The 72,089-nt window shown below is 40.2% G+C and overlaps 1 protein-coding gene and 1 long non-coding RNA gene across 9 annotated transcripts in view; one reads left to right on the top strand and one right to left on the bottom strand.

Annotated features, from left to right (window-relative positions):
- Positions 1–4,338, bottom strand: part of stc2a (stanniocalcin 2a) — a 15,184-nt gene extending 10,846 nt beyond the window's left edge. The window contains exons 1-4 of one of the 2 annotated variants that reach the window (XM_069898855.1): positions 3,804–4,338; positions 1,689–3,670; positions 259–401; positions 1–71 (exon numbers count right to left, since the gene is read on the bottom strand). The exon at positions 1–71 is cut by the window's left edge and continues 141 nt beyond it. In XM_069898855.1, the coding sequence (XP_069754956.1) occupies positions 1–71; positions 259–401; positions 1,689–2,040 (566 nt within the window). In that variant the 5' untranslated portion in view covers positions 2,041–3,670; positions 3,804–4,338. Of the gene's footprint in view, positions 72–258; positions 402–1,688; positions 3,671–3,758 lie in introns of both variants that reach the window. The other variant, XM_069898854.1, reaches the window with a different exon arrangement.
- An 8,584-nt stretch (positions 4,339–12,922) lies between these two features.
- LOC138742888 (uncharacterized) lies at positions 12,923–43,285 on the top strand. 7 transcript variants are annotated; one of them, XR_011344494.1, is made up of 7 exons: positions 12,923–13,045; positions 13,264–13,441; positions 24,231–24,343; positions 37,441–37,500; positions 38,351–38,498; positions 39,256–39,340; positions 43,135–43,285. It is a non-coding gene; the product is annotated as an uncharacterized lncRNA (long non-coding RNA). The 7 variants fall into 7 exon arrangements; XR_011344495.1 differs by having other exon boundaries at positions 13,294–13,441; positions 39,256–39,332; positions 43,135–43,283; XR_011344491.1 differs by having other exon boundaries at positions 39,256–39,332; positions 43,135–43,282.
- Positions 43,286–72,089: the final 28,804 nt, after the last annotated feature.

Consider the following 72,089-nt stretch of genomic DNA (forward strand, 5'->3'; position numbering starts at 1 on the left):
CTGATACAGCTAAATTTTGCTCTCAATCCATGAGCCATACATTTCAGAGTATCTTTAATAAAAGATTTGCCCTGGACAGATTTAGAGAATATAACATTATAATTGTTTTGCAATGAACATGAATAATATATTTCATTATGATTTAAAAAAAAGGCTATACAAGAGTAACTCTGACAAATAGAAATGTTACTGTACTTATAAATATTGTGAGGGAAATTGCATGTTATTTTCAATCAGGCCTTTCTTTTGATTTATTACCTGTGCATCAAATCTCCCAGCATTGTGCAAGAATGCCAAACATATGTCATGTGGCCCATTGATTTCGCAGGAGTTGTTTTCAAAACATTGGAAAACTCCACAGCCAACGTCACCAGTGTTCACCAGGCAGTGCTGTATTTCAGCTAGAAATAGATATGAAAATGGTCACCAATTTAAAAAGCTGGTGGCCCCCAGCATTTCTCACCATTTGTGACAGCAAAGATCCTTTTATTTGATGTTAGGAACTTTGAGTTGTTGGGCTGTAGTGCAAGGTGCTCTATAAATACAAGGTCAAATCTGTTTTAACCCAGTCAAATTGAGAAAGTAGACCTGCTAAAGTTCCATTTCTAAAGAGGGAACAATTTGTTTTATTTGGTTCTAGATCTGCTTTACTAGCAAATGTAAAGTGTAGAGGACAACAGCACTTTGACTGATCAAGGACTACCTGCCAGGGTTCTCAGCTTCAAGCCCTGGAAACAATTGAACTCAGCACATACTTGGTACAGGTGTTGCTTGTTCTAGACTCACGGGCTGCTCAGCTGGCAATGAGCGCCTGTACTACCCTGCTCTTCTTCCCCTCTATCGCCCCCCTCCCTTCCTACCCTCTCCTCCACCCTCCCTCTGTTCCCCTTCCACTGTCCCCCTCCTCCCTCCCCTCTCTCCTCAACTCCCCTCCCTCCCTGTCTCTCTCCATCTCTTCCCTCTCCCCTCCCTCCCTGTCTCTCTCCATCTCTTCCCTCTCCCCTCCCTCTCTCTCTCCCCTCTTCTTTTTCTCCTCTCTTTATTAGTCACACAGTGTTCGCCAGTTAAATCCTTTGTAGCCACAAGTTTTGGGGCACGTGTTTGTTTCTCCTCCATTTCAGACAAATTCTTTTTTTTTCGGTTTCTTCCCCCCAAGTGCAACCCACCCTCCTTGGCTCCAAAGTGATTAATATGCTGACGAGATGTGCATGGTCGACACGCAGTCTCCCAGTGCGACACAATGCAATCTGTCCCTGGGACAATGATCCTTTGCAATTGTAACATGCTGCGCACCGTGCCCGCGTTTACTCCATTGGAATGGGGTTTGAAAATCATTTATCCCGGTTTCCCGAACTGCTGGGTCAACAGGGCCACTTTGATGACCGAAATCCTGAGAGCACTTGTTCGCATTACGTTCTCTTTGATCGTTTGCCATTTGTATGCTGCCTGCAGTCAGATATCCTGTCAGCCACCTAAAAACCAAGAGTGGAGGCTCTGGGTTGAACGGCGTTCCTGTGAATCGGCTCCACATTAAACCACGTTATTGCGGATCTCATGCAAGCATCTCGCCATTGACTTCCATTAGTGAAGATGGGTAACTTCAATCCTCCTTAAATGGATCCATGATCACACCGCACACGCAGATTAAACCTGCACAGCGGCAGCAGGAGCGGACTCGCACCACTTACCTGTATCCTGCAACGAAAGACGAGCTTTTTGCTGGTTGGCTAGTTTCCCCCGTTCGTGCTGGTTTTCCGGGAACTCGCCCGTTCCCAGAACGAGATCGGGCCGTGCAAAAATCAGCAGAATGATTGTCAGAACCTTCTCTAAAATGATCCTGTCCATTGCTGCGCTCTCTGAAGGCAGGAGCCAGGCGCGGTGCAAGTGACTGAGGCGAGCGGCTCGTCGCCTTTTTAGCTCCCAGGCAGGATCTGAACAGAAATCGAGAGAGAAGCAGAGAGGAGGGTGATTAAATAGACCAGGACCGTAGCCCCTGGCGTTCCTGTCACTTGAATGAAGGCAAAAAGCAGGTGTTGTCATTGGCTCGAACCAATCAGATGGCCAGAAACCATGTCCAAGTTTGACAAATCAGGATGGGAGGCGTCAGGCCCAATGCGACGCGATTCCACGCTGGGACCTCTGGAGAAAACTGAAAGGAGATCCTGTCAACTTTCCGCGCAGGGGACGTGCTGCAGGGTTGGGCTTCGGACCCGTTGACGCGCCGGAGCAAGAAGAATTACATCTGCTAGGAATCCACAGTCCCCGTCACGACGTGACTTTGACAGGTCCCAGTTTAGGGATGGAATCACAGAAGCGGAAGGAACCCCTTCGGCCCACTGCGAATGGGCTAACACCTTGAAAGGGCTATCCATTTCTCCCAGCCATGTGCTCCTTCTCAACATTCCGGCCAAAATCGAGCTCGGATACAAACATTTCTCAGCATTAAAAAAAAAAGTTGCCATTAAATCTGTTCCCGCTTTTCATTCGAGCCTTGTCGCCATCAATAAATCCTTCCCGGTATCTCGCTGCTCTAACAAAGGCAAGGGCGGGCGAATTGGCCCGAGCGCTCACACCCCCCTCCCCCGGGTTCCGCAGCGCTGGGGCGATGAAAGGATTGGTAAGTTGGAAAGCAGCGCCGCGTGTCGGCGATGTGCCAGAGCCCGATTAGGCCACCAGGTTCCACCGCAGGAAGACTCGGCCGGGCATTGTGTCTGCGCTCTCCCTCCGTTTGCCAGTTTGTGCCAACAATCACTTGCGAGTTGCCATTGAGCGATCCTGTTTTCTGCAGGATCCGAGAGATCATATGGAAAGTAGGATCTCTATTGGTTCATGTGGCCCTAGATCTCATTCCCTCTATCTTAGATGCACTGCATATTTGGCTCTTCCAATATAAACACAATCAGATCAGGGTTAGTGCGGATGAAAAATGTTCCGAAAGTAGCAAACAACGTGACAGGCTTTTATGCAATGAAGCCTCTACGAGAAAGCAACATCCTGTCCCAACCCGTTTGTTCTGGACTTTGTAGTAAATGCCGACAGGCTGAAACCATAGAGAAGCGAGAGGCACGAGTAATTCCTGGCAAGGGTTACATCATTCATCCATCAACAGCTGCTCCATTCAGAGAACAGACAGAAAGGATTCTTCAGAGATCGGCAAAGCTCGCCATGTGACTGGGATGAAGGAAACATTTGTGTACGTTTCAGTCTGGGCACATGCCCTCTTGAACATATAAGTTTGAAGCACTTGATCTGATAAACACTATAATGAGCAGAGTTGGAAGAAATTTTTATTTCTGGGCTCCGTGGCCGTCTGTTAACGCTTTCGTTCGTTCGTGTGGCGCTTTAGGAAAAGTTTTGATAACAGGATTTTTCCCTCCAGACAGATGAGCCACCGGACCTCAGATGCATTTTTCGGAGATCTGCAAAGTTTGGCCCTTTGTTCAACAGGAGTTGACCATCATCACATTGTTATTTGCTTTTGTCTGTCAGCGATCACCATGTGACATGCAACTGTTGATGAATTTTGTGGCACGTTTTTTGATTGTTAATACCCTTCCTACGATATGAATTTTATCAGATGGTAGTTAAATAAGCCACGTGCAGCGAAGTATTTGCGGGGTTGGGTGCTGAACTTTTTGATACATTTGTAGGTAGAAGTCATCCAAAATTGCTGCAAAACATTAAATTAGGTGATATTTCATATTTAATCGCAATATTTTAAGTGGTAAAAATTAATTGACACTGCATTCTGAACCTACTCAAACATTTCATGGATAGCGGGCAACGTTTCTTGCAGAATCTACCTCTTGCTCACGGAAATCAATTCGATAGATGAGCTTTCGTCGGATTTAAAATGTAATCGACCGAGCTTGTTCAAACCATCCAGTATCAAACTTTCACTTCAAGGGCAATCAATTAGCAAGTGAAATATACTTTATTGCTAAATATTTCCTGGCTCATGTTTCTTTCGGGATGCCAATGGGAATCGACTCGTGTTGGGTAAATCGAAACAGCATGTGAAATTTTAAATATTCTAACGGTATTGATAAATGTTACAGTGTCGCTCTGAAATCTTGCAAAATGAAAGAGCGTTTTAATATGGAGTGGGAGTTTAGAAGGCGCAGAGTCCAGGTAAGTTTCCAAGATGGATTTGCAGGGACGCTGTGGGACTTCTTTTTAACGAACGGCTCGGAGTTATTTCAAGAGGCGATAACTCTCGCAGCAGAGCCAATGAAGATCTCCAGACTCAACTCGAGTCTCCCTTCCACTGGAGCGTGTCCGAGGTCCAACCCCTCTTTAGAGCGAAGGGCGCACCCTCAGCAGCGGCCAATCGGAACGCAACCGGCTCCCGGGCAACCAAACCGCAACACAATGGAGCGTTTGTCACCAAAGCGCAGAGTCCCAACCAATCACAACGGCTTGAAAATGCTTCCCCACCACCCCCCCCCCCCTCTCTCTCCTCCCTCCCTTCCTTTCCCACCCCTCCCCCTTTCTCTTAGCATCGAGTCGGGCAACATCCATGGTGTGATAAATGGAAGCCGGGCTGTGATCTGCTTGTTTGAGTTCAGAATCGGTTCGGTTGCAAACTTGATTACATTTTACTAATTTACTAAAGTTTCTTCCGGACTCTGCATTTGTTTTGGATAAAATGCAATCTTTCATAATCTTGTAAATGTTTTGCTTCGGCATTTGTCGAATTCAGCAAGGACGACAGACAGAATGCTGAGTGACTGAAAGAGAAGGAAGAAGTGACCCTGGCCGCGTCGAATCAAACTTTTTGTTTAGTATTATTATGGAAATACAATTAATTGATTGCAAGAGCCACGTTCGATTTAAATTCTCTGATGCCTTTCTAATGGAAACTGTTCTCTGGAATACAGCACTGAATCAATGTGTGAAAGCTGTTCTCCCGACACTAGTTTAAAAGCCCTTTCGAGGCCACTTTTAGCCCCATCTTAAAATTAAAATCCTATCCGCAAATGCTGTTTCTATAATCCTCAATTGCCATCTGAATCTCGAAAAAAAGTGATTGTGACGATGTTTACTGTAATTTTGATGCTCTGGTCAATGATCAGTTTTGCATAATAGAGGGGGAATTCTTGCATTAAAAAAATGCACGGAACTGATACGAATGTAACAGTTTGGCCCAACTTTTTATTTTGGCCCCCAAGGAGTATTACAGAATGGCTTGTCAAATCCTCGAATTTAGACATGCAAGTTTCCTTGCTATGCACAAAATAAAATGACAATGGAGCTATCAGAGAAATATTGCATGTGAAAATTGCAAATCACAAGCTTGCACTTCTTGAAATTCACAAAAACCACGAGATAATGACGCAATCACTCGTTGAGTGGTCACTGTTGGTCACTGTATCGCTTTATGGCAATTGCTTTTCACTGCATTAAAAATGTAAAAGGATAAAACAAAATTTATGACTATAAAAGTAGTCATTAATAAAAATGCGAATTTTCCCGATGGATGAGTTAAATCACAAATACAGCTTGGGATTTTTATCATGTAATCGGGCTGAGCTTTAATATTTCAACTACTTGTTGGGCGGGGGCGGAGGGGGGGGGGGAAATGACTTGGTGATATTGGTTGGTGGAGATTGACTAGACAGAGCAGGAGAATTTCGATTGTATCTAATATGTATTTGTCTTAACACCCATCTGAGATGGGCCGTTGCATGTATTGTGTTTCTTGGCCAGGTGTGATAATGGCAGGTCTAAATCCTTTTAAAGGCAGGTCACAAATTTAATGTGTAATGAAATTTGGTGTTGGCACAGAACAACCATGAAAATATGAAATGCAAGCAGACCACGGAATTGGCGTCTCCCCACCCCCCACACCTTGAAGTCTTATCAACAACTAAAAACACACAAAATGCTGGAGAAGCTCAGAAGGTCCAACAGTGTCCTTTATGTTTCGGGCTTGAGACCTTCATCAAAGTATGAGAAAATGGCAACGAATGGCCGAACAAAAGGGTGGTGGTGGGGAGGGGGGGTGGCAAAGGCAAGAAATTATAAATGGAGAAAGAAGGGAGGGGACAACAGCAATGATAGGGAGGAGGAGGGATGACTGGGTGGATGGAGGAACTGGAAAGTCAGGAAAAGGGGGAGGGGAAAGAAAGGGTGAGCAGATTTAGTGGAAAGCAGTAAAGTCAATGTTCATGACATCTGGTTGGAGAGTGCCCATTCGGAAAATAAGGTGTTATTCCTTCAGTCTGCAGGTGGTCAGGTTGGGATAGTACACAAGGCCATGACGTGAGCTTGGGAGTGTGATTCGGAATTGAAGTGGTTGGCCACTAGGAGGTCGCTGTGGTTGCGAAACGAGCGGAGGTGCTGAGCAAAATGACCTCCCAGTTTGCGACTGGTCTCCAACATAGAGAATGCCACAAAGGGTGCACTGGACACAATAAATAAGTCCTCTGGATGTGCAAGTGAAATGTTGCTTCATGTCGAAGGCCTGTTTGGGGATCCAGACAGTGGTGAGGTAGGAGGTGCGAGCACAAATGTTGTACCTCCTGTGGCCACAGGGGAAGGTGCCGGGGCTGCAATGGTTAGGGAGGGATGAGTGCACGAGGGAGTCGTGGAAGGAACAGTCCTTCAGAAGGCCAAGAGGGGAGGAGAAGGAAAAATGTGGGATCCTGTGGTAAGTGCCTGAAATTCTGGCGGATAATGTTTTGGATGTGGAGACTGATGGGGTGGTTGGTGAAGATGAGGGGGATTCTATATTTGTTGAATCTGGGGGCAGATGGGGCCAGGGCAGATGAGCGGGAGATGGAGGTGATGTGGATGAGGGCTGAGTTGATTGTGGTGGAAGGGAAGCCACATTTGTGGAAGAAGGCAGACATTTCAGAATATCTGGACTGAAGGTGTCATATTGGGGACAGATGAGGTGGGGACGGAGAAATTGAGAGAAGGGGATGGAATGCTAGCAGGGGACAAGGTGAGAGAAAGTGTAGTCTAGATACTTGTGGGAGTTGGAGGGTTTGTAGTATATGTCAGTGGGCAGTTTGTCTCCTGAGAAGAAGATAGATCTAGGAAGGGGAGAGTGATATCGGAGATGGTCCAGGTGAGTTTGAGATCAGGGTAGAAGTTTTTTTTTAAAACTTTATTTAAGATTTTATAACATGAATAACATATAGGATTACATTAAAAAAAATTAAGAATAAAATAATAAAATTACAATACAATATCAGTAATCTAAATAAACTATACGCTCCCCAATAATTATTACACATTAATAACCCGACTCAAATTAGTCCAACCCCCCCATTCCCCCCAAAATAAAGAGTGAATAATTAATAAAGTTAATAATATATGTGAGAAAAAAACCCACTTACAAAAAAAAACAAAAACATAACCGATTAAAATACTAACAAAAAGAAAAGTAATTAATACTAAGATATCAGACTTAAAAAACATATTTAAATCAAACTTAAATGCATATATTTAACAAACGGAGTTAAGATGAAACATATATTTAACTCAAACTTAATATAAAAAATTAGTAAAGTTAGTAACATTATCTATCAAAAATTCTTAAACAATAATCAATTCTTTAAAAAAATTGTAGCATGAAAAAAAGATGAAAAAAAAACTTTCTCTATAGAGATAAACCTTCACCAAATATCAACTAACTTCACATCTATCATCATATTAGTCACATAAACCACCATCTTAAAACAAAATTCAAACCTCATTAAGCATTGTACAATTCAATTTTAGTACTCTTCCACCATTTTTCCCTTTTACTCTTGAATAGTTATCCAATAAAAGCTCCAATACCACATTTAAATATCCCCAATCATTACGTTAAAATTCAGATATCCAAATAATAAAAACACATCTACAACGAAATCTATATCTTCAACAAATGGAGCATAAACCACAAACAAAATTCAAGCCTCATTAAGAATTGAACAATTCAATTTATAAGTTTCACCATTATTCCCTTTGTTCTATAACTAAAGTAGCAAAATAATATACACCAGAATTACCACTCCTTTCACCTTAAAGTTAAAGAAAAAATATTTAAAAAAACTTATCCATCCCATTCACATTTAAATTTCAGATATTCCTTATCTACTGAATAAACTTTACAAAAAAAACCACATCACCCTCCACTCCCCTCTTCCCAGATGTAGGGGGGATGGTGGGGGGGATGCGACTGCTGAGGGTGGGTTATGGAGTGATCTAACCTTTATGCTGCCTAGTGTTGGCTCTCAATCTGGTGGGGCCAAAGCTTGCCAGTGGCCAACGACAGGACTTTCACTGCTGTTGCCTGCTCTAGCCCTGACTTGGCTTGACACCTGGATGCGGTCCTGCCTAGCTAACCTCCCCACCCACCTTCTCTAGCCTCTGCTCCCAGTCCCTGTTATCTTGCTTCCTCCCTGCCAGAATGCCTGCTTTGGACAGATATCCCACCTTTGGGGCAGGCCATGGATCATCAAAGCTCTCCTAGCCCAGCCCTGGCTTCCCAACCTCTGTGACCACTCCCTGGAGGGGACGCTCAGCTTTGCCTGACCCTCCTACTGCACACCCAACATTGCCAGTGCTCTGCTGTGGTGTAGCCTAGCCTGCAAGGACAATCCAACTCCAGTGTGTGCTGTTCATTCTGTTCTCTGCCATGGCTGGTCCTCCAGTATCTACTCCCTCTTCCCTCACCTTATCTTGAAGCCCAGGCTGTGGCCATCCTAGGACACACTGGTCTGATTGCAGGGATTCAGAGTGTCCCAGGTGGCTTTGGGAATGCTGGTCAGCCAACATATTTCCACGAGCAGGACATTACATGTTAAAGTGCCGCATGTGGCTCGCAAGCCGCAGTTTGGCCACCCCTGGTTTAGAGGAACATGGGTTGAATGCAGGCAAAAGGGACTATTGTGGTCAATGTGCTGTGAATGAAAGAAAAAAAACCACACAGAAACTGTGAGTAAGTTGAAACAACCAACAGACTTTATTGGAACTCTCCAAGAGCTTATTAGCATCATTCCCATGATTGTTTCATCCCCTCCTATCAGGTCCGTTGTGATGTCAGCCCAGTGTGAGCCTGCACCTCCATGACCTGGTTCGCTTGTGGATCAGTGCAGCTCGCTACATGACACCCCCCCCCCCCCCACCGCCCCAGATGCCGAGTCCACAGTTGGGAGGGTTTGGGAGGATGACCTCTCTGCCACCAGGCTAGAACAGTTTATTGGTTGGTTGAGGTAAAGTGTGCTGGTTTGAGATGGTCGACCATGAACATTTCCTGCCTACCCCAAATCTCCAAAAGGCACGTTGTCCCATTGTGTCGTTACATTCCGCAAAGACCCTTGTAAGGGTGTTGAAGGGGCGTCCGGTGCATGCCTCTCCTTATGAAAACATATTCGCAGTCTTCGTGATCCTTTGGGATGTAGGATGGAGCTGGACTGTGGCGTGAGGTTGGTATGGGGGCCAGGGTGCCAACATTCTCACAAAGTCGCATTAGCAGCAGTGTAATTGTTTCCTCCTGTCTGTGAGATGCTGGCACAAACCCCCAGGACTGTCAGTGGGGCCCCATAGATGAGCTCAGCAGAGGACATGGCCAAATCCTCCTTCAGCACTATGCGGATGGCAAGGAGCATCAAGGCCAGCTCTGGGCATCTTCAAATGCCAATGGAACCTTTCCACCAGGCCATTAGACTGTGGGTGGTAGGCCGTGGTGTGATGTAACTGGGTCCCTAGGAGCTGTGCCAGTGCTGCCTATAGGCTGAAAGTGAATTGTGCCCTCTGTCTGACGTGATATTGGAAGGAAGGCAGAAACAGGCTATCCAGTTGGCGATGAGGGCCCTGGCACATGATGTCGTGGAAGTGTCTGAGAGCAGGGCAGCTTCCGGTCATCTAGTGAACCTGTCCACCATCGTGAAAAGGTTTGCGGTACCTCTGAAAACAGGCAGTGGCCTGACAACGTTCACATGGTCATGGTCAAATCATCGATGGGAAGGACTGAAGAGGGAGTTTCACGTGCTTCTGCTCCTTGGATGTCTGACAGTGCAGGCGAGGTCTGGCCCAATGGCCCACCTGTTTATTCATGAATTTGTCTGCGATCAGTTGAGTTGTTGCCCGGATGGATGGGTGGACCAACCCATGTAGCGCGTTGAAGATGCAACACCTTCACATGGCAGGAATGATGGGCCTAGGTCAGCCGATGGACACGTCACAGAGAAGTGTGGCTTTGAATGGCCCGAAACACATATCTTTCAGCTGTAGCCCTGACACTGCAGTACCATAGGCTGGTATCTTACCATCCTTCTGCTGGGCCACTGTGAGTGCTGTACAGTTGATTCCAGAAGACAGGAAGTGCACAGATAGGACAGACGTACGGGATAGAGCATCAGCCACGAGGTTGTTCTTGTGGAAATGTGCTTGATAGCCATTGTGTACTCTGAGATACAAGAGAGGTGACGCTGCTGCCTTGCTGACCACAGGTCTGACACCTTGGCGAAGGCAAAAGTGAGGGGCTTGTGATCAGTGAAGATCGTGAAATCCTGTCCTTCAAGGAAATAGCGGAAATGACGTATGGCGAGGTAAAGGACTAGTGACTCCCTGTCGATCACATTATACTTCTGATCCGGGGGCTGCAGATGTTGGCTAAAGAAAGCAAGTGGACTCCAACATCCATCAATCAGCTGCTCCAGGATGCCGCTGATGGCTGTGTTGGATGCATTGACTGTGAGGACAGTGGACACATCAACATGCGGATGCACTGGAAAGGTGACGTTAGCCAGAGCATCTTTGGCTTGGTCAAAGGGTGCCAAAGGCTCTGCATCTTCTGGTCTGACCAACAGCAGCTTGAAAAGAGGTTGCATGATCCTGGCAGCTGATGGCAGGAACCGATGGTAGAAGTTAACCATCCCAATGAACTCCTGCAGACCTTTGACAGTAGTTGTTTTGGTGAACTTACGAATGGCCTCAGCCATTGACGAAAGAGGGACCGCTCCATGCTGATTAATGCAGTACCCAAGGAAATTGATAGCCATCAGGTTGAACTGACATTTCGCTGGGTTGATGGCTAGGCTGTAGTCACTCAGTTGCTGGCAGAGCAGCTGCAGGTGTGTTAGGTGCTCCTGTCATAAATGACTAGTGTTGAGGATGTCACCTAGGTAGATAAAAATGAAATTCAGGCCGCGCCCCACTGAATCCACGAGTCCCTGGAAAATCTGCGCTGTGCTTTTGAGGCTGAATGGCATGCGGAGGAACTCAAAAAGGCTAAACAGAGTGATGAGGGCTGTCTTGGGGACATCGCTTGGGTGCATGGGGATCTGGTGCTACCCTCAAGCCAGGTCAATTTTTTAGAAGATCCTCGCTCCTTGTAGATTGGCTGTGAAGTCCTGAATGTGGGGAACCGGTACCTGTCGGATTTTGTGGCATATTTGAGCCAGTCCCCACAAGGTCTCCATCCCTCAGAGGACTTTGGAACCATGTGCAGAGAAGACCATGGACTGTCCGAGTGAATTTTTCTCAGTGAGCCGCAGCTTGTTGGGAGGAAGCCTATGTGCCCAGGTGTGTAGCAGTGATCCCTACATGGGGATGTGGTGCTGGATGCCATGTTTTGGTGGAGAACTGTAATGTTATAATGGCCGGGAATCCTGCCAGGATTCTGGCAAACCTGTTTCCTGATAAGGTTACTGAGTTAAGGTGGGGGGCCAGGAACTTGGCTTCTTGAAGGGTGAAGGTCTGGAAGGACCTGGAACTGACTAGACAGCACCATTTCAAGTCCACCAGGTGGCAGAGGGCTCGAAGGAATTCTGCACCCTGTAGGGGCTGAGACACGTCAGCCAATGTGAATGTCCAGGTAAAATGGCAGGAGCTGAACTCAAGCGGGATGGTCCACACCCAGTACGTGCGTATGCTGCTTTTGTGAGGAACGGTCCCAACTTCCTGACCTGGGTGTCTCAGTTTGAGGGGGGCAAGATGCTGACCTCCTCCCCTGTGTCCATGAGGAAATGCTGCCCTATGTGCCGGTCCCAAAAATAAGAGAGGCTGTCTCAGGGCCAACTGTTGTTGCCATCAGGGATGGCCAGTCCCGGTGTTTCCTGAATAGGAACAAGGTGGATTGCAGCGGCGGGCTCCAGAACCTCATTTCTGATGGTAGAATCACCACTGCTCTGTATTTAAGTCTCCATCTGCTGTGGTTGTTGCTGGCCTCCTTGGTGGAGTGGGAGAGAGATGAATCGCTGGACATGATGCAGCAACTAGGTCAATGGACGCCCTTCCATATTGCTTGATACACCACAGGACAACTGCACAAGATGCTAACCTGAATGGGTCGCTGAAGTTGTCTTCTGTGATGACTTCTGGCATCTGTTTGAGAAATATCTGCTTGAACAGTAAGCAGGGCCTGTGGCTGTTCATTAATGCCAGCAAATTGTTCATAAGGGCAGATGGCATGCGGTACCCAGGCTGTCCATGTGGAGCACATGCTTGTTTGCAGCGGGGAAGGCCGAAGGTGCAGGTAAGGAGCACCTTAATTGCCACATACCTGTCGGTGGCTGGCAACTGACATAAGAAGTCGGTGATTCATCCGGCAGTCTCCTGGTCTAGCGAACTGAACACGTAGTAATATCTTGTGGAGTCTGCAGTGATCTGCCTGACTTGAAACTGACCCTCAGCCTGTTCGAACCAGTGAGGTCCAAAAGGTCAGCAGCATCTGCGAGAGTGCATTCTGTGTGCTCATGTCATTCATCATAGAGTCCAAGTGCCATTTTAGACCGTCAGGGTCACCACTTTGGTCAGTGTGCTGTGCAGCAAACAAAGGAAAAAAACCACACAGAAGCTGTGAGTGAGTTGAACCAACCAACTGACTTCAACGGAACTCTCCAAGAGCTTATCAGCACCACTCCCATCAGGACCATTGTGATGTCAGTCCAGTGTGAGTCTGCACTTCTGTGTTCTTGTTTAGTTGTGGATCAGTGCAGCTCACTACACTATCTTGGTTGACATGGACAAGTTGGGTACAAGGGCCTATTTCTATGCTGTCAAATTCCATGACTCTAAGACATCATGACTAGAATTAACGTGATTGGTAAAAGTGATATTTTTTTAAATGTTATGAATGATTAACATCTGTAATGAAATCAAATATAGGTAGAGACAGACTCAATAAAAAACATTCAAAAGGGAGCTGGGTAATTATCTGAGAGATAATAATTTGGAGGGCTATGAGGATGGGATGAGGGAGTGGGACAGATTGTATTGAGAGGGAGTTATGGACGATAAATGGCCTTCTTCCTTTTTTTGTAGTTACTCCTATCCATTTCTAACCTGACACAGACTCACAGAGTAGTTTCCCCATCTGGAAAGCTGGATCATCTCGTAGAAGGTATGAATGGATCTCAGATATTTTGATCTATTTTGTCTATGGAGCAAAGAACCAACCGTTAACAACATGAAAGCATGCACCTCAGTTCCATTCCAATCTGTGAGTATTCCTTGTTCTGCCTTCTATTCTGATGGCTGAATCTGCCATCACAATATTGCAATTGGAAGGGTTTGTCCATCTAGCACCTCCAAAACGTGGAATACATTCAGAAAAAGCATCCAACTTTTAATGAAGGGTTTCAAGCCGCCTGCCTATGCCCATGTCTCTGTTCAAACCACAGGGGTCAGACCTCTAAGGCATTCAAGAAAGAGGGAAGTAAAGATTGGCAAGTACATGTGTGCTTTATGTAATGTTGGACAGCTTGCCTTTTATTAATTTGACATATGTGAACATTATGTGTGGGCACCACTCTCTGGATTTGCTCATATACTTGGAGCTTTGGAAGTGTTTTTTTTCTTTTTAGTTTCTGCTGAATGCTGAGCAATGAGAAAGTGTGCCAAGTACACATGACTGTTTGTTAGAAAGGTTTGCACTAGAACAAGAAGAGTGGGGGCAGGTAGGAAATATATTCTAAATTAATTTCTGGGATGTGGACACTGGCTGACACCCATCCCTCTTTGTCCTTAATAAGGTGGTAGAGAGCTGCCTACTTGAACCGTTACACCATTTCTTACCATGAAGTTACTCTTTTAGTACCATAGGAAGTGGGTTTCAGGAATTTCATTGAACAATGTCCAAGTCAGGGTGGTGTGTGATTTGCTGGGGAAATTCTAGATTGTGCTATTTCCTTGTGCCTGCTTCCTTTGTCTTTCTTGGCAGAAGAGACTGTGCATTTTGGAGCAGCCTAGGCAAGTAACTGCAGTGCATTTTGTAGATCACACATGTTGCATTCGTGGTGGTGACAGGTAGTAGATGTTTAAGTTGGGTAGCCAATCAATAAGGCTGCTTTGCCCTGGTGGGAGTAAACTTTGTGAGTGTTGTCAGATCTGCACTCAACCAGACAAGTAAATAGCCAAGGGGTGGGCCATTTGCTGTGGAATATCCACCCTGTTCTTTTTGAGGATGGTTCAGTATGTTTCTGGTCAATTGTGAACAACACCCCCCCCCCCCCCCCGGCCCATCCCAACCTGGCTCCCATCTACCTCAATAGTGGTGGTGGTGGGGTGGGGGCAGTAATAACGCCTTTCAATGTCTCAACTCCCTCAATGACATGCTCATTGCTGGCACACCATCCCATATCTAAATGCTCTTTAACCTTTTTGCTGCACAAAACTGTAGACTACTTCATTTTCTGAAGATTTGCAAAGAGAATCAAAAGTTGTGTAATCATCAGAGCATCCCTAAATCTGACCTCAAAACCGAGGGTCATTGAGGAAATGGATTTCACCTCCAAATGTCCTGTGGAACATCTACTATGAGGTCCCGTGGCTTAGATGAATGCCCTAAATACCCACAAATATCTTCCTTTGTCCAAGTTACAATGACTATGTCCAACTGACTTGAGTTTTTATCACAGCTCTTATCTTCCTGTACACTTTATCAGGGTTTTAATTGTCCTTCATAATGTCCCGAAGTATTGCAATACTGGGCTTCCCGTCACCTAAATGGTCGAGAGTGTCCAAAGTCAGTCCCCTTAGTAAGCATCTGAAAGTTTGGAACTCAAACTTGATAAATAAAAGTTTTCAAAACAACTTTGAACTAACATTCAGTGAAGGGAACAGTGAAGAGTCCTTGAGGCATTGACCACATTTATTGAGAGGTTGTTGACAATGCTCCAAATTTTTACGTGTGCTTGGGGACCCAGCTTGACTTTTGTAAAGTGACGGCAACATCCTTCTGTTTACCGCAGAGCTCGCTGGCCTGTTCCAGGAAGTTCAGCAACCCTCCACAAACTCTGTTAAAAATAGAAACTTCGGTTCACATCACTCTTAATGCACCTGCCTGTCCCCAGGGTGTTGCTCCAAACCCAGCAAGACATGCTGAGGTTAAATATGCATGTCATCGGCTTGGAGGTGGCTTCAAGGTATTTAACCTTGGTCTGGCTCCCAAACCACTGGCTCACAGAAATTAAAATCCAGGCCATAAAGTTGACAAGGCATTCCAGAAGGTCTTTGCTTTTCTGTAATCAACATTGGTGTTAGTTGATTTGCTTTCCTGTTACTTCTGTTGCTGTAATCTAATACAGTGCTCTTAGAAGGTAACATTGTCTTCCAAAACTCAGGAAGGGGTCCTCAAGATTTTGCAAATATTTGAAAAACATAATGGAAGGGTTAATAAGCACAGAATTTTCGATAGAGATTAAAATCAGCTACTTTAGTGTCATAAATTTATTTATAAATTTAGAATACTCATCCACAAACTACCCAAGGAGGAATGCACATGTTGATTAAGTTTGGGAATTACAAAACTCTATAGTTGGCTGGGATCTTGGATTGTTGATATGTTACACAATTTTCATGGTCTCTCCATGTGTGATAACACCAGCTGAATGGTACTTTTCCACACCACTGTGTACTAATATTTTCATGTCAGCAATGCTTTGCTTCTTTGTTATAGAACAAAGCAAGATTAAGCATTATCAGTTAATTAAACACTAATGCAAAAACAAGTTGCATGCTGTAAACACCTGGATGAGCTTTCAGAGGGACAGCTAATTGCAAAGAGGGAGAAAATATAAAGAATCATACAATTTTACCAGGCTTTGCAATCTCCCTTATTTTTATCTCTATGTTTCTGTTCCCCATTTGCCAGGTCTCGTCGCTTGTAGACATTGTGCAGCCAATTCATTTTTTCTATCCACTTCACATCCGCTCAAACTAGTCCTTTACTTTTGATGGCTGTCATCCTGCTTTCTGTCTTTTCTGTCTGTTGCATGCCAAACGTTTGGACGAGTAGGCCTGATGTCAGTGAATTCACCACTATGTAATAAACTACAGAAGTGATCAGCAGTGAGTGTACCTAAAAGCAATCAGTTGGTAGCCAAGCACTTTGGGGGCACAGCTGATGAAACCTATTTATATGAATGCTTGTCTCCTCATCCCTCCTGTTCAAAGTTACACAGGTATACATGTTGCAAAACAATTGCAGGGTGTTTCCTACATATTACAATTGTAAATCATTTTTCAAACAGTACCAGAAAAAAATACTTTGGCACAGAAACTAAGGAATTTCACCTGTGTCCCTTCTCCATGTAAATAAATTAGTCTAATCACAGCCTTCCTTTTCAAGCTACTAATTTCTTTTCAGAAGAGCTTCTTGGATCTGACTCAACAATGGGTTGTGGCATTTTTAAAAATGGTTCAATTTTCCAAGAACTCTCTATTTTTATTAGCCTCCTTCAAACCACTTTCATGCACTTTAAAAAAAAAATGATGACCTTAACAAAATGGTCCTGCAGTGATAGTTTTGTCATACTTCGAATTTATGCCACATTCAAACAGCTGGTACAGAAGGGCTATTATTTCCATGATTGTGTGACCTTCTTTAATGCATTATTTGGTGATTGAAAGATGAAGAAGCATTTGGTTGGTTGCATTGAAAAGAGTATGCACATTTCCCCCTAAATACAAGATGGAACTTTTCTTTTGCATGCTTGTATGGCCAATTGAACTGTGTGGTACTGAATGGATTATTTAGGGAGATGAAAGCAGTTGAGATGTTAATCTTTGTATAATGCTGCAATGCCAGGTTGCATTGTGTTAAAATTCATCAAATACTATGTGTTCATCTTCCAAGGAGAACATGGCAACAAGTAATGAAGGATATCTTTAAATGACTTTCTTCCTTGCTGATGGTACCACAGTAGTGGGTTGTATAAAAGGGGCGATGAGTCAGCATGCAGGAGAGAGATTGAAAACCTAGCTGAATGGTGAACTAACACAGCCTTGCACTCAATGTCACCAAAGCCAGAGCTGATTGTGGACTTCAGGACGGGAAATCCAGAGGTGTGTGATCCAATGATCATTGGGGAATCGGAGGTGGAGAGGGTGAATACATTTAAATTCCTGGGAATCACCACTTTGGAGGACCTTTCCTGGACCCAACATACTAATGTCGTCAACAAGAAATCACATCAGTGTAGAGATTTGGTATGACTTTGAAAACCTTGGAAAACTTCGACAGATGTGTAGCAGAAAATTCATTGCTTGACTGCATCACAGTCTGGTGGGGGGGTGCACTAATATCTTTGCCCAGAAAGCTCTGCAAAAGGTAGTGGATGCAGCCTAGTACATCACAGGCAAAACTTTCACCATGATTGAGGATATCTAGATGGAATGCTGCTGTCAGAGAGCAACAACAATCATCAAGGATCCACACCACCCAGGACATGCTCTGTTCTTGCCTCTAGCATCAAGAAGGAGCTATAGATGCCACAAGACTCATACCACCAGGTTCATGAATAGTTGCTTCCCCTCCATCATCAGTCTCCTCAACAACAAACTCAATCTGGACGAATACTTTGCACATTATTTTAATATTGAATATTTATTTTCTATATTGCACAAATTGTTTGGACTGCCTTCTTGTTTTCATTTTCCTCATTTCTATATGTTTCTTTTGTTGAGTACAGCTTTTTTTTGAAAAACGGAGAAGTCGAAATTCTGCCTGGTCTGCAGGAAAAAGAATCTCAGGGTTGTATATGATTTGTATGTGATGTCATGCATGTACTAGGACAATAAATCTGAACTTTGAACTTTTTTTTTCAAAGATTCATTCTTGCCAGGGCACCTGTGACAATCACTCCAATAATTGCCAGCAATCTTTACCCCTGAGCAGATTATCAGTGGATCCGCTCTTGCCCCTCTTTGTCTGCTATTGATAATGCCACCAATGTGCCGGCTTATTTTTGCAAGAGAGGGAAATGCATCAGTGAAGCTGATTTGGTGGTATGCTCGCCATGGATGAGTGGTTGGTTGTGTGTGGAACCTTTGTGAAATGTGTATGAAATACATAGCAGTAGTGGATGTGTGCAGATCATTTTGAGTAGGAGATCTGACTGAGTGATATTGGTGACAGGTGAATGCTTGGATGAATTGCATGGACAGTATGTGAGACTGGTGATTCCTTTGTTGGAGGTGGGGATTGATCAATGTCTTCGGTGATCATTCTGGTCATTGAACATCCTGGGGATGATGTGTCTATTGCTTGATAATGGGTCCATTTGATTCCTGGGCTTCAATGGGCAAGACCCAACTCTTTGGATAAAAAAAATCCAAACAAACAAATAGTTCCAATATCAGCTCTGAAACTAATCCCTCACACAAAAGCCCATAACTACATGATTGGAGATTGTATGGAAAATCTCCTAGTAACAAATAGTTGAAAGTGATTAAAGGTAAAAGAAAACTCTGACCTATTTTCTGTAATCGCTGGGATATCAGCATTCTCCTTAGACCGTGACACTAAGTCTCATTTTGAAACTGATTATGAGGGCTATACAAATTGGACATATTGGATTTTCAGAATACCATCAAGCATTTGTAGGAATGTGACATGATATCTGATGCAACAGCATCCAAATTTTGAAGGTTTGCAATGCTTTTGACTAGTGTAGTCCATCTGGAACAAATGAATCCTACATGTATGGTAAGGCCACTAGTGTCCCACAGCACCTTTCCAGTTCGTCACACCCTCACTATTCCTGTCTGCCCACCAATATAATGCACACATTGTGCTTTTGGTTGTATAGCATGTGATCAAATATATTGGTTATTTAAACATGACCACCTACATGGCTACCTATATTTCTCTACGGAGGATTGTAGAAATGTTGATGTTACAAGTTTAAGTTTATTTATCGTCCAATTGTATATGTAGAGCCTGATGAAACAGCGTTTGGTGCAACCAACTGCAAACACACATTCAGACATACACACAAATGATAATTATGCATGGTACATAAATACAAATATTAAAATAAATGAATATTGTTGGTAAATAAATAGTTTAATCACGCAGTATTTGTATGAGAAGTTCATCAGTCATTCACCAGTCTCACTGCCTGGGGAAGAAGCTGTTTCTCAGCCAGGTGATGCTGAATCTGATACTCCTGTAGCTCTTTCCTGACAGGAGTTGCTGGAAGATGCTGCATGCAGAGTGGTAGGAGTAGACAATGATCCAAGTAATTCTCATTGATGGGGAAAAGTGATACCTCAGCGATTCTCTCTGGTCCTGCGGATTGATCTCCGATCTGATGCTCTACAGTAGGTGTGGCCAAAATGCAGCTTGTGAGTCACATGTGGTTCTTTGACATATAATGTGTGGCTTGTAGAAATATGTTGGCTGAGACAAGAATGGTATGAGCTAGTGCTCACTATGGTACTTTTAGTGGCCGTGGCGTGATTGTGGCATGTGTGGCTGTGTTGCGGGCAGTGAAATTAGTGTGATCCAGGTTGCCTGCCCTCCTGAGTTCCTAACGCCCCAACTTCAGACTCTTGCCTAGGCCCCAGCTGCCTATTCACCAGAGCTCCCAACTCACTGACTGCGGACTCTCTCCTAGGCCCCAGCTGCCCGCCCATCTGAGCTCCCAACATCCCGATTGATGCAGGTACTTACTGCAGTCAAAATGAGTATGAGTGTAATAGTTGACCCACTAAATGATAAATATTATGTACATGCATTCCTTGATAAGTATATAAATTTTTTTGTAACATAATATGCACGTAAAACATGAATGTAATATTTTTTCGTGTCTTGTGGCTCTCAAGCAGCTAACTTTTATCGTATGTGGGTCTTATGTTGACAACCCCTGCCCTACTGCAACCATGCTACACTGTGATGCAGCCAGCCAGGACACCCTTGATAGTGCTCTTGTAGAAAGTTGACAGGTTTGTGGCCGGTAGCCAATTTTTGAGGAAGTGCAGTTGCTGTCGTGCCTTCCTGACAAGTGAGGATCTGTTTTGTGTCCAGGATAGGTCACTTCTAAAGTGGACATTGAGGAACTTGCTGCTCACTACTCTTTCCACTACCAAGGTATTAATGTGTAGTGGAGGGCAGTCGACCCTGGTCCTCCTGAAATCCACAATCATCTTCTTCATCTTGTCCAGGTTGTTAATCTTGCAGCATTTCATGAGATTTTCCACCTCTTCTCTGTAGTGCTACTCACCATTGTTGCTGGATTTGGTGTTGCAGTCGTGGGTCAGTGGTGTGAACAAGAGAGAGCTGAGCTCACACCCCTCAGGTGTGCCAGTGCTCAGCGTGACGGTGCTCAACTTTCTACTGCAAACCAGGAAAGACAATGGTCTTTCCGTTAGGAAATTCAGACTACAATTGGAGAGAGGGGTGTTGAATCCAACAAGGACAGCCTCTGGGGTATGATTGTATTAAGTGGCGAGCTGAAGACAATGAACAGCAGCCTAGTATATGAGGCATCGTTCTCCAGGTGGGTCAGGATGAAGTGGAAGGACAAGGCTATAGCATTATCAATGGAACAATTCTGTCTGTAGTTGAATTGAAATGGGTTCAATGTCTCTGGGAGGTGCACCATCACCATCACCAGACACTTGAAAATTTTCATAATGGTGTAAGTCAGTACCACTGGGCAGATTACTGCATGATAATTATATATATTTACCATTAAATCACAAAATATTATCAATGATATGTTGCCTAATTTTGTATTAGATCCAAAAGGAACTTGCAAAGAATATAACTAATTACATTCCTGACTTTATGAATAACCCAATTTCATAATCACACGTTCAGTGGAAAACTGAGTAGAGAAATTCAGCCTAAGCTAAAACAAAAAGTCCATATGGATTTCGTTAATCGTGATTGTTGATTAATTTCTTCTGGCACCACAGAGCACATGCTAATAATATTGGTTATCTGACAACTATGCTTCAATAATGATTCATGTCAGTTGTTTTGCACAAAATGAACAGCACTAAATAAAGTCTCACAAATGTAGGATTTTTAATTGTCACCGTTTTGGTTAGATTTTGATTTAGTTGTTTACTTTTCTCTCTATTTCACAGCGCTGAAGCTTGAGACAAATATTTCTAGGGTTTTTAATTTCACAAGATTTTCATGAAAACAGAAAAGTTATGAAAAGCCCTGAAAAGCAAACCCTGTTCTTTGGTTAACCACACTTTGGCACTCTTCCTAGCTTTCATGAAATGTGCTGGGATTACATTTAATGCAGTTTACACAAGTTTCCTCTATTAGATTCATTTTCTATTCTGTCATCTGCCAAAAATAGCCATCACTTTACCCCCAAACCTTTTATTCATCTGTGATCGATATAAATTTTATTTCTCTTACTAATGAAAATGGAAAGAAAGATCCACTATTTATTTCACTGTCCAGAAACTAAAAAAAAAATTAAATGGTTGGAAGGAACCTTTTAATAATTATTTCATCACAATCAATTTTTTTTTCACTGAGAACATAGAACGTAGAGATCTGCAGCACAGAACACGGTTTTCAGCCTATCGTGTTTTTCCGACCTAACTACAACCTTCTAGAATTTCCCTGCTGCACAGCCTTCCGTTTTTCTCTGTTCCATGTACCTATTTCATATTTTAAAAGTTACTCTTGCACCTGCCTCTACCACCATTGCCAGCAGTGAAAAATTTACAATTTACATCCCCACTGTACTTACTCCCATGTACCTTAAAACCATGCTCCTTCATGTTAGTCATTTCAGCCCTGGGTAGAAGCCTCTGGTCATCCACATGGATCAATACTTCTCATCATTTTACACTCCTCTATCAAGTCACCTCTCATCCTCCGTCTCTCCAAGCTCACTCCACCTATCCTCATAAGGCATGCTTTCCAATCCTTGTAAATCTCCTCTGCACCCTTTCTATAGCATCCACATCTTTCCTGAAGTGAGCTTACCAGAAAAAAACACAATATTCCAAGTGGGATCTAACCAAGGTCTTATATTGCTCTAACATTACCTCAGGGCTCTTGAACTTGGTCCCATGGTTAATGAAGGCCAATGAACCATACGCCTTCTTAACAACATTATCAACTTGTGCAGTAGCTTTGAATGTTTTATGGACACAGATCCCAAGATCGCTCAGTTCTTCCAGACTGCTCAGTGTCCTGCCATTAACATTGTATCTTGCCTTTAAATTTGAGCTACTTGTTGCACTTCATTTTTGCAACAGTATAAAATGCATTTATCATTTGTTTTTAACTGTTCTCATCTATCCCTTCTTTGAGTAGATTGAAGGATTTGGTGAGGGGAAGTGAAGTGTAGGAATGGCTGCTAGTGACCTTTTATGTCAAGGGTTTCAACATTGAGTCAATGCAAATGATTTGGGCATCAGCTAGTGATGAATCTTGCCCCATTGGGCATACAATCAATGATTTGATGATGCTCTGCACAATAACTCTTTAGCATGCCTCTGGGTAAGAATGAACTTCGAGGCTTATGCCTCTTTGTGACCAGGACATAATAAAGTGAAGGTGTCAATCATATATTAATTAAGTGTAATAAATTTTATCATATAGTAAACATGGAAGCTCAGACACAGCAAGTTCTGACAATAGCAGAGAATTTCCAGAACATCAGATTTTTAACAATGGTCGACGGATAATAGACGGGTAAAGAAAACCTCCCTGGCTCTAATTTAAATCATAACATGTGATATATTATGCTTATTTTGAGAGAGCAGATAGTGATCTGACTTAAAGACTCGTCCAAATAATGATACCACTAATAGTGGAGAAACTGCATTAAAAATAGTTAATGGTTTAAAAGAAGCCATAACATTTAAGGCAGGAACAGTGATGTGATAATGAATAACATTTTTACAAATTTACTCCCACTTCAATTTCTATTGATAATGTAATGTCACATAGTATGTCTTTTTGCTTTAAGTATTATCTTAGGGAAATGTATTTATTAGTAAAATCCAGTTAAAGTATAACCAAGAAAGTTCTAAAAAAGATTTGCCTTGTCTTTGACCTTTACCCTAGTGAATGCTTAAGTGGATTTGAATTTGGCTAGGCATGTTACATACATGAGAGAAACATAAGTAAAACATGCAGAAGTCAATCTAAGAAAAGTACATGGTCAAATAATGCTGAAGGAGAAACGCTCTGCTCATGTAGTGGACAAGTGCTATGGGTTACAATTCTTGCCACCAGCCATAAACATATAGTGCCTCCTTATGCTGAGAACTCTCATCTCTTATCAAGCTGCTACCATTACATTTTCTGATAATATGATAGCCTGATTATTTACTGCAAAGTTAGAAAGGAGTGGAGGAATGCAAACTTGATGGGGGAGAGACCCAAAATGCATTAGTCCTACCAATCTTTACCACGGGACTTCTGGGCAAATCGAGGACTACTGGTCACTTACATGAGGGCCAGAATACTGCAGGCAATCCTTCAAAATTGGGCATGGTCGGGTGATGTTGGAGCCGAGGATGTCCAGGTTTGGATAAGGGGCAGATTTTACAGTTCAGCTTAAGGTTGAAGGGAAGAAATTGGGGATGCAAGAATGGAACTGATGGCAAGTGAGTGTCGGAAGAGGCTGCATTTGACAGAGAGTGAGCTGGAAATTTCCTGCAGCTAATGAATGGAGCACTTCCATTCCTCCAGCTTTCAGGTTTGTTTGAGAAACCTAGTGATTAAATTTAAATCACATTCTCAACTGCAAAATTGGGTCATCTAATTTAAGTAAGCTAACAAAATGATCCTCTATCTCAAAAAGGAGACCCAAGTACTGTACACTACCTGCTCCTATAAAAATGGCAGCAAGTGTAGCTGCTGCTAGTTAGAGGTCAACTTCCCTGATTTCATTTTATTTTTAACTGATACTCTCCAGATTATAACATAGTTGGGAGATTTGGAGAGCATGTATATGGAAATAATATTAAGGCCACTTTGATTCTGTTTTTATGTTGATTACATTTTTTGCTGATTAAAGGTTACATTTTTGTTGCTGATTGTAATATCAGATAGTTCTACCAACTGGACTATGACCCAAACGCATTCAGGATGGTGATTACTGTCAACAGAAGATACAACAACTGGACCAAGGTACAAATTTAGGAACAAATAGGACCTTTAGATACTTTTAAGTAATAATTTTAGAAAATATTAGGGATATTTTCATGAGCTACTCAAGGAAAATGTGGATCAGATGACTGCAGCTGATGCACGGAGCTCTCAGTTAGATTTCATGCAAAGTATTAGAAAGGAATTCTACCCCTCAATAAAATCTGATACTCTGATCTCTCTTACACTTCTACACGTGTGATTTTTGCCATCTGTGGACCAGAAGTCTCTTAATCTGTTCAGATTGTTGCTAACTTGCCAATAACTGGGAGAATTTTAATTTTAGGGAAATGTTAAAGTATGGGATATTTTTTGCTATGACAATCAGTAAATCACAGGGAAGCTATGTTATTTTGAACAACAAAAAGTACCATTCTTCTTTTGTTCCCAAACCTTTCTTGCAGAAGATTTAATGCATTTCAAATGATAGCAATTATGTCAAAGAGCTGACCTGTATAAAAACAAAGCTAGGCACCCTACTCCTTTACAAACCAATTGTAGCAAAGTCACTAATGCTACAGAGTAGGTTAAATTTATAGTTTTCCTTTTCATTCATCAGTTTGTGATCGATCGTCACGATAGTTGAACATAAGCTCATATGCTCTGTTTGAATAATCAGCTTGTGAACTTGTGGAGCCACCTGTTACTAAATGGGAAGGTGGAGGTCAACCTAAACTACAGATAACTTTTAGAAATGATAAACTGGAAAGTTGGAGGTCAAGCTGATCAAGACATAACTTTGCAATGTTAATGATCGTTCAATAAATCAGTATGAAAACATAGCTGTTAATGTTCCATAAAGCTAAAATCCTAGATTAATGTTGATTTAATATTAATGTTAATTATATTTCTAGGGTAGAATCCTCTAATGTTCACCTTTTAGAAAATATTTGCATGAATCTTTTTCTGATATTTAAAGTTCCAACATTTCTGATGATCTGTTGGAACATATTTGCTGAGTTTAACCTACTGTACAGATGCTGCATTTTTGGATGTACACATTTGAGTGAAAAGATTGTTTTTTTCCAATAATTTGATGCCATATTGTGCTCTCATTTCTGCACAATATAAACAATATATCCCATTTCCAGTGTGCTTTTTAGCATTAGAAGCATAAAACTTAAAAATAGCACACCTTCAAACTTGCTTCAATAGACTGGGAAATATTCTGATTATTATTATTGGTTTTGGACTTCCTTTATTATTAATGGAAATACTTCAGAATTTATTTTGGAAATAGAGCTCAAGTTTCATGCTTGAAACCTGCAGATGGAAAGCCTTTTTAAAGGACTTACAAACTGGACGAAGGTAAAGAAAGTCTGAGGAGTAGCACCAACAATATGTGTAATTCCCTGGTATTTTGATCCTGAAAACAAATGGACATAATTGTCTTTAATGTGCATTTTAAAGGTTTTCATTAGTTTGGATCTAATACTGTTTTTTTTTATTTCAGTGTCGTTTTGCACATAACTCAAATGTCTCGTAGAGAAATTTAGTTTGAAATGCTTCTATGATATCCTTTGCTATTCGGGAGAAAGTTGTCATAACTTAAAGAGATGCAACTTTGAGAATAATCCAAGATGATGCAAGCTAAATTGTGGATCATGTGATTTTTTTTTCTTTTCTTTTAACTTTACTATTTCCTGAGTGAAACAGTGACAGATTAATTTTCATGGTTCTATTAATATAATAATTGTATTTAGCTATTTTCACACCGTTTGCAGTCATTTCGATCATGATTTAGAAAATAGGGATTTACTTCAGTGGAGCAACATCAGAAGTCCAAGATTTAAACTTCTCTTGCTCATAATGTGATTACAACATGGTGATAATGCCATTCTGCCAAACATTTCAATGCTTGTTGGGGCAGGTCTTTCCTTTTCCTAACCTGACAGCATCTGCTTGAGGTTGCAGTGGCCACACCTTATGGCACAACCAGTGCACAATGTTATAGCACTGGATCTGCTAGAAACTGTTACAAGACTTACCTGTCACACTAAATACTGTTCCTTCATCCCTTCCCAACCATGCACAAAGTGCTGGAAGTAATAAGGCACAAAGTGTTCAACTGGAATTTTCCTTTAAACTTTAAGAAGAGAAAACAACTAATGTCATTTAATTTTTTTTAAAAAAGGATTTGCAAATGAGTATTTTGAAGATTTTATTTTTCACTTGTAGGAAAATAATTTGCAAGGTTCAAGGAATGCTCTATTACATGATGGTCTAAATGGCTTTTAACTGTATTTTTTGTGATTCTTTGATTACTGCTTGTACAAGGTTTATACCTTTAATCTTTAATAAGTACCTTTGTTAATTTGTGGAATTTTCATTATATATTAGTATTGTTTTTTTTTTCACCTAAAAGTGTAAAACTCTGTTATCTGACCTTCAAGCAACTGGCAGCTTTGTCCCTGTCATGTATTTACCTTTGTTTTGAGCGGTGTCAGGCCTCACTGATGAAGTAAGCAATGCGATGCGGGGGGGGGGGGGGGGGGGGGAGGGGGAGGGGTAATAGTGCACATGTGTTTCTCTGGCATGAGAGAGTCAGAGGAGTTTAGCTGGGTGGTGTTTGGGGAGTTGAAGAATGCAATGTTGTGTCCAGTGAATAATCAAAGAAAGATGACTTCATGGTGCGCTGATAGAAACGAGCGAGTATATTCTTTATTGTTTGTAAGCTGTGGTAAATCAGTGCTGTTACAAGTGATGACCCTGTGAGTTCACAGTACCTTCTAATTTAAAATGGAGAGTGATAAGGATAAACCCCTTACAAGAGGAGTTGGGGAGATCAAACGAAAGATTCCCCTCCTTTTTCATTAATAATGGACCAGCATGGCTCATGATCCTCAAAGCACGTTTCTCTGCCCTCAGTGTACAAGTCAGAAGATGAAGTATGGTTTACTCGTGGAGCGTCTTCCAGAGCAGATTGCCTGTGAAGTCGAGGATGTCTTAGTGAATCTGGATTGTATTCTCCCATATGACATGCTTAAGGTGGCTATTCTGTGGTGTACTCAGCCATCTAGGGAGACTCATACTGCCCAATTACTGGCTGATGACATCCTAGGCAATAGGATGTTGAGGAGGTTGCACAGGCTAGCTGGACCAGACCCTGTTGAAAATGATTTTTGAAAACAGAGGTTCCTTTAATGTTGACCTCATCATGTAGAAGAGCATCAATCAAACTAGTTATGGAACATTTTACCTGGCCTCATGTTAAACGGGGTGTTGGATTCTGGGCAAGAACCTGCTCACCATGTCAATGCTCTAAAGTCTCCAGATACACAAAATCCAAGCTGGAGGATTTGTTGTTCTGGGCTCCTATTTCCAGCATGTGCACCTAGACTTGGTAGGCCCATCATGGGATATACTCCACGTGTGAAGACCGGACTACCAGGTGGCAGGAGGCCATTCCTCTCACTGGCATCTCTGCAGAGGTGGTTGCTAGGGATTTTGTGGATCATTGGATACCATCTTTCTGCGTTCCAATCACTATTACAATGGATCGAGGGTCTCAGTTCCTATCGGCGTTGTTCCAAGCTCTCATTGATCTTCTGGGCATTACCCATATCCACAGGCCATCGACAATTGAAGACAACATTAACAGCAGGTGGTGATGCATCTACTTGGAGTGAACATTTGTCCATGGTTTTCCTTGGAGTGCGTACTGCTGTTAAGGCACATCTTGGATGCTCAGTGGCAAAGCTGGTATATGGCACTACTTTAATCTTGCCAGGTGAGTTTGTGAATCTGAGTCCAAGCACAAAGCTCTATGAACTGGCTAGTTAGTTGATTGCCTTCAGGAAAACATAAAATTACTCCAGCCTACTCCTATGCGGCAGGTGTCACCTGCAGTCTATGTGCCGAATGATTTACAACACTATACTCGTGTTTCTCTGCCATGATACTGTTCACAAACCACTTCAGCCTATTTACGATGGTGCTTTTTAGGTCTTACAATGCCACCCAAAGATTTTTGTGATCAATAGGAATGGAAAAACCAACACGGTGTCCATCGACAGGTTGAAACCGGAGTATATCAACAGTCCTCGTTCTGCATTGGAGTCGGGGTCAGTGGACCAGTCACACCCTTGCCCTTCAGATCGTGCATCATTTACACTAGCATACAAGGTCAGGCCTAACTATCAACCCTCTCGACCATTATGTAGTGGGACAGTTCTAATCAGTATGAGGGGGGCTGTTGTGGATGTATAGTTCCCTTCAATGAGAGTGGTGCCGGCCGCCACTGTTGACGTAAGCGATGCAACACACGAGGGTAATAGAGCGCATGCGTGGTTGTGTTAAGTGTTAAGAGGAGAATGAGAGTATTAAGATCACCTGTGCGGCAGTGAGCCAATGAGAACGTCAGAGGAGTTTAGCTGGGTGGTGTTTGGGGGGATTTGAAGAATGCAATGTTGTGTCTAGCGAATAATAATAATAATAATAATAAAAATCATGGTGCGCTGATAGGAACAAGTGAGTGTATTCTTTATTTGTTTGGAAGCTGTGGTGAATCAGTGCTGATACCCCATCAAGCAACCAGCAAAAGAAATTGAGGAAAATAAATAAGTAAAAAATATGGGAATTTAAAATTAGTACACCTCATCGTTATTTCATCAGTCACTCAACCCACAATCTCAGTCAACTGGAAAATACACTTATCTGGCATCTACCAATTCCTAGAGGTGCTGGATACCTGGAGTTTTACTGTAGTAATGAGGTCCTGTGTTCAAGTTGAAAAAATGAGCTTCCTAGAATGTAAAATAGAGTTTATTTTTCAATATATGTGGAGATGATTGTAACTCAGGATATTGAAATATATTTGCAGTGGTCAAGGATATTGACAGGAAAGTAGGAGAACATACTAGGCATGATAGGAACTCTAACAGTTCTTTCTAATCATATTCTTAACATTAATACAGCAAGAATAATTCCTAATGAAGTAAAAGAAGAAAATGCTGGGAAAATTCAGCAGATCTGCTGACATCCATTTCATTGATAATATCATTGGAGAACTTCCTGGTCCATTAAATAATTCAAACATTGCTTTTATTTCTGATTTTTATTCTTCATGGCATTTGCAACATATATTTTAAACCACAAATTGTTAACAGTAGTCATTCAGTCAATGAAAACTATGAAATATTCAGCAGAGGGTCGGCTATTACTTTTGACCTAAGTATGAAGCATGGAGATCTATGGTGTCATTTTACCTCAGTTGTGTACACTAAATGCTTGACTTAGTGGCATTAACTTGATATGCATCACATCTGAAATTTGTTTCTATTGAGTTCACAGCGTGCCAGGATCACTGGAAGTGGAGTATAAATGTTTTACAGTAAGTGCAAACCATTGAGGAAGGAATTATACACAGCAGAAATTCATTTATATCAGGCACATTCCTATTGCCTCCTTCTCACATTTTACATCCTTATCGACCGCCCTCCCCAACTACAAGCCTCTCACTCTCTATCCTCCTTGCTTCCAAATCTCCTTTCTTTTTTCCCCACACCCAAACTTTATCCCACGTTTGTCCCATTTCGAACCTTATTCACCTTACCCTTTCCCTCATACTCATCCCTGCTTTCTTCCCTTCTTCTCTTCCTCCCCCTTTCCTCTGACCCTGTGGTCAGTCCCCAACTCTTTCTCTTTCCCCCATATCTCTGCTGACAGCTTCTAATGTGTTCCTCACACATCCTGCCCCAATGCTCCAACAACTCTCCCTCCCTTCCTTGACTCTCCCACTGTGAGAGAGAGTTTGGAAAAAAGTTTGATGTCCTTTTAGCGCTTTTGCTTAAAAGTCAGGAAAGCTTTCCATTGGTTATTTAATGATGTCTAAATCTGTCTGAATAATTTCTCCCCCAGTGTCCAAGTCATTTCTGCTGAAACTGTGATTCAACACTCTGTGGCTTTTCTAGCACCAGGGTCATTCTATCTCTGGCTACCATTTGACAAGGACACTCCTAGGTCTTCACTTGTAACTCTTCTAATACTGCTTGTGTATCTAAGGGTTGGTTATTTTGTCCTGATGCAATTTTGTTACCTGTTGAGAAGGATGGATTTTCCTTTAACCATGAAAGCCAACATGCCTCAGGCAAGAATCTGTGAATGCGTGTGAGTTAATATAATGTGACAGAGTCTAATTCCAGTTGCCCATCTTGTGTAATAGCTGGTGTACAATGATCACTCCAGTTAAAAGGAATCATACATTGCAAAGTTCTACACCCCAATTTGAAATGTAGAACCTGGACCATCAGGCCTCTCAAAGTCAAATCTAGCAATAAAAGACCTGAGAATTGCTATGTTATTGTAGCCTGGGAGCACAGATTCTTCAACATCATCATCAATGTTGCTGCCTCCCCCCCACCCCCCCCCCCCCCCCCCCCGAGAAAGACACAATGGGCAGGAAATGGTCAGTTCAAGAACAAAGCACTGAACACACCTTCTTTAAGAGCAAAACTGGGAGGGAGGAGACCTGCCAGACCACAGGCATTGACAGAAGGACCCCAGGACTGATGTTGACCTTCTTGGAGTGAGTTTTGCTGTCAAGAATGAATGTGGGAAAGAGAGAAGGGTTCTTAAAGCTGGAAGGTGGAATAGACCAAATTGCAGAACACATCTTCTCTGTTGCATTTAATCCTGTGATCAGAGAGGAAAAAACATCCGTGGGACTAGAAGGACAAAAGAGATAATGGAGCGAATGAAGACGTTGAGTGCAGTGAGAGAATTTCTAGGTTCATGTAATTTCCTTGCTTTTTTATCACCTGTCTAAGATAGAGTTAAAGCATTCAATGTGGGAAAGGATCAGTTACTATTCCTTACTATTACTTCCTGATCAGTTACTATTGCTTTAAACAAGTTGTTTTGTCACTGGGGGATCCTATCGACATCCAAACTCCTTTTCAGAATTTTACGCATTGGAGGATTGCAAGACAGTGGAGCTGGATAAAAGATTAGCCTTGATCTTATTGAGCGGCAGGGCAGGCATCTGGAGCTTAATGGCCCAATCTTGCATCTATTTCCTCTTAGTCATGACAAGCTACAAATTGCATATCCTCTATATATAAAGGAGCAATTTATAATGAGAACAATGTAGACACAATGACACTTGAGCTAAAGCCTTAACTGAATTGAGTTGAAGTGTATTTTTTATTCATGGATGTGACACGGATCTGAAGTTATATTCATTGCACAAAGGCAGGGGAATTGTAGCAGCTCAGTTGCTATGGCTATAAGGACTGTCACATCATGCTTTTATGCTGCAATAGGGAGCAGAATGCTGATGGTTGCACAATGGCAAGTGTTCCAATCTACTCAAGGTTCTCTCTGAAATGTTCTGGACTGTACGTTTTCATCATCCGCTGATAGCAGTCAGGTTAAAGGCAACTGCAAGCAAATTGTATTAGTTTACAGACCTTTGTCATGCTGCTTTTATCCTCCCAGTTCCATTCTGAAGTCTCACATTAAATATTACATGCTGATCAAATAACCCATTACATCTTTTGTACCAATGTATGCTATGGGTTGGGACTGAGGTGAAGCATATTGCAGAATTAGATGATTATAATATTGATGCCAATGAGTGGCCACTATGACTGAAATTATTATTTTGTGCCAAGAGTCAATCCATTGTAGTTTCCTTTCTCTTGAATTCATTTAATTTAATATGAGAAAACAATAGAAATTATCATTAAAATGCAAAGAGTTTGGAAGAGTTTTTGATAAGGTTAAAAGTTATTCTAAATGATTAAGTGAACAATATCTATGTAAATAACAATTCATTGAATAGGCTCAACTTAGATGGTTTCTTTGAGATCTAATCTGGAGCCTTGTAAGCAGAGGTTATTTTTTTATCTTTAAAAAAAGGAAGCCAGTCATGTCTTAGCTGGATTTCGTCTTTATCATTGATATCTTACATTGAACGATGTAATTCAGGATAAAACTGATAACGAACACCATAATTTGTCCGCAAGGGAATTAGCTACTGTTACGTGGTATTTAGATCTTCCAAGCAAGATAAGAATCAAAAATTTATTGGCTACTAAAATTTACCATACTAACACCGACTTCCTTTGTTCAGCTCACACCTTGTTTAAGGAAAAAATATCTGGTTAAAATCTTGTCTTGACAATCTAGTTCAATGTTTTCTGCTCTCCATAAAATAGCGAATTTAGTTTTGCTTTTTTATTATTGCGCGTAAAGTGCACCATTTAGGACCTCATACTGCATAAGCCTGATCTCCCTTTGATTCTTGAATTAGTCATTAAAAAGGATCTTTTATTTCATGGAGGTTTTGACCATTAAAGCCTGTTTGCGTGATTTAGTGGTTTCCAATATGTATGAAACTAAACCACAGCTAAGGGAAGAGAATATTAAGAGAAAATAAATCTAATTGATACCAAACTTATACTTTAGTCCTTTGAACATGAATAATTTAAAGGATTTTCCCATGATATGTGAGTGGTGTTTAATACCATAAGCAAATATTTACACAGATCAAATGATTTTTATGTTGAAGGCTTTACAATATGCTGTTCTTTAAAGTTACTTTAGTGGTTACTTCATAAATAATCTCCTCAGTATTATAAAATAAAAATTACAGGTACAACACATTTATTTTTGTGTGTTTCTCTCCAACTATTTCTCATCAGCCTTCTGCTTGTAATGCTATGACTCGCCAAGGTATGGGGCTCAGACATTGACAAGACTCCAACACAAACAGTCTTGACCAAAAGCTCACTGAGATTTACAAGCTGTTCCTATTAATAATTTCTTCATGAAGTAATGAAAGCAATACAAGATCATTTTGTGAGTTTTTCCTTATGTTACTGTCATGTTATGTCACAGAGCAAGATTGTGCTCGTAGAGGCAAATATGTCAAGGACATATTTATCACTGCTTGGAACTCAAACTGATTTAGAATCATGATGTGCATAAGTATAGGGAAGAAAAAATGAGGGAATGTTGAACAAGGCCATGCTTCAACCAGGCCTCAATCACGCTGGTGTCCAAGAAGAATGTAGTAACCTGCCTAAATGACTACTGGCCAGTGGCACTCATATCCATAGTGATGAAGTGTTTGAGAGGCTGTTGAAGCATATCAGCTCCTCTCTGAGCAATGACATGGATCCATTCCAATTTACCTACCCCAGCAATTGGTCTATGGCAGGCACCATCTCACTAGCTCTACATAAAATCCTGGAACACCTGGACGGCAAAGACACACACATCAAGATGCTCTTTTTCAACACCATCATCCCCTCAAGTCTAATCAGCAAACTTCAATACCTGGGCCTCAGTACCCCACTGTGTAATTGGATCCCAGATTTCCTCACCTCCAGACTCCAGTCAGAGCAGATGGGAAAGCACGTCATTCCTCAATCTCCCATCAGCTCTGGAACACCATAGGACTGCGTACTTAGTTAGCCACCTGCTTTACTCGCTTTACACCTATGACTTGGGCTGTAGAAAAATGGACAATGAGTCAGCATACAGGGAGGAGACTGAAAACTTGGCTGAATGGTGTACTAACAACAACCCAAGGAGCAGATTGTAGATCTTTAGGAAAGGAAAACCAGAGGTGTATGATCCAGTAATCATTGGGGCTTCTGAAGAGGAGAAGGTGAGGAAATTTAAATTCCTGGGAGTCACTTTATCTCCAAGGATCTTTCATGGACCTTACATAGTAATGTCATTGGATGAAAGCATGTCATCACCTCTACTGCCTCAGGAGTTTGCGGAGATTTGGCATGACACCAGGAACCCTGGCAAACCTCTATGGATGTATAGTGGAAAGCGTGTTGACCGGCTGCATCACAGTTTGGTATGGGGGCATCAATACCCCTGAGTGAAAAGCCCTGAGTATATTGCATACAAAACTCTCCCACCATCGAAAAAATCTACATGGAACACAGCCATCAGAGAGCAGCAACAATCATCAAAGATATACACCACCCGGAACATGCTCTTGCCACTGCCATCAGGAAAGAGTATAGGTGCCACAAACACCACCAGGTTCAGGAACAGTTGCAACCCTCCACCATCAGACTCCTAAACAACAGACTCAATCTGAGACTCTTTTAAAGACTCTTACTTTGCATGTTTATATAAAATAAAATATTTTATTTTCTGTATTGCACATCAGTTTGTTTACATTTCTTACTCTTTTATATAAGTATCTCTTTAGTACAGTTTACAGTTAATGATATATAGAAATTCTGCCTGAATATTGGAAAAAAAAACCCAAATGACACTGAGGCATCTTTGAAATTATACTTTAGTCTGGGATTTTTGTATATAATCTCTTCACTTTCTTGTGACTCCTAAGTGAGAGTATTAATAACACACTGCTGATAACGATGTGCTTTTTATTTTGGATTCCACATTATTCATGATGGCAAGTCAGAACATTTTATAATATCTATCTCTGAACCATGCCTCCTGCAACTGTGACTTGCACTTCCAAATTTAGCTTCACAGAATTCACTTTGATACTAATCCAAAAATTAGATTTTCTATTTGTGTATGGAAGGACAAGATCCCTTCTGCAGTACCCATAATGATATCTGCAAGAGGAAAGGATGTACAAATCAAAGGCAGGACTTAGTGAAACTAGATGCAGCACCTTCGATGTGACGTCAAAGTGGTTTTTAGCCAATTAACCATTTTGTTGGATAGTTACAGTTGTACAATAAGGAACAATAAATGTGGACTCAACATATTCTCTCAAACAGCCATGTATTAATGGCATGCAAGATCAGCCTTACTTGAGATGCTGACTGAGCGATAGATATTGACAGGACACTTGGAGAACCCCTCTTTGTTTTTTAAGAATGATGCCATACAAAATTTTACATCCACCTGTAGGGTCAGACAGAACCACAGTTTAATGCGGAGTCGTAGTCACAGAGTATGGAAACAAGCTCTTTGTCCTCCAGAGACCATCCTGATCATCAAGCACTTATTCCCATCAGCTCTCTCCAGATTCTATCCACTATACATGAGTGGCCAATTAACCTACCAACCTGTATATGGGAGGAAACTGGAGCACCCAGAAGTAACTCACACCTCATATTAAAGAGACATTCTCTGATAGTGTTGAACTCTAGTGCACTTGAGTGTCAGTCTAGACTATTGTGTTCAAATATCTCGGCTGGTTAGATTGTTGCCAAATGGATGTATCAAAAGATTGATGGTGGTGTGAAAATTAAGGAAATATTTTGAGCTAGATCCTGTTGAGTTACTTTGGAGCTTCTGTTGGCTGGTGGCCAGTTGTTTGAAAGACTAAGAGTTTTGTGAATGTGCTTGCAGTGTGTAAGCTCCAGACTTACTAGATGGCAGACAGCACCACATGGAATCAGAGATAGGGTACAATTTTATCATGTTTCTCTAACATTATGCTGGGGATTCCCCCTGTCCGATCCTGGCCCAGGTCACTGGGTCTGAGACCATTTTGACCATGGAGGATGCTACATCTCTGGATCAGGAAGAATAGTTGCATTTTAATTATTTTGCTTTGGTTTGATTTTTTAAAATGATTTCTAAGTATGTTAATGTGTTTTTAATTAATGTTATATTTCAATTTGCAAATGTCAGAGACATTAAAATTATTAAATTGATTTTCAGAATTCCCATTTGTTAAAGGCCCATTCTCACTTTACTGGATATGAACGTTGTCAGGATTTTTAAAATCTTAATTTTAATTTTAATGATACAGATCAAGAGAAGGCCCTTCTGGCCCATGAAATCTGTGCTGCCCAATTACACCTAATTAACCAACCATCCCTGTACACCTTGGATCTGGAATGGTGCTCCATATTACGCGTTGGCTGTGAGACAGACCCTGCATGACATGAGGCATCTGGGGATCCTGCATAGTTCCAGCCCTATCTGTACTTTTGCTCTATCTCCCTCAACCATTCTATGTTGAGCATTGGAGATCGAGTGGAACTTAAAAATAATTTTGGTGAAACTGTATCCAAGCTATCATGTATAAGCTTTCAATAATTTTTACACCAGTTGCCTGTGCATCCTGTTCTTGAGAATCAGTACACAGTTCATTAAAACCTGTTGTAAATTTTGATAAACAGGTGCAACACAAAAGTGCTGGAGAAAATAAGCAGGTCACATAATATCCATTGAAAGTAAAATCAATGTTTCGTGCCTCAGTCATTCGCTGTGAATGTTGAAAATCAGGTAGATGGCTGAATTTTGTAAATTTTGAATCTGATTTTAATAATTGCCACAGGCAGACATTTCTAGGATTATTTCAGGGGCTAAAGGGAGCAGTATGATTCAGTAGGTAACTGACATCCACAGCCCTTTGTCTCAGCCACGAGACGCACCTCAAACAAATCATCCGCATGCAGATGACATCCTGCCATCCCTGATCGACTCACCCCATTCACCCAATTGTGCACCTGTCTTTTGCTCTGTGATGTTGAGCCTGACCACCCCAACCTTCCAAACTCAATACAGGTCAAGTATCCCTTATCCGAAATACATAGGAACAGAAGTGTTTCAGATTTTGGATTTTTTAAAAATTTTGGAATAATGTATTTAATAACATGAATAATGTTTTGTACAAAACATGATCTCTGCTTACAAAACAAGATCAATGCAGCACCAAATGCTAGAAATTCTGCTGGATGACATAAAACATAGTGAGTAATTCACGTAGGACTAGGAGTGACGATGGTTGGTAACAAACTGGTGCCCACTTATGGCATCAAGTCAGCGCTCAAAAATGTTCGGATTTTGGTGAATTTCGGATTTTGGAACTTGACCTCTACCATTGTAGAATCTTTTGGCTTTTTAATAATGCTGCGTACTGAGAGAAGGAATTCTAGCAACCTAATGAAGGCAGCAAACTCTTAAATAATACTAGTATTATTAAATGTGTCAAAAGTCATAGCATAAAATGAGCTATTATTTCTTACATTTAGGATGCTGTATATTGCAGTAGGTACTTTTGACTGTGTTGGAGTCTGTGCTGCAACCATGGATTGGAATGAGTTTAAAACTTTAAATAACAAAGGGAAGCTGGACTTGAGGTGATAACACTGGGATGACTTTTTTTTCAACAGGTTTGCTTCCAGAAAAAAAACGTGGGGATTATGAAAGACAACTTCAAGCTGAACACAATGGTAATTTCAGATTTGCTGTATCACATAGGAAGTTGGAGAAACATTAAACTAACTTCTATTGAATTTATCATGTTTAATTGCATGTGCATGTTGATACATTGCATTAGTTCAACTGACCTAAATATGTTTTGCCACTGATATTCATTTGTACTCTGCATCTGATGCCTCTCTGTTCAATGTCCAACAATAGTTGGCCATTATTGATGGATTCCAGTTGCTCTGATACCGCTTTTCCATAGTCACAATGTCCTGGTGAAACCTTTCATCATTTTCATCACTAACTGCACCAAGATCAGCAAGGAAGACGTTCAAGTGTGAATGTAGAAAATTAATTTTCAATGACACGCTGCACTTCATGGTTTTGAAGTTTTGAAGTAGATTTAAAATATGACAGGAAATCACAAAAATAGTTTTTATCTAAAAAATGGTACATGATATGGACATTTTAAGGTGATTTTAGTGATCAGTAACCTAAAATCCAATAAAATACACCCAAAAGTGTCCAGGAAGCAAAATCTTCGTTGTCCAGTGTAAGAACAAAGGCAGTTTTTGAGGAAGAGACTTTAATGGCAGTATTTATCCGAGTTACTTACTTTCCCTTTGTGAAAGGTTTGAGATATGACAGTGGTTTTCTCAAGCCTTCACTCTTTAATCTGTTTAAAAACCATTAAGGTAAGGACCTGAAAACCTGAGACGGAAGAAATGTTGCAGAGGTGGGTGAAATTTTCCCTTGACAGAAGTAGTTACTGGACTTTAAAAATGACTTTTGCAATAATTTTCTGTTTCTATCTGTTTTTTGATAACTAATTTAGATATACCTTGTCTTTCTACAAAATTATATAATCTGCAGAGACAAACATTGTTTTCATGATATCTACAAGACAACCAATGAAGATTAGAAATAATTGCAGCCTAACATATTCCTTTGGAGGAATGAGGAATCTGCATTGAAAATATGAGCCTCCATTTATTCTGAGCCAATGTTGTTATCATTTGAGGTAAATGTGTTCCAATACCTTAAAATTCATGTCAACAATGTGGGAGATCTCTGAGCAAGGCCTCTTCCAAATCAAAGACTGTGTCCTATGTTAATTAAATTCCCGCATTATCAAGACAGAAGGTTTTAAGTCTTGCTGTGAGAGGGGCAAGGTAACTGCAAAGCCCATTACAATGGGAAGGAGATAGAATTTTATTCAATCCTGATCTGAGTGAAGAATTCAATTCAGTTAAGAAAGTTATTTTTGATAAAGGTTATAAATTCATTCATTGATACCCTGAAACTTTGAAGATTTTTATTCCTGGTGATCAAAATAGATTATATACTAACTTTGCCCATGCGGAAAAATTTGCTCAGACTCTCCCCTAAAGTTGCAACTCCAAGAAGAAACTGTATTTTTCTTGGGATGAATTATTTCTTTTTTTTCTAAGATGGAAGAAATAATTATTCTTTTTTTCTTTTCTTTCTTCTTTTTTGATTTTTGTGAAGCTATTTTAAATGTGGTTAATTAACTAATTAAATTTTATGTATTAAGTGTACCAAAGGAGTTGGGAGAAGTGGGGAGTGCTGATCATTGTGGGATTATGTGTGTTTTTCTGACTTTGGTAACTACCCTTAAAATGGAAGGAGGTAGCATTGCATTTTTTAAACAAAACTTACTGGAAAGGTTTTTATTTATATCAATATAGTTATAAAAATTGAAGTATATATTCTTTGTAGTTTTACTTGTTCTTTTTTCTTTATCTGGGTTGCTGGAGGAGATGCATACTGGAGCATGAAATGTTATTTATTGGAATTAGAAGAGGATTGAATATGTTTTATTGAGATGAGCAAGGTAATGAGGTTTGTACATTTTAATGTTAATGCATTAAACAGACTAATAAAAAGACAGTCTTAACACATATTAAGAAAATGGGAGTTGATGTGGCCTTCAAGAAACACATTTAATTGAAAAATAACATTTGACATCAAAGAGGCATTGGGGTGGACATGCAGAATTCAATAGAAGTTAGTTTAATGTTTCTCCAACTTCCTATGTGATACAGCAAATCTGAAATTACCTTTGTGTTCATCTTGAAGTTGTCTACCATAATCCCCACTTTTTTTTCTGGAAGCCAACCTGTTGAAAAAAAATGTAATCCAGTGTAATAACCTCAAGTCCAGCTTCCCTTTGTTGTTTAAAGTTTTAAACTCATTCCAATCCATGGTTGCAGCACAGACTAAGGTCCAATGTACTTATTGCAAAGTACAGCATCTTAAGTGGTAGAACTTATGTCTCATTTTAATAAAAAGGAAACTTCCAATTAAAATTCAAAATGTTGTGATAGATCCAGCAGTGAGCTATGTAATGATAAACTGTGAAATATTTTCTGAAATGTGGACTTTTAAAATCTGTATACTCCAAATACTGATGAGAAGTTTATACCAGGAACATTTCTTAATCTAGCAGAGGCACATGAGAATATTTTAATTGGAGGAGACTTCAATTTTTGTTTAGAGTCATTATTACATAAAACTACTTGAGTAATGACAAGAACAAAAGCAGCTAGATTTGAATTTGAATAGCTATATGGAGGAGGATTCATCCTAGTGATAAAAATTATTCATTTTATTCGAGTAGGTATGACTCTTATTCTAGAATTGATTTATTTTTAATTTCAGCACAAATGCAAGATAAGATTTTTGAAGCTGATTATAAAGCGAGGATTTTATCTGATCATAACGGTGGGAATGCCTGAAAAAGAAAAGACGATTTATAGATGGAGATTGAATTCTTTATTACCAAAAAGAAAATATTTTTGAGAGTTTGTTTGAATACAAATTTGAAATTGATAAATGATAAGTTTGTTATATAGAATGCTTTAAAAGCATATTTAAGAGGCCAAATTATGTCTTCTAAAATTTATAAAAAAGATATATGAGATTGATTAATTAGAAAGAGATATACCAGTTTTGGAAAAGGATCTACGTAAACGGAGTTCTGAAGATAAACATAGACAATTCATTAACATAAAACTTCAGTATAATACATTGCAAACTTATGAAACTGAGAAAGCAATGAAAAGAACAAAACAAAGATATTATGAATTAGGTGAAAGATCACATAAGTATTAGCTTAGCAATGAAAGGCAGAACAGACCTCAAGAATAATTAATGCAATTATAAAGGATAATAATGTAATTACCTACAGGCCCCAAGAAATAAGTGAATTATTTTAAAAAGTTATTTGAAATTATATTGTTTGGTATCTTTAAAAGATGAAAATAAAATAGATAGTTATTTATCACAGATAATGTGGCCTAGTTTAAATTTGGAAGAGCAGACTGAGTTGAATGTTCCTTTTACAGAGGTAGACATGAGGGAAGCTATTGGTTCATTACAGAGTAATAAATCTGTAGGACAAGATGGATTTGCAATTGAATTCTATAAAGTTATTAATTCCAATATCTATGCAAGTATTAGATCAGGCTATGGAGACTTATACTCCCCCAGAATCATTTTTGATGGCAATAATTGCAGTGATTCCTAAAAAAGATAGAGATCCTTTAAAACCCTAATCTTATAGACCTATTTCATTATTAAATATGGATTATAAAATTGTTGTGAAAATTTTGGCAAATAGATTGATTAAATTCCTGCCTAAATGAATAAATATGGATCAAACAGGTTTTGTAAAAAAGAAAGTCATTGGAAAATGTAGCTAGATTACTTAGTATAATTCATTCAGCCCAATAAGGAGCTGATTTGAGCATTGCAGTGGCCTTAGATGCAGAAAAAACATTTGATAGTTTGAAATGGGATTTTTTGTGTAAGGTGTTGGAAAAATTTCGATTTGGAGCAAATTTTGTAAATTGGATTAAAGCATTATACAATAAAAATCCTAAAGCTAAAGTAGTGACTAATGGACCAATATCTACACAGTTTTAATTAGCCAGATCAAGTAGACAAGAATCCCCTCTCTCCCCAGTTTAGTTTATTTTAGCAATAGAACTTCTTGCCCAAGCAATTCAAAGTGATTTAGAAATTAAAGGTTTTAGGGTACGTCAAGAAGAACATAAGATTAGTTTATTTGCAGATTATGTTTTAATATATTTGACTGAACCTGAAACATCTTTATGAAAATTATATGTTCAACTGGAGGAATATGGGAAAGTTTCAGGTTGTAAAATAAATTGGGATAAAAGTAAAATTATGCCATTAACGGAAAGTGATTACACTCAATGTCAAATGGATACTCAGTTTAAATGGCCAAAAGAAGGAATTAATTATTTAGGTACCTGCATAGATAATAATTAAAAAAATCTATATAAATGGAATTATTCACTATTACTTAAAAAGATTGAGGAAGATTTTAAAAAATGAATGAATTTACCTATAACTTCGGTGGCAAGGGTTAATTGTATTAAGATGAATATATTTCTAAGAATACAATATATTTTCTAAACATTACCTATTTTAATACTTCAAACATTTTTCAAGAATTTAATATGTATGCAAGGAAATTCCTCTGGTAAGGTAAAATGGCAAGAGTTTCTTTAGAGAAGTTAACATGGCAATATGAATTGGGAGGCCTACAACTTCATAATTTAAAAAATTATTACTGAGCGGCTAGAAGTATTTATATATGAGTGTAAATTGAGATTAATGGTTGCTGATAAAGATACACCATTATTGAAACTTTTGATTAATACATGGAATAAAATAAATGATGAAATTGGTGTAAGACGAGGTATATCACCTAAAATATCTTTGATTCAAAATCCTCATATCTTTTTCAAAGTATAATTAATTTTTGGATAGTTGGTTTTGTAAGGGGATTATACATGTTCAAGATTGTTATGAAAGGGGCAAATTAATGTCATTTGAGCAATTGATTAATAAATATGGTATAATTCATAACATACTTTTTTTGTTATTTTCAACTAAGAGCATATTTGAGGGATAGATTAGGATCATCCATGTTGCCTAGTTATACAGAAGTAGAATTTCTTATTAGAAGAGGAATTGTTAAAAAGTTTATTTCTATGATATATTGCTTATAACAAGTAGGAACCTTTAAACGAGGTGTTTATAATCTAGACAAAGATGGGAATTAGATCTGAATATTGTAATTGATGAGCAAATAAGGGCAGATTTGTGTAGGGATTCTATGACCAATACTATCAATGTAAGATATAGATACGTTCAGTATAAGTTGTACAACAGTTATAGCTTACACCACAGAAATTGAATAGAATAAAATCAGATCTATCAGATTAATGTTTTCAGTGTGGTGAGGATATTGGAAATCTCTTACGAATTTTTTTGGAACAAGTTACAGGAGTTGTTTTTCCACAAAATCTGGATTTATTTTTATTAGGAAATATTGAAGGACAAGGTCTAAATTAAAACTATCAATATGTCAATTGAAATTTGTTAAAGTAGCGTTAGCAATGGCGAGTAAATATATTACAATTACTTGGAAATCAGACATATTTTAGGTATGCCAAGATGGCATGCAGAAATTCAAAGTTGTATTCTTTTGGAAAAATATTACATATAGTCTGAGAAATAAATACTGTGTTTTTGTAAATGTTGTGCATGTATACCCAAACTTTAGGCTTAAATTTGTAATTATGTCCTTTCTGTCCCTCTAGATCTGCAAGATTTTGTTAGACGACATCTCTCTGTGCAATCCTAAAAATTTTTCTTTCTCTTTTTCTAAATATAGCTATTTATATCTTTTTTATTGATGATGATTATTTTGAGGGAGGGGTCTAGGGAGAGAGGGGTTTTGGGAGGGGGTGAATACCATTATGTATGCAACTTGTGATTTATTTCTTTTGCAATTTGTATTACTATATTAATTTAGATTAATGGAGCAAATTTTAAATAAAATATGAAAAAATGTGGGGTGGCACTGTTGGCAGAGCAGATAATGCAACAATATTACAGTGCTAGCAACCCGGATTTGAATGTAAGGAGTTTGTATGTTCCCCCCGTGTCTGTGTGGGTTTCCTCTGGGTGCTCTGGTTTCCTCCCACTGTTCAAAACATTTGGAGGGTTGTAGTTAATTGGGCAGCACAGGCTCGTGGGCAGAATGGCCTGTTACTATGCTGTACATATGTCTAAATTTAAAATGTCTTAAGACTATCTTTGCTGTGTGTTTTTGGACATTAGACATAATGCATTGTGCTAATTCTTTGAACGTGTTAATCAATAAACTCTCATAGTCCTGACAATTTCTTTATTTATGTATCATACATCAGTTTAACTTGCATGAATTGAAAATATGCATTATTCTGTTATCTCCTGGGACTACCGCTTCATCATTTTACATTCTTTTTAAGAAAAATTAGTTTTTCAGTTAACCTAAGCATTTTATGAAAATCAAGTGAAATTACAGCAAACAATTGTCATTTGCAAACTGATCAAATTGGCAAATCCTATATTTTTCAAATTGGAAATGAAAATGTTACAACATTTTCCCCAATGTTGTTGCTTAATTTTGAGAATTTACTTGTCACATGGAGAACTTATCAAAATGATTGGCTATTGTATTACTTCCATCATGTCTAATTGCCTGTCATAGAAGTGGGTTGGACACCCCATGTCTATCCAATTACTTGAGGTTGTTAGCTGATTGAAACTCAGAACTAGAAACAAAAAGAAAATCACCATGTTTCCTGTAGTTATCTTGAAATTACACAGGATTTATGTGTACAGCGACACAGTGGGTCTGTGTTTTATGCATCAATATCATACAAGTTATGTGTTCAAGAAAATGCTCCACTACATATCCTGTAAAACATTTTTAATCATTCAAGAGATGTGGTCTTCGCAGTGAACTGGTTCTTAATTGCCTTTATCTAATCAACCTTGAGAAGGTGTTGGAAATCTGTCCACTGTTCCACTGTTGCCCTTAGGTGTGGGTGTAGCCACTGAACCACTGTAGTCTGTGAAGTGAGGGTATACCCACACAATCACTGTAGCCCTCTGAGGAAAGGGTATACCCACAATGCTGTTAGGGAAGAAGTTCTTGGATTTTGACTGAGCCACTGTGAAGGAACAATGATATATTTTCAAGGCAGTTGGGTGTGTGGCTTCAATGTTAACATCCAAATGGTAGTATTCCCATGTTTTTGCTTCTCTTGCCCTTCTAGCTGGTATAAATCATGGATTCAGAATGTGCTGTCTAAGAAGTCTTAGGTGATATTCCACTGTGCAACACTATTTTAGACTATGTTTCCACATGATTTATAGTTTCGACTGGTTTATGCCTTATATGTACAAATAGAGCTTGTTTCAACCTGTAAACAACTGTGAATGCACAAAGGGAGAACAAGGACTGTTGAAACTTGCACAATCGTATCAAAGATTGTCATGAGATAAGGAAAAACTGTCATCAGTGATTACCTGAGACAATGGGCAAGTCAGATTTAGTAAACACATGAATGCACACATTAGATAGAGGCATCTCATGTTCTTCTGATATGCCAAAAAAGAAACAAAGCTTAACTTTATTAAGCAGCCAAGTCAGAATATCTGTCTGATAAGGGAAGATGAATCTGGGAAGGTGCAAACCATGACAGCTTGATGGTTCAATGGGCATTTGCTCCAAAAAGTATAAGAGCACGGATGAAGTTAACATTTTAAGAAAGTGGATTGATGCAACATATATGGAACACAATTATATAAATGTTCTTGTTTTGTGAACAGAAATATATTAATGTACTTTAAAAAAATGTTCAATCAAAGAAACATCACAGATATATAGAATAAAATAGCAGAACTGAACTACATGTTGATATACAAAGAAGAATCAACACATTGTCACAATTACCAAATTCTGCTCTACTGTTTATAAATACAAAATTACACACTCTGCCCATCCTTAAAAGAAAAGTAGGAAACAGAAAAAAGAAAAAAGAGAAAGATCCCCTCCCCCAAAGGAAAGGGAAAAAATAAAAAAAGATAATTCTCCCATATGATGTGACAAAATCATTTGTTTTGCAAAAGCATTAATTACATACAGATGAAACAGTGTGTGATTCATCCAGAGCTACTTCCTCCCTTAAGGGATAAATGTCTTGACATAGACATCGCTAGAGATACTGGAGATATTGTTATTGGAGACCAGAGAGGGGAAGGGGGGGAAATCACCAAAGGTTAACTCCCGTATATCTTAAATACGGGTTCCATGTAATATAGATAATCAGCTAATGCTGAGCAGTCTGCTAACATTGTCCGCAGATTGCCTGTTCTGAATTAAATGGACATCTGGAGGAGGCTTCATCAGGGAGCGAGATTATTTCTTCTATTGGAGTTAATTGGAGTTCCACCAGCGTTGTCTCCGCTCCATCCTCAACATCCATTGGAGCGCTTACACCCCTAACGTCGAAGTACTCGAGATGGCAGAGGTCGACAGCATCGAGTCCACGCTGCTGAAGATCCAGCTGCGCTGGATGGGTCACGTCTCCAGAATGGAGGACCATCGCCTTCCCAAGATCGTGTTATATGGCGAGCTCTCCACTGGCCACCGTGACAGAGGTGCACCAAAGAAAAGGTACAAGGACTGCCTAAAGAAATCTCTTGGTGCCTGCCACATTGACCATCGCCAGTGGGCTGATAACGCCTCAAACCGTGCATCTTGGCGCCTCACAGTTTGGCGGGCAGCAACCTCCTTTGAGGAAGACCGCAGAGCCCACCTCACTGACAAAAGGCAAAGGAGGAAAAACCCAACACCCAACCCCAACCAACCAATTTTCCCTTGCAACCGCTGCAATCGTGTCTGCCTGTCCCGCATCGGACTTGTCAGCCACAAACGAGCCTGCAGCTGACGTGGACTTTTTACCCCCTCCATAAATCTTCGTCCGCGAAGCCAAGCCAAAGAAGAGAATATAACTCCTACTCAAGGATAGATTTATTTTTGACTTCAGGTCAATTGCAGAGTAAGATCACAGGAATTGAATACAAAGCAAGACTTTTATCAGACCATTCACCTCTTGTATTGACCATTGATGAGCCAGATAAGGAAATTATGGTTCACACTTTAATACCTTGCTGTTGAAAAGGCCCGATTTTTGTAATTTTATTTGGAATCAAATTAATATATTCTGTGAGACTAACTCTGACTCGACTGTGGACAATTTTTTACTTGTGACATGTTAAATGAATATTTAAGGGGCCAAGTTATCAGTTACGCATCTAGGTTTAAAAAAAATATACGAGGGAGGCGGACGAATTGGAAAGAGAGATCACAATTTTAGAAAAAGTCCTTCAACAAAGAAGCTCTATGAAAAAACATAGAAGATGATTTAGTAAGAAGCTCAAGTACAATACAATAAGCATGTATAGAATGAAAAAAATGATAACAAAATCTGAACAAAGCTACTACGAGCTAGGGGAAAGAGCTTACAAAGTCCTCTCCTGGCAGTTAAAATCAGAGCAAGCCTTGAGAATTATAATTGCAATTAAGTCAAACACGGGCAGGATCTCATATAAACCAAAGAACATAAATGAGGTTTTTAAACAATTTTATATGAACTTGTACAAATCTCAATCAGTGGGGGACTTGAATAAAATAGAGAGTTTCCTGTCACAATTGGACCTTCCAAATTTGAATCTAGAAGAGAGGGGTTTAATTGCTCCCTTTAATCAAGTTGAGATAGGGGAAGCTTTGTTATCCTTGCAAGTTAATAAATCCCCAGGAGAAGATAGGCTCCCATCCGAATTTTATCAAGGATTTAAAGATTTATTGATATCTCTATTTATGGAGGTACCAGATAAAGCAGTGGCAAACCGTACTCTCCCAGAATCTTTCTCAACAGCAATTATTACAGTGATTCCCAAAAAAGATAGGGACCCATTGAAACCATCATCTTATAGGCTCAGACCATTATTGAACACGGACTCTAAGATCATTGCTAAAGCTCTGGAAAATAGATTGGCAATATATTTGCCTAAATTAATACATGTAGATCAGACAGGTTTCATATATTAATGTTCTTCATTGTTATCAGCAATTTTTATGAATTAAATATATTAAAAAATAAGAACACAAAGGAAGCAGGATTGAGCTGTAGAAGCTGAGAAATGGATGAGAGAAGACAGTTGCAGGAGGAATTCTACATCTGGAATTGCTGTTTAAATCCTGACATGCGTTAATACTCATTTGTACTTGAAATAAAAGATTGTTGAACAATATTAGCTATAAACGGAAAGCCAACCAAGAACGGATGTCTCGGAAAAATGTTTAGATTTATGTTTCCCTCTCCATTCTTTAGTTCTGATTGGAATCAAATTTGCACAAATCTAAACCTCAGAAAAAATAAATATATTTCTAAAACACAATAAGTTTACAATAAATTTTCAAGCTGGTGTTCATCTGATCTCTGACCGGGGAGGGAATTTCCAAATGGGGAGCTGTAAGGACTGCATTAACTTTCCCTCGAAACGATCTTCATTTTTCTCAGCTGAATCGTGGGCCTCAGATATTTAATTAGACCTGTTGCCTTTTTGCAACAGTTTAGTCATTCACTCACCTCCAGTGTATGGGCTGTGATCAGGTTTCAGATTTTTAAAGTTTTAAAATTCATGTCTGATCCCAGCACACCAACTGTTGAAAGAAAATTTGTAACCAAATGTTTTGTGAATCTTGTGAAATTTGATCAAACCATTTTGGGGCATCTAGTCACACATGTGGCATTTATTTTCTAACTGTGTCCACTTTATAAAATGAATATCACCAGGCAGTGTTGTTAACTGATTTTGAACTGGAGCTTACAATAGGACTGGCAGCAGAGTCTACAGTACAGCTCACTTTTTGAAAATGTGAACAGAAAGGAAAACTATTTAAATAGAGTCTGCATCATAGCAAACTCTCCCAGGAGTCTCCCAAACATAGTAAGATCATTTGTTGAGCAAAAGATAGCCAGAGAGTGATAGATACACCTTACAAAGATCTGAAATGGATCAATTTCAATGACTTCCATTGAGAAGGATATTAAAAAGCATGTTAACAGAACGAAGTTTCTCAGTTGTTTTATATTCTCAGTTTTAAAATGCACCAGCTTCATGAAAATGTGATCAACAAACAAGCTTTGGTTCAACATGGTGCACAATGATATAACTTGCATTAGCAAGTGCCATTGTGTCACTTTGGCAGAGCTACACAGGAGCCCAGCTGTCTTAGCTCCTCTCACTCAAAGACAAAAAAAAATAGGTTTGCAGTCCCTTTTCTTTCAAAACAGAGATTCTTTAAATCAAAATGCCAATTGACAACTTACATAATTCTGAAAATAAAAGGTGTACTTTGGATTTTGTTCAATAATTATCGGTTTGCCAAATCCATTCCAGACAGGTTCTAACCTACATACTTGTGGTGTTTGTGTAGTGTGACATCCAGCCTCCCTCGTGGGGTATTAAATTATTTTTTAGCATGGATTAACTGGTATTATTTAACAGTTGATTACGTGTATAGACTAAATCATGGCCAGTAGCAAAAGCTGTGCAATTAAGTTGTTTACAGATTTTATTACATTTTAACAGTTTCAACCTGTCTCCTTAATGCTTGCTTCCCAGCTCAATTCATGTCATATCTCTCTTGGGGGCAGTCAAGGGGCAGCTGTGAACAGTTGTCTCAATGCCATTCTTTGCACACTGTTAATAATCTGTCATGCCCTACATCTCCTTTTCATTAGTGCTGCATTGACCCAATCAGTGTTAGAATATAGCTCAATCTGTGCAACGAGTCTTGTAGGATTGTGTGCCCTTCTCACAAATTAATAGTGGTCCTTCATCACATGCAACTCAACAGGTGCATTGAACATGACATCATTATTTGTGAATTAAATTGTGCAGTTTCGAAAATAATTTTCCTTTCCTTTATATCGGAATAACAACTGAAAAAATTTGATATTTTAAAAACTAAAATATGCCTCATATTGCTATAACAGTGCAAGAGAGTTAAAGCATGTATTGCACTGAAGAGGCAATTTAAAAAAATTAAGTGATTTGAAAAAATACGCAACTAACACAAATGTGCAATTTAGCAGAGATGTGAGTAAGTAAAGGTCAATAACATTGGCTTTAGGTAGAGAAGTAGTGTGCGGCATTTTGCCAATGGAGGACAGCATTTACGGAATTCTTTACTCAGGGTTGATGACTTGTCTTTGCAGGACTCCAAAGCTTTGTTGATATAATGGTGCCATAAAGGATGTACACAACATTCCAGTGAATTAAAAACTAAATAGTGAACTGATGGTTTATGTACTATCCAAAAGCGCAAGAATGCAGAAAGCTCAAGCCCTGAAGAGTTTCGTAATGCTAAATGAATGCCATATGTTCCACATTTTGGATAACTAGGGCAAATATTTCCCACAATAGAATAATCTTGCTGACAATCCACAACTACAAATTTACCCAACAATTGATTTATATCTGATTCTTTAGCTCACAAGATTTATATAGTCACTTTAGAATAAACCCCAAGTTGTTCTTTAATAATGAATGTGCAATATAGTTGTGACAAAGTGTTGCTCGAAAATGATTTTCATTTCAGTATCCATATTTTTGTTATTGGTCGGGGCACCTGAGTTGCATTTGATCCAGGTATTTTTTAAAAGTTGATGTGATGAATTATCTCATGTTGCAGGATAAAAAGAGGACAAAGTACATCAGAATTTTGTGATTAAGTGATATCAAGATGGGGTTTAAAAAGCCAGAAGATTGTTGGATTAAAGAAAGACCAAAGGAAAGAAATTAACATTTTAGGCCGCCAGTGGCCTCAAATTCAGAGGAAAAGTTATTGACTGGAATCTTTCATTTCTCTTTCCACTGAAGCTACCTAACTTGTTAAATAATTCCAGGGTAATTTATTTCTATTTCAGATTTTCAACATTTGTAGAATTTTGATTTTGGAAAGATCAAAAAAGTCTGGGAGAAAAACACAGCTTGTAAATACATTTTGTTCACAGTTTATGAATGGCCTTGGGCTGTTAATGCATTAAAAGATTTAGGAATGTGAATTCGCAAAACCATCTGACAAAAGGAAATGTGAGTGAAGAAGAATACTTACATTTGCTAGAATTAAACCAGAAAATGTTGCAAATCCCTGCTGTTCTGATGAGGGTCATTGACCTGCAATGTTAACTTTGTTTCTTTGCCCACTGATGTACCTGATTCACTGTCAATGACTCACATCAGACTAGGAGTTGTGATTAATAGGCTTTAATCACCATAAACTGCAAGCACGTCTCATATGTTGCTGGCCTGGTTCCAAGGCAGACACTGAGGGACGGGTTTGGGAATTCTAAGGGGAGGATTTACAGGTATAGCCCATACAATCATTTGTATTAGACAGTACTAGCAGTTATACTGTGGTTCCACCACAGTATCCTGACCTGCTGAGTATTTCCAGCATTTTCTGTTTTAATTTTCGATTTCCAACATCTGTAGTTTCACTTACTTTTACAAGAATTGGAGATATAAAAAAGAATGTTTTCTGAAGGTGAGGGATGATCCATAGATATGAAGATAAGTATACGACATTTAATTTAGAGAGGGAAGACTTCCTTTCACAAAAAGTTATCAGGCTTGAGAATTCAGTTATGTATACATTCTGGTTTGGATCAGAGGAGGAAACAATGGAAAATGACTTGTGGGGTTATGGAAACAAGGATGGTAATCAGATCAGAAAGTGCAACCAAGTCAAATTGGTTGGTTATTATTGGATTCCAATTTCAACATATTTCCGACAAGAAGTAAAAGGAAAAATACAGATGATGATGTAATTTAAGCAGAGCAAGAAGGAGAAAGGAAAATTCAAAGGGTCGCTAACCATGATAATATTGCAATAAAACAAATAGTTGATAAATCAGAGCTGAGAAATAGATAATCATAAGAACTTGACAGCACGGAAACAGAATATTTGGCTCAACTTGGTCCCATTGGTTAGTGGCGGAGAGGATCAGTGGAGTCTCCCTTCGCCCCCTCCCCCATCGAGGTGATCTACCGGGACCCTTGCCTGAAGAGGGCGCACAAAATCAGTGAACCGGTGGCTCGAAAGGCCAACATGGCCTGTTTCTGTTTCTGCTCTGTAAATGGTTATATGGTTATGGTTATATTATTGCTCAACCAATTCTGGCTTTAGTGTTTGAAGCATTTTGCTAAATGTATGAAATGAATTGTTTGGTGTGCAAAAGGAAACTTAACTTCGTAGGGACATTTGAAAGTGAAAAGGAAATGAGGAAAGCATGTAGTAAAAAGGTTAAGAGATAAAGGCCTCACTCTCCTTGTCTTTTATCCCACTCATTCTCAGCATCCCAAACCTTTCATCATTTCTTCATATACATGTTCACCTTGGCCAAATTCTCTGCCAACAAAGAGCTAGCTTCCATATTTCCTTCCAATAATGAAGTCAAATGAGGATGGCAGCATTCTTGACTCCATAATTATGACACATCCAACGTCCAAAATCAAGTTATGGATAAACCAGTATTTTCTCCACAATACAAATACAAAATACTGTGGTTCCTGGAAATCTTGAATAAAACTGAAAACTTGGTAACCCTCTGCAGAACAGGCATGTGTGCAGAGTCAAAAAATGGTTCATTTTATAGGTTGACAATCTCGTGTAGATTTAAACTTGTTCTTTACATTTCATACGAAAGATCATTCACCTGAAGTGTTAATTTATGCCCTGTAAGCAAGGCAGAAGTTATCCTTGGACCCCTTGTCAATAAATATTCATCTTAGGAATGCTGGAGGCTGAGAGATGACCTGATAGAGATACATAAAATTATGAGATTGGGTAGATGGTCAGAATCTTTTTCTCTTGTTCGGGTACCAAACAGGAGAGAATAGTTTTAAGTTGAGAGGAAGTGGTTTCAAAGGGGATATTTTTCACACTGACTGGTTGATATCTGGAATGTGTGGTGGAATCAGATACAATCATTAAGTTGAAGAGGAATTCAGATGGGCTCTTGAATAAACAAGGCGAAGAAGGATAGGGACCTAATGTGGGAAAATGGAAGTAGTAGAGATGGGCAGAAAGGTTGGCTAAAGAGCTGGAACAACTCTATGACTTGATGAAATTACCGTAAAAGAGAGAGAGATTCATTTTGAGGACAGAACATTAAATTGTATTTTTATTTATGAAGATTTAGTTAAAAATTTAACAGGATGTTAAAATGAAAACTCTATCAATCAGATGCAGAAAAATGTATATCATAGACTCACTTTAAAAATGTCATACTGTCCACATACTGCCTACAATTCCTGCATCATTGCTGAAGGATGATCACACAGATCAATTTAAAATGTATCAGTCCAATAGACTGACAGAAAACGTGACTTGGATCATATTCACTATCTTCTTAGATTATCTAAAATTCTCGCTTTGCTTAATTCAGTTGCAACATTTCCCTACCAATGGAATGTTTATTGCAGCTGGCTTTCGTGGCACATGAAGAGCAGGGAGTAGATTCAATTACTTTTATTGGTAATATTCCACATAAAATCCTGTAGTTTTATCTTGGGCTTATTAATGCTGAAAGTTGCTGTTTAATCACTCTTACTTTCTTCCTGCAAAGTTATTTCTCATCATTATGATTTGGATAAGTTCGACCATCATATGGCATTTTTTCTGCGATTGGCAAGGAGCTGTCTATATTTGGCCAGAGCAGGACAATTTATTGACCAGAGGACTTCACTGCACCACTTTACTCATTTATATTTATTGAGCACACTTTGATGTTTCTGTTCGTCTGAAGATATTGGTAGGGAGAGGAACCAGGATAACTTGCAGAAAAATGTTGGAGGAACTCAGCGGCTCATCAGGATGAAGAGTGACGGCCTGAAATAATGACTGTCTATTGCCTTCCACAGATGCTGCCTGACCTTCTGAGTTCTTCTAGCATTTGTGTGTTGCTCTAGTTTTTAAAAAAAATTTTAGACATACAGCATAGAACAGGCCTATGAGCCCAAGCCACCCAAATACCCAAATTAACTTGCAATCCCATACATTTCATTTTTGAAGGGTGGGAGGAAACCAGAGGACCTGGAGGAAACCCACTCAGACACAGGCAGAACATACAGTCTCTTTGAAGGGTGGGAGGAAACCAGAGGACCTGGAGGAAACCCACTCAGACACAGGCAGAACATACAGTCTCTTTGAAGGGTGGGAGGAAACCAAAGGACCTGGAGGAAACCCACTCAGACACAGGCAGAACATACAGTCTCTTTGAAGGGTGGGAGGAAACCAGAGGACCTGGAGGAAACCCACTCAGACACAGGCAGAACATACAGTCTCTTTGAAGGGTGGGAGGAAACCAAAGGACCTGGAGGAAACCCACTCAGACACAGGCAGAACATACAGTCTCTTTGAAGGGTGGGAGGAAACCAGAGGACCTGGAGGAAACCCACTCAGACACAGGCAGAACATACAGTCTCTTTGAAGGGTGGGAGGAAACCAAAGGACCTGGAGGAAACCCACTCAGACACAGGCAGAACATACAGTCTCTTTGAAGGGTGGGAGGAAACCAAAGGACCTGGAGGAAACCCACTCAGACACAGGCAGAACATACAGTCTCTTTGCAGACAATGCTGGGTTCAACCCCGAGTCACTGGAGCAGTGGTAGTGCTAACTTTTACACTATCCATGCTAACATCTGCAGTCTCTCTCATTTGCCTCTGATATCAGAAATAACTCTCTTGAGGAAAATGGACAGCTCAGACCTAACAGTGATGGCATTAAGGTCAGGCTAACTTCAAACCAGACCTCAACCCTCTGGTTAAGACCTGCTTGTTTCATTGTTTGGTACAGTACAATTTTGTACAAGTGACATCAAAACATCCTCCTCGATGTCACTGCAGGTACTCTTTGGTCACCACACATACTCACATCACATATCCACATCATTTGCCCAGGAGACTGGATGGAAAGTTCAGGAGACACACTTCGGGAGCATTTGTTAAAAAAAGTTGAAGCAAGTGGCAAATAAATCTGCTGTGTTGAATAGGTGATTACTTATACTCCTATATAAATGAAAGTTGTTGATATTGATAGAAGAAAACTACTTGCCATGATTTTTTTTTCAAAGTAAAATAGACTGCAGAATAAAATAAATACTTTATAATCAAATTTAGATGTTGCATGGAAGATAGGCCAACTTCAGGCAAGTACAAATTGACAGTGATTCCTAGGCTACAAAGAGCTTACATTTAGTTGAATGTTTAGAGAAATATGGGCCAAATGAATCGGAGCTAGTTCAGGAAACTTCTTGTTCAGCATGAACACGTTGGGTTAAAGGGGTCTATTTCTGTGTTGCGCAATTATGACTCAGTGAGCAGCTTCATCCAGGACCTGACCTCAGATGTAAAGATATCAATGGGCGGGAGGTTGGAGGTGACTGGTGGAATTATGCCTTTGGTTTTGGAGTTTAACCCTTTTCCCAACTCTTTTCTCCTTTTTGGGCTGAAGTTCAAAATTGAGCCTGTGTAGTAATACTTGAACTGCCATGAGAAGATTTTAAATACTTGCTTCTGAAGTGTCACTTTGAGAAACATAATGGAGTACTCATGTTTAACTTACAAAATGTTCACTTCTCGTTGACATTTTGCTTTGTTTCTTAATAGTTCATTTCATTTTTTTGAAAGTTAAATAAAATTAGTGCAAAGGTAAAATATTTGATTATTTTGTCACCTTAGTTAATTTTATTTTAAAATAGTGCCTTGCTTTATTTGCCTTACAATACACAGGGTATGTTATGAGAACTGGCAACATTGTGCTACAAGTCAATGGGTTCAAATAACAGTCTGACATTTGAGCATGCAATCTAATCACTTGACAATTTGTTCTGCTCATTCATTTTAAATATCCCATGGTACTATTCAAATTTCCCTGTGTCGAAAGCAAATTCTTTCCACAGCCAACAGCATTATTGTTAATCTTGTTATTTGTAGGTTAACTATACAATTTTTATGATATAGGCGCATTTCCAAATTTATTATGTACGTTCATAAATGTTCATAAGTCTAAATTGTTCTTTTAATGTCATTCTTCTTCCTCTTCCATCGTCTGATTACTCTTCTCTCTGCATAATTAATATCAATTCAACCTGATTTCAAATTTCCACTTTTCAAATTTCCATGACCAAATGCATTGGAACAAAGTAACCTTTTCTTTCTTCATGCTCATTCAAAATCTACTTTGCAAAAATAAAAAAAAATATTTAAAAATTGTTCATGTAAATTTTTTGAAAATGTTCCTAAGCTTTCCAGAGTAGTCACAAATGCAAATATAGTTTGATATGGTTATGTGTGATACTCACAAGTTAATTTTAAGCCATTTCAACCCCTGTGGTTTGTGGCTGATATAATTACTTTGTTTCCTTGGCTAACAAAATAGCTGTGCTTCTTTAAAAAAAAATGTTCCAGCACTAACTGTTCTGACAGAAATGGTAGTTTTATTTTAGCTCTTCCACTACCAGGTGTGTTCACAATAAATGAATTTGGAGGCAGCAATGCTGGTGAAGTATACCAAACAGAAATCTAACTTGGCTTGTTTCATTTGCATGGATAGGGACCAGCCCTCAGATGGTGCCAAGGCCAGATCTGCTGTCTGCTCCTCCTGGGCTGAATACAGAGACACTATCTGCTTGTCCTATGCACCCTGAGTGTCAGCAGTACGGTCAGGCTGGTCAGTGGGATTTAGCACCTAAAGGTGTGGGCTTTACCCCAGGACACCCTAACTTTAGTCCACAAACAAGCTGGGAAAGAGCTTTGTGACCATTGTTCATTTTAATAATTTTTATAAATTATAAATCTTTCAATAACATTCAGATACTTCAGAATTGAAATAATTAAAATGATTGTAGGAGTTTAGAAACAGTTATTATTTTAATGGTAGGATTTTAGAAACAGTTATTATTTTAATGGTAGGAGTTCTGAAACAGTTATAGAAGGTAGAAAGAAAAAAGCAAGGAAAAAGCTAAAATGTTCTTTGTGTAAAATGGCACACGAAAAAGCAGAACAAAGTAAACAAGATAACAGAGGAATTTAAGCAGACATAGAAATATGCACGTACACACAAGGAGCTTGTTTAATAGGGGGTGGGGAAAGGAGGTGTGAGCATGGGATAAGAGAAAGTTGGAGTCAGTCAAGACTCAGACGAATAGGGAAAAGTGCCAAACCAATCCAAGAAGGACAAATGTAAGACAAATGTAAGGCGAGGTGAAGTGAAAATTGTATAAAAACAAAGAGGCTTCCCGCCCTCGGGGTTCTTTCCCGAGGTAAGGGGAGAGTACCCAACCTTGCAAAGTTGTAAATATAAATAAATGTTCTTTGTTCTCAACTTTTGTCTCGAGCATATTTTGTGAACGCGAAGGCACAACTTGGGGACTCGTCCGGGATCACACTCCTTCCACTGACTGGCGCTTGTCTGAAGAGGGGTCGGTGCACCCCGGCTGATTTAGCCGGACTCCTGGTCGCCGAATGTCCGGCCAGTGGACGTAGCGAGTGATATCCGAGAAGAGACGTTGACAACAAAGGACGGGACAGCTGTGTGAGTGACGTACTGGGAAGGCTCGACAGCCAGGTAAGACTGATTTATCCACCATGGGTGGGGGAGGGAGCAAAAAGAAAGGTCCGAGTATAGGGCCGATTGATAGAATTCCCCCGGGAAGCCCATTGGGGAGGCAACTTTATCCACCATGGGTGGGGGAGGGAGCAAAAAGAAAGGTCTGAGAATAGGACCAATTGATAGAATTCCCCCGGGAAGCCCATTGGGGAGGCAATTGATGAATTGGGGTGTGGGAAAGACCCGCAGGAAAGATAAAAAGAAAATGATCCAGCACTGTTGCCACGAGTGGCCTGAGAATCCAATTAAAGGGTCTTCAGTATTTCGGATGAGGATTGGGTATGTCAGGCACTGAATACGTGGCTTTATGAAAATAGACCAATGACTCCGAGAGCAGGGATTACGCTGCCTGTTGGTTATTTGTAGAATCGAACCAAATGGTGATGACTACAAGGGATCCGGCAAAACCTAAGGAACAGGAGCCTTTGGCTCCTCTCCCTGAAAATTGGGACCCCTTGAAGGCATTACTTCCACCATATCCTGAGCCGGCTCCTCCCTTGCCCTCTCCTCCCCGCCCGCTTTATCCTCCCCTCCCTACGTCTTCCAAGCTAAGGGCCCTCCGCCGCCTCTTACCCCCCAGGCATATAACCCAGGCTGTACGGGATTATCGGAAGAGCAGTGTGAAACCCTCTGTGAGGAAGAAGCCAGGGAATTTGATTTGGGCCCTAGACGACGTAAGGGAAACCCCGCTTCACCAGGAGCCTGGGGACTGGACCCGTCCCAGGCGCACATGTGTCCCCTTCGTGAGGTGCCTTTGGGGGGGCGGTCCAGGAGGTGCGATGGGATTTGTTAATGTTCCGCTAACCAGTACGGAAGTGAGGAATTTTAAATGAGAAATGAAGTCTTTGATAGAGTACCCCCAAGCCTGTGCAGAGCAATTAGATCAGTTTTTGGGACCAAATATTTACACCTTGGACGAACTAATGTCCATATTTAAGGCTTTGTTTACTCTAGATGAGAGGGGAATGATTAGACAAGCGGGAATTAGAGTATGGGATCGGGAACACCAAGGAGGTCCAGGAGCTGTGGCGGGAGAAGATAAGTTTCCCTTGGTGAATCCAAATTGGTATAAAAGAACTGCTGAAGGCCGAACTCGAATGGAAGAATATAGGGTTAATTTAATAAAGGGAATGAGAGAGTCGGTACCCAAGGGGCAAAATTTTAAAAAGGCATTTGAAGTCCCTCAGGGCCCAGAGGAGACTCCTTCAGCTTTCTTGACTCGATTGCGGGTGGCGATACAACAATATGGGGGGTTAGATATAGAATCGTCGGCTGGGGAACAGTTAGTTTTGACAGGATTTGTTACAAATTCAGCCCTAGACATAAGAAAGAAACTCCAAAAGACTGAAAATTGGCATGAACAGGGATTATCACAACTTCTACAAATAGCCCAGAGAGCTTACGTTCAGAGAAGTGAGGATAAGCAGAAAGGAAAGGCGAAGATATTAATGGAGGCGGTAAAGGAAGTCGTAGATGGACAGCAGTGAAGTCAAAGACGCCGGACCAATGGTCCAGGCGGATGGATGAAAATGAGAGAAAGAGGAGGGATTTGAAGGATGGGACGAACCACAGGGTCTCCGACCACGAGCGGGGGCCCCAAGAGGTGGTCCCAACAAACAGGGCCCAAGATTTGTTACTATTGTAAAAGAGAGGGACACTTCAAGAGGGAATGCCCTCAGAGGGCTAGGGACACACAGTCCTATGCCCTGATGGAGGAGGAAGATTAGGGAAGTCAGGGTTCTCCCGTAAAGAGTGCCGTGGGGCTGCATGGAGAACCATTGGTAAACTTAAGCATAGGACCCCACGAAGAGGACATGATCTTCATGGTAGGCTCAGGAGCAGCTCGTTCTAGTATTCTAACCAAACCCAAAGGAACGGTGCCTAATGGAAAAGTAGTCATTTCGGGAGTTGGGGATCTAATTTTGAAGTTCCAGAGTAAGGGGCCTCAAGATACAAATGGGGAGAAAAGTAATAAGGGGAGACATTCTACTGGTTCCCCAGGCAGGAGTCTGCCTGTTGGGACGGGATTTGCAGGATTTACTGAGTATCGGGACCCGGCCTCAAGGAAAGGGAATTGGGGTCCAGTTCTACACATTGACACAGGAAGACCGCAAGTTGGTTGACCCCAAGGTATGGGCAAGAAAAGGAAATAGAGGGGGGCTGGGTGTTCCTCCTCTTCGGGTCACATTGAAAGATCCCAATCAGATAGACGAAAGCAGTATCCAATCCCAATGGATGGGAGAAAGGGATTGCAACCCGTAATTGATCAACTATTACTGGACAGATTACTTGAACCCTATATGTCCCCCTTTAACTGCCAGTTCAAAAACCAGACAGTAGTTATCGGCTGGTACAAGACCTACGAGAGTTAAATAAGGTAATTCTGGCCCGATGCCCCGTTGTGCCTGATCCATATACTATTATGGGAAAAATAGATCCAAATAGTAAATGGTTTAGTGTGATAGACCTGAAAGACGCCTTTTGGGCTTGCCCTCTGGATGAGGGTAATAGGGACATGTTTGCCTTTGAATGGGAAAACCCGTATACTGGACAAAAGAACCAGTATCGCTGGACAGTTCTCCCGCAAGGTTTTTATGTAATCAATACAGAGTCCCCTAATCTGTTTGGCCAGGTATTAGAACAAGTGTTGGAAGAAGCTCCAAAAAGATCAGACTGTCAACTAATACAATATGTAGATGATTTATTAATCACAGGAAAAGAACTGGAGGCTGTCAAACAATTTACAATTGCTATGTTAAATTTCCTAGGAGAAAAGGGATTGCGGGTTAGCGAGATGAAATTACAGTTCGTACAGCCAGAGGTAAAATACCTGGGCCATCTAATTAGTCAAGGGTGTCGGCGAATAAGCCTGGAGAGAATACGTGGCATTTTGCAGGTCCCACCTCCCAAGGATGCCCGAGAGCTCAGGAAGTTCCTTGGTCTGGTGGGATATTGCCGAATTTGGATAGAAAATTATTCTAGTTTGGTAAAATTTTTGTATGATAAGTTAGCTGGCCTAGATAATTCTCTTGTTGTCTGGACAGAGGAAGAAATGGAGGGTTTAAACATATTAAAGATCAAAATGGTTTATAAAAGCACAGAAAAACATTAAACTGTATTGATTACATAAAAGCAGTAACTTGACTTCCTTTTTGCTTTTTATCCATAGATTTACAATGCATACCAAAATCAATGGGATGTCAGATGCTGCACTGACTAAACTGGTCAGTTTTTGGCAAGAATGGGCTGCACTTCCATCCACCTGATGGAGCAGCAATGGAGGGAAGTGATAGATTGCTGGGAACTTCATTACCTCAATGGCTCATTGCAGAGATGTGAATGTTATGGCTTGCTAAATGGCTGAAGGATGGAAGGTGCTCAGAAGTAATTGCAAAATTGAGCAAGATTTGAACCTTGTGCAAAGCACCTTGTTGGATCATTTTTGTCCAAGATCAAAAAAATGGCTAAAATGCACAGGTGTGATATAGTGCAGTTATCAGGTATAAAACAATTTAAGAATTATTCTTTTAAGTTTAATATTTTGACAATGGGTAAACAATTTACAGTTAGATATTTTGAGATAATAAACCTAATCTTTTGAAAGGCATGAACAATTTTGTTAAAGTTCATGTGCATCGTTGAGATGCTTTCTTAAGTCGTCAAGCTTATTATCATCTGATTGCAAAAGTACAACCCAACAAAACAGCGTTCTCTGGTCCTCAATACAAAAACACTCAGACACATAACCAGACATAACACACAAACAATACAAACGCAGCACACGTGTTCCATCTATACAAACAAACGAACAAACAAACAAATAAATAAATAGATGGACAAGTAAATAAATAGACAGATAGATAGATAGATAGATAGATAGATAGATAGATAGATAGATAGATAGATAGATAGATAGATAGATAGATAGATAGATAAATAAATAGCCAGACAGACAAATAAATTAATAGATAGATAAATAAGTAGAGTGGTGGCTGAATGGAATGATCTTCCAGAGAAGATAGTTGTGGCAGGGTCCTTTCTGTCATTTAAGAGAAGGTTGGATGTGTACATGGATATGAGGGGGTTGGAGGGTAATGGGCTGAGATTGGGAGAGCAGAACTGGTGGAGTTGTTCAAGGGAATCGGCACAGACTCGAAGGGCCGATATGGCCTGTTTCTGCACTGTAAACTGTTATATAATAGAGTCTCGGATAGTTAGTGTGAACAGTTCCTTTGGTCGTTCAGTCTTCTCACTGCCTGCAGGAAGAAGCTGTTCCTCAGCCTGGTGGTGCTGGCTCTGATATTCCTATATCTTTTCCCCAACAGGAGTAGCTGAAAAACACTGTGGGTGTCTAAATTTGCACACCCTCTTCAGACAATGATCCGAGTAGATCATGTCACTGGAGGGGGTGGGGTGAGGGAGGGAGATTCCATTGATCCTCTCTGCCACTCTTAAGGTCCTGTGGGTTGACCGCTGATCCATTTCCCTACAGGAATCATACCACAATGTGATGCAGCTGGACAGGACCCTCTCAATAGAGTTCCTGTAGAAGTTTGTTATTATGGTGGCTGGTAGCCTTGCCTGCTTCAGTCTTCTCAGGAAGTTGTACCTTCCTGACAAATGAGGAGATGTTGAGTGTCCACGATAGGTCACTAGATAAGTGAATGCCAAGGAATTTGATGCTCTCCATTCTCTCCACGACAGAGTTGTGGATGTGTAGTAGTGGATGGTTGTTCCTGATCCTCCTGAATTGCATGATCATCTATTTAGTCTTGTGCATGTTGAGACTCAGATTGTTATTCTTGCTCCATTTCATGGGATTTTCCTCCACTTCTCTGTAGTACAACTCAACATTGTTGCTGACGAGGCCAAGTAGTGTTGTGTCATCTGCAAACTTCATGACATTGTTGGTGTTAGATCTGGCGATGCAGTCATGAACAGGAGTGGGCTGAATACACAGCCCTGAGGTACGCAAGTGCTCAGCAGGATGGTGCTCAATATTCTACTACTGACCCGGACAGACTATGGTCTTTCCATTAGGAAAGTCCAGGATCCAGTTAAAGAGAGGAGTATTGAGTCCCACCAAAGACATTTTCTCCACTTGCCTCTGGGGAATGATTGTATTAAATGCCGAGCTGCAATCAATGAACAGCTGCCTGGTGTGTGAACTGTCATTCTCTAGTGGATCAGGACGGAGAGAAGGGACAAGGCTATAGCATCATCTGTGGAATGGTTTCTTCTGTAGGTGAATTGAAATGGGTCAAACATCTCTGGGAGGCGTGTTTTGATGTGCTCCATCACCAGATGCTCAAAGTGGACAAATTTGAAAAATACAATGTTATGGTCCTACATCCTCCAATATGACTAATAATTGATTAAATATTGTCATTTTTATAAGACATCATTAGCTACAGAAAAATATATTGGCAGTGGAAAAATTTGACAAATGTATTTTTAGGCTCGAAGTTTGCTATTAGAGGTGAAACAACAATGCTTGTTTCTGAACTTGAACCAAGTTCTCACAAAGATCTACTCTGGTGAGAGCTTCCCTTTTCCCAAGTCCTGCTGCTGTTGGTATCCCTTTAAAGTGATCCCTGGGAAAAGCAGCTTCAATATCATTAGGCCTGTTGAACAAATTAGGTGAAAAGATTCACATGGCACATATCACAAAATACAAAATGTATATATTAAAATTAATTTATTAAGCATACAGAATGTTCAATAAGGGAGGAAGCATGCAGATGAAAGTCAACATATCTCCAGGACCCTTCTCAACTTTAATAGAAGCAATATAGAAAGTATCCTGTTCAGAAGCATCATGGCTTGATCTGGTAATTGCTCTGTCAAACATTGTAAGAAACTTCAGAGAATTGTTTAGCCTCCCCTCCATCAGCTCTATTTTCACCTCCCATGGGTGGTATAAGTAACCCATATAATAAAGGCCTCATTCCCCCTCCCCCCCCCCAGTCACACCCTTTTCGTCCACCTGCCTCAGAGACTAGATGCAGCTGGAGTGTCACTTCACTGAGCACCTTTGCTCTGTCCGTTATCAGTGACAGGGATGATCCATGTCTGTCCATGGCCTCGTACTGTCAAGCCTATACCACCCGTAAATTGGAGGAGAAACAACAGTGATTTCTCCAGTTTCTATGAGCCTGCTTCCCATTCTCTGACTTCTCCATCCCTCTGTCTTCTTTCCTCCAGCTCTTCAACCCCTCCCCTCTCCATAATGTCCAGGCTCCTGCTCATTTCTCCATACCTTGATGAAGGGCTCAAGCCTGAAATGTTGGTTATGTATCTTTACCTTTAAGACATAAAGGACACTGTTTTACCTGCCGAGTTTCTCCAGCATTGTGGTTTTACCTTCAGATTCAAGGAAAATTTCATTCCTTCTGTTATCAGACTCTTGAATGGACCTCCCATTAATTAAGATCTGTTTCATTGTACTTTTCTCTTTAACCCAGCACATAATGTTATATGATGGTTTGTTGTAACATTTTATCTTCACTTTTGTTGACTTGCCTGGAGAGCACACAAAAACTAATTCACATGACAATAAACAATTCAATATTCAATTCAATAGTTTTCTTGATATTACTACTGTACCATCTGGCCCATTATTATAGGTGCATTTATTTAGATGGCCGGAATTATGAAAAATAAATAGTCAACTATAATTTAACTGGACTTTAATTGTACATGGGCAGATCTTTTCCTGACAAACTTACCTAATTAACATGAAATATTAATTAAATTGACATCAATCAAAGAAAATATATTGTTATCAGCAAATTTGGAAGCACGCAACACAGTGCATCTAAAATCTAACTATTATAGCATTAAATGAAACAAATTAAAGCAAGTTTTCAAACAAGGGAGGTTATTGATTTGCAGCTGGTAATATTGTCTTAATTGATGTGCTATTTTGTTAGAAACTGTGTGGTAGAACATGTACCGACTTTGATAGCATTTCTCTGTATAATACGGGGAAACCATCAACAGCTTTAGGTCTCCATGTAATAGATCAATCACACGAGCTTAAATTTTATTGATTACATCCTACCTGCACATTCTGTGCCAGAAAAAAAACAATGCCCTTTCTTCTTTAACATATTAATTTTATTTATAACGATTTATGATGAACCTCTACACATTGGGTGAGAACAGGATCAAGTTTTGTTGTGGTTTTGGAATAAAAATAACATCTATGCTCTACCATTCTTGATTTTATTTATACAGGTCAGACATGAAATAAATGGAATTCAAAGAAAAGGAGAGGGAAAAAACTGAAGGGAAAGAACTTGAGAAATGTATCATGAATTCACATAGGAAGCAGATTCTAACCTCTCATTCTGCAATGTTTACAGAAAGATTATGAGGCTGTCAAACAGAACAGTTTTACTGTCTAGTTCACATGAATTAAATTAGCAAAATGAAAATGCTTTTTGGATGAATATTTGTTCGATACTGGAAAGGACATTCACAGCCCAGGTAAGAATATGTGGAGCTAAAGGACAAGTCACAGATGGATAGGAAGCAGATCACAAATAGAACTCTCAAATAATATGTTAAAGCTGCTTCTTCAAATGGTGTGGAACAAAAGGATCGGAACTGTGGCCCAGCTAGTTGACTTGCTGCTTCAAAGCTCCAGCAACCTGGGTTCAATCCTGTCCTTTACTACTGTCCGTGTAGAGTTTGCACAGTCTTCTAGTGACTGGATGGATTTCTTCTGCACCTGTTGCTTCCCACATCCAAAAGACATGTAGCTCTGATGGGAATTATCACATATTCCCATTCAGAACTTGAAAACTCAAACCCACAATCACAGGAAATAACTTACCTGTGATGTACTAAGAACGCTAGTAGACCTTGCGATTGTCAGGAACAGCAGACTCCATGGGTCCATGGCAGTGTCAAACAAGGGCACAGGTCAGTTAAACACTGTGGGAGAGTCAAACAGCCAACTCACGGGCCATTTAAACTCTGCAGGATTATAAGCAGGGCATTTAAACACTGTGGGAGATTTAAACATCCAGTGCATGGACCATTAAAACACCACGGGAGTTAAGAGCAGCCAAACTACAGGCCATTAAAAGAAGACCCAACCATGAAGGCACAGAATGGGGCTATAGGTTAAGCTAAGATGTCAGATCCTGAGTCTCTACTCCCTAACTGGCCAATGTACAAACTTGAGGAACTCGGAGCCAGATTACAGCATCAGAGGGACATCAGGGAATGCAGTGTGATGTACTTCACAGAAAGATGGCTAAATGAGAACATTCCGGAATGGCACTTCAGCTCATGGGCTTCACCCTCCATGCGCTGACCGGACACTGGTATCAGGAAAATCTAAGGGAGGCAGTGTTGGCGTCATCATCAATTAAATGTGATGTCCCAGTCCTGCTCTTTGACCTGGAACATCTGGCGATCAAGTGCTGTCCATTCCATTTACTGAGTGAGTTCACCACCATCATTACGATCGCAGTGGACGTTCAGCCCCAGGCTAACAACAGGCTAGCACTGGAGGGAATGAGCACTGGGATTAGCAGCCACGAGACTGCACACCCTGATGCCTTCCCAATCAGTATAGGAGACTTCAATCAGGTCAAACTGAAGAAGTCTTTAATGAACTACCATTAACACATGACCTGTGAGACCAGATGAACCAACACACTTGACCACTGCTATACTACCCTGAAGAACATCTATCGAGGCATCCCAAGATCATCTGGCTCTACTCCCACCACACAAGCAGAGACTGAGGACCACAGCACCAGTGGTAAAAATGGTGAAAGTATGGTCAAGGGAGGTGGATGAGCACTTGCAGGATTGCTTTGATTTGGTGAACTGGACCATATTCAAGGACTCATCCTTAGATCTGAATGAATATGTAACATGTCACCAATTTCATCAAGACCTGCGTGGATGGGTGTGCACCCACTCGCACATACCGGGAGTTCCTGAACCAGAAGCCTTGGATGAATCAGAGAATTCGCAACCTGCTAAGGGCAAGATCAAGGGTGTTTATGGCTGGTGATCCAGATCTCTAAAGGAAGTCTGTGGAAGGCTAAAAATCAATTCTGGAGGAAGTTAGAGATAGAGACAGATACTCACCAGCTATGGCATCCTACAAAGCAAGGGCAAACACCATAGATGGCTGTGATGCTTCACCACTCGATGAGCTGAGCACATTCTTAGCCTGCTTTGAGAAGGCGAGCTCAACAGCGCCTGCAAAAATCCCTACAAAGGCTGAGGACTCGGTGATATCTGTCTCTGATGTTGATGTCAGAACATCATTCAAGGCTTCAGGCCCTGATGGTATACTGGGCAGGGTACTGAAAATCTGTGCCAACTAACTAGCTGGAGTGGTCATGGACATTTTCATTCTCTCACTGCTGCTGTCAGAGTTTCCCACCTGCTTCAAATGTCCATCAATCATCCCAGAGCCCATGAAGAGCAGAGGGAGCTGCCTCAATGACTATCACTCAGGAGAACTCACATCTACTGTGATGAAATGCTTGGAGAGATTGGTCTTGGCTAGAATTAACACGTATCTAAGCAGAGGTCTGGACCCACTGCAATTGGCCTGCTGCCACAATATCACTGGCTCTCCACTCAGCTCTGGATCACTTCGACAACTGCAACTCATACATGTGGCTGCTCTTCATCGACAACAACCTAGCCTTCCAACACCATTATTCCATCAGTGCTGGTCTACAAACTCCAAACCCTGGGCCTCTGTACCCCCCCCCCCACCCCACCCCACCCCACTGCAACTGGATCCTTGACTTCCTCATTGGAAGACCACAGACAGTACAACTTGGAAACAATGTCTCCTCATCACTGACGATCAACACAGGTACACCTCGAGGCCATGTGCTTAGCCCACTGCTCTACTTACTCTACACCCATGGACTATGTAGCTAAGCCCAACACAAATGTGATCTACAAATTTGCCGATGACACCACGATTGTCAGCAGAATCACAGACGGCAATGAGGAAGCATTCAGGAGGGAGTTAGATCATTGAGTGGTGTCACAGCAACAACCTTTCACTCAATGTTAGCAATACCAAGGAAATCAAGAGAACACATCCAGTCCTCATTGAGGGGTTAGCAGTGGAGAGGGTCAAGAGCTTCAAATTCATGGGTATCAACATCTCCTGGAGTCTCCATATCATTAAAATCCCAAAGAAGCCTATACTTTGTGAGGTGTTTGAGGAGATTCGGTATGTCACTGAAGACTCAAAATTTTCTACAGGTGTACAGTACAGTGGAGAGCATTTTGGCTGGTTGCATCGCTAGTATGTAGGTGCCAACAGTCAAGACAAAAGCTAGAGAGTTGTTAACTTGGCCTGCGACATCACAGGCACCAGACTTCACTCTGTCAAGAACATCAACAAGAGTCGGTGTCTCAAGAAAGCAGCCTCTATCCTCAAGGACCCCACCACCCAAGCCATTCCCTCTTCATTCTGCTACAATCAGAAAAAGGTACAGGAGCCTGAAGACAAACACTCAGCAGCACAAGGACAACTTCTTCCCCTCTGCCATCAGATTCCTGAATGAACAATGAACCAAAGACATGGCCTTTGACTCTTTTTCTTGCACTATTTTTATTTATTGTGAAATGTGTTCTATATAAGTGTTTGCACTGTGACGCTGCCGCAAAACCACAAATTTCTTGACATTTTCATGACAATAAATTCTGATTCTGACATGCAGATCAATTAGCCACTGTTAATTTATTTCTGTTTATTGAGTGTGAGAATCTGGGGTCAATAAGAATAAGGGAGGATATAATGGGTTTGAGTGGAATTAGTGTAAATTGGTGTATGAACTTGGTCGGCCAAAGGGAGTCCATGAATCTAACTCATTAGATGTAATCTAGAGTAATAATGCAAAAAAAAATCAAAAACAAACTGAGAAGCAAAGAAGTTGTGATGAATTGTGCATTCTGTTATCTTTGGTCTTGATCATTCAAATGAAACAGTCTCTTGTTTGTACTTCCAGTAAAACGGAGGTCACCCAAAACTCAGTTTCATATGATCCAACTTATAGGGAGTTTGTTTGTCCAATTCATTCTTATTTACAATTCCTTCCATCACTGTAAACTTCTCCTGCCCTAAAATTCTCCAACCTATTTGAGCTGCTACATGTCAGGCTTTTTGGTCATGACAAGCTGAGATATTTCCCATTGTTCACTGTGCCTTCAGATGCCAAGTTCCAAAGCTCTGGAAGTCCCTTTACACATTTTTGCTTCTCTTGACCTCTCTTTTTTCCTGTGAGATGTTCTTTACAATACATCACTTTGACCAAGCTATCAGTCATCTGCCCAAATATCTCCTCATGTGACTTGAAAAACACCCATAGTAAAATTCTCAGGGGAAGTTTAGAATGTTCATGGCAACACATAAATAGAAGCTGATGTTGCTCAAGATAAGATATAACAAACAGCATTTTAAAATAACAGTTTAAGATTTGTTTTTAAGCTAATAAAGCATCTAGGGCAGTTAATTAAAAAAAAAGCAAATACCAGCTACAAATTACTTAACTAAAATAATTTGGAATGCTCCATGAAAATTTATTTTAAAAATTCCATTGGAAACTGTTACTATGGTTGCAAGGGATATTTTATGTTATCTGAAGTGACCACTCATTTTAATTGATGTAGCACAGCCAAATTTTAAATATTTAACCCATATATATATGTGTGTGTGTGTGTGTGTGTGTGTGTGTGTTTATGCGTTTATATATATATATATATATATATATATATTTATAAAGTAGACTTTAGAAAGACAAGATTGGTAGGATTTGAACCATAAAAAGGTCTTACAATCTTCTTGCATGTTTTAAGGAAATGGTCAACAAAAATAGATCCTAGGAATGTTAACACTTTAATTCTTCCTAATGTGAAGATTACTGATAAATTTCAGCCATCCTACATTGCAACTCTTAAAAAAAATGTAAACTTTGTCTCAAACATCAGGTTTTTATCTTTCTTCAGCAACAGTTTATATTGACAAGGCTGTTCTGATGTAAAGTTGCCAATATGAATGGTCTGCAAACATAGTTGAAGGAACAGAGTGTAGACTCCAACACAGCCTCTAAATCAATACCAGCTGTCTGACAGGACCTCTGCTGTTTGCCAAAAGCTTCAGAGTAGCAATCTCTTGCCAGACTAGGAATCCAGGATGTCTTGCCAAAGAAAACATTGGTCAATGGCCAGGGTACCCCCAAGACCTGGCAAGAAGGAAAAAAAAGGCTGCAATAGTAGCCTTGGCATGATGTTCAGCAATTGAGCATATTCACCAAAAAGTCACATCATAACTGATAAAGAATAACTTAAATATAATGGTTACAAAAAATCTATAAATGTTACTTTAGTTGGTAAGGTTCTTTAACTCCTCATTCAAAAATAGAAAATAGAAAACATCAAGATAACAATCAGTTTGCAAGAGCAGCCAGATCCAATTCAGAGCAATGCAATCATGAGTGAATCTGGTTTAAGTACATTCCACAATTGCCCTGATTTTTAAAAATCTGCAGTGAATAAAGGCTCCATAGATCTGTTACACTTACCTTTAGACTTTCTGTTGGGATTTGCATTGAAACTTGATGTATTTAGTAAACCATATTTAAGCAATTCTTTCCATGGGGATCTTGGAACTGAGTGAACAGGAGTAAAGCTTGTGTAATTACAAAAATACTAAAATACTAAAAATGATCAGGAAGTCAAGCAGAATCTATAAAGAAAAAAAAATCAGAGTTAAAGAGCTAGATCACTGACACATCAGAAATTTTTAAAAGACCTGAAAATGCTGGAACTGCACTGCCTCTATGGAAAGAGCAACTGGGAAAAGTTAAAAATGAGGTAAATCAGAAGTTGGAGAGAACAAAAGGAAAAGGACGGACTGAATGACATCACCTATAGTGGTGCTGGCTGAATGAGGAAGGTAATTAGCAAAAGCTCTGAATGAAGGAGGTGTAAATGGGAGGAGATCACAAAATGGAAAAGACTAGACAAGGAGAAAGGAAACAACTGAATGCTGGAACTGTGAACTGGAGGGCTTGATTATCAAAAGTTGTTTAATTCATTGCTGAGTCTTAAAGTGTACTGCCAATGTACAACATTTGGAAGGAGGGGTGGGACAGAGCTGGGCACCTACCAGTCTCTGTCTAACCCCAACCTTGTGTAGATATTCAGTAACCTTCCCTCTATACTCTCAGACCTAATGAAGAGCCTTGACCCAAAACATCCATCTTGCACCTTTTGCCTCAGTAGATACTGCTTGTCATGTTAAATTAGTAGATTTGTTTAATTGATGATGCCATAGCATTGTCCCTGCATTGCCCCGACCCACTTGGAAAATGACGTCTCATACCCAGGCTGCTGATCATTGTTTAACATGATCATTCCCCAGATGCCCTGGAACACCTGGACACAAAGATCCATTCATCAGGATGCTCTCTATCGACTACAGTTTGGCATTTAGCACCATCATCCCCTCAAAACTGATCAGCAAAAAAACCTGGGACTCAACACCCCGCTGAGTAATTGGATCCTTGATTTCCTCATTTACAGACCACAATCTGCTCCACAATCTCAATCAGTTCTGGAGCACCACAGGGCTGTGTTCTTAGTCCCCTTCTCTATTCGCTTTAAACTTACGACTGTGTGGCTTGGAATGACAACACCATCCACAAATTCGCTGACTATACTGTGGTAGTGGGTTGTATAAAAATGGGTGATGAGTTAGCATACAGGAGGGAGATTTAAAATTTGACCTAATGGCACACCAACAATAACTTTGCACTCAAGATCACCAAAACCAAGGAACTGATTGTTGACTTCAGAAAGGGATAACCAAATGTGTATAATTCAGTGTTCATTGACGGATCAGAGGTGGAGAAGGTGAGCAAATTTAAATTCTTGGGAGTCACTATCTCAGAGGATCTTTCCTGGACCCAAGAAAGCACGTCAGTGTCTACTTCCTCAAGAGTTTGCGGAGGTTTGGTATGACATCAGAAAAACTGGCAAATTTCGACAGAGGTGTGGTGGAAAGTGTGCTGACCAGCTGCATCGCTGTCTGGTATAGGGACGCCAATATCCCTGAACATAAAGCCCTGCAAAACATAGTGGGCACAGCCCAGGACATTACAGGCAAAACCCTCCGCACCATCGAAAACATCTACAGGGAACGCTGCCATCAGAGAACAGCAGCAATCATCAAGGATCCACACTAACCAGCACACACTCTGTTCAGCTGCTACCTCTCCATAGCCTGAATGCACCTGAGATTGTCTGATCTCGGAAGCTAAGCTTGCTCAGTACTTGGAGGGGAACACCAGGTGCTGTGGATTTCTGTGAGGGGCGCTGGACAAAGTGGCGACTCTGTCTGGCTTACGGTAGAAGTTAAATAACTTCATGTATGTTACATTCTAATAATGTAGTTATTATGTGATAATAATAGAACCTTTACCTTTACCTCCTCAACAATATATTCAATCAGGGACTCATTTAAGAACTCTTACTTTTGTACTTTATTGCTCATTTCTTCCCCTCTCTATATTGCACTGTCATTTATTTATCTGCGTATTTTTTCTTGCTCTACCGATAAGTGGTAGTTCTGCCTCACCTGCGGGAAAAAGAACCTCAGGATTGTATGTGATGTCATGTATGTACTCTGACAATAAATCTGAAATCTGCAGTCTGAAGAAACTGTCCTTGCTGGGACTGAACACCCTGCTCTGTAAGTGGATTCTAGACTTTCTAACAGAATGACCATGATCTGTCCAGGTTGGCAGAAACATGTTGAGCACCATTATGCTGAGCAGTGGCGTACCTCAGCCCTATGTGCTCAGCCTATTCCTGTTCATGCCCTGGACCCACGACTGCATCACCAGATCCAGCTCCAACAGAGTCATCAAGTTTGCAGATGACATAACGGTAGTTGGCCTCATCAGCAATAAC

This window comes from Narcine bancroftii, chromosome 9 (assembly GCF_036971445.1).
Source record: "Narcine bancroftii isolate sNarBan1 chromosome 9, sNarBan1.hap1, whole genome shotgun sequence".
NCBI lineage: Eukaryota > Metazoa > Chordata > Chondrichthyes > Torpediniformes > Narcinidae > Narcine > Narcine bancroftii.